Source organism: Arvicola amphibius, chromosome 18 (assembly GCF_903992535.2).
Source record: "Arvicola amphibius chromosome 18, mArvAmp1.2, whole genome shotgun sequence".
NCBI classification, from domain to species: domain Eukaryota; kingdom Metazoa; phylum Chordata; class Mammalia; order Rodentia; family Cricetidae; genus Arvicola; species Arvicola amphibius.
The window spans coordinates 30,846,854-30,917,844 of record NC_052064.1 but is presented as its reverse complement, the minus strand read 5'-3'; the positions used below and the strand labels follow the sequence as shown (position 1 = coordinate 30,917,844).

At 45.2% G+C, this 70,991-nt stretch overlaps 3 protein-coding genes across 3 annotated transcripts; 1 reads left to right on the top strand and 2 right to left on the bottom strand.

Moving 5' to 3' along the window:
* Positions 1–20,424: 20,424 nt before the first annotated feature.
* On the bottom strand, positions 20,425–28,045 carry Maip1 (matrix AAA peptidase interacting protein 1). Its single transcript, XM_038315618.1, has 5 exons — positions 27,576–28,045; positions 24,571–24,642; positions 24,208–24,334; positions 22,570–22,717; positions 20,425–20,673 (listed from the first exon to the last, which is right to left on the bottom strand). Exons 1-5 carry the CDS (start codon positions 28,002–28,004, stop codon positions 20,595–20,597), a joined length of 855 nt encoding a protein of 284 aa, XP_038171546.1. The 5' UTR covers positions 28,005–28,045; the 3' UTR covers positions 20,425–20,594.
* Positions 28,046–28,140: 95 nt separating this feature from the next.
* Tyw5 (tRNA-yW synthesizing protein 5) lies at positions 28,141–45,935 on the top strand. Its single transcript, XM_038315617.1, has 8 exons — positions 28,141–28,405; positions 33,224–33,378; positions 37,265–37,334; positions 39,736–39,780; positions 40,876–41,013; positions 42,909–42,996; positions 43,505–43,621; positions 45,421–45,935. Exons 1-8 carry the CDS (start codon positions 28,328–28,330, stop codon positions 45,675–45,677), a joined length of 948 nt encoding a protein of 315 aa, XP_038171545.1. The 5' UTR covers positions 28,141–28,327; the 3' UTR covers positions 45,678–45,935.
* Positions 45,936–47,649: 1,714 nt separating this feature from the next.
* On the bottom strand, positions 47,650–57,381 carry C18H2orf69 (chromosome 18 C2orf69 homolog). Its single transcript, XM_038315616.2, has 2 exons — positions 57,078–57,381; positions 47,650–51,345 (listed from the first exon to the last, which is right to left on the bottom strand). The coding sequence occupies exons 1-2, from the start codon at positions 57,348–57,350 to the stop codon at positions 50,524–50,526; spliced, it is 1,095 nt and encodes a 364-aa protein (XP_038171544.1). The 5' UTR covers positions 57,351–57,381; the 3' UTR covers positions 47,650–50,523.
* Between the last annotated feature and the right edge of the window lie 13,610 nt (positions 57,382–70,991).

The window sequence follows — 70,991 nt, the reverse complement described above, 5'->3', positions numbered from 1 at the left end:
AGTGGAACAAAAATACAATGACCTCCTTGGGATGTTTGTGAATCCTTGGCATCTGAAGTTCTCAGAAGTGCTTCTGGCTTTAATTGGCTTTCTTCGTCTCATTCGCGTTGACTCATGCAGTTGTCCTCAGCTTTCTGTTCCAACGCAGGGAGATGAGAATATTTCCCGCCTTATTGGCAACAGACAGCGTTGGCCAGGCATTTGAGGATAAAGCCGAGTCTTCTTAAAGAGTTGAAGCAGGGTCAGGAATGGGGAGGAGGCAGCCAGAGGACAGGATGTTCACGCCACAGCAGCAGGAAGCCACCAAGCTTTCTCAGTAGTAAGCGTTTCTGTCCTTAGGAGCTCTTCAGTCCACACCACCACCCTGCCACTCCTGGGTTTTCACGGCTGATGGCTCCCAGCTCCTCTTCTTTCTGTTAGTGCTTCTTCTCTTTCCTTTCACAAAGACATTTCCTAGTCTCCTTCTCTTCTTTCAGGTCGGAGATGTGGTGGGAGAAGAAAAGAAGCATTGACCTTTCAATAAATAAATAATAAATAAATAAATATCTCGGAGCCTTAGAAACAGGATTTGAGCTGTGGTGCCTTTTAAAAAACTTATCCTCTAGTTCTACCTCCATGCCCTGTAATTAACCAATGGAAAAATATTATTGCCCTTACGCCAATGAAGTTGGTTGGTATCCAAAGAACTCTGCAGATAGGGCAGACCCTGGGGGATTCCACTGTCCATCTAAGCAAAGATTCTTCTTGCCATCTTCCTTAACCACACCCCTTAATGCCAAATGCAACTTGGCTCAGGTTGGCCAGGTCGGAAGCCTGGTAGAGGCAGCTAGCTGGACAAAAGGCTTAAAGTCAGTTACATGCTCCAGGTAAGCTCGGAGTCAAAGCGGAAGACTATGTTCTTTGGAACACAGAGCCTGTGACAACAACGTGAGGTCCTGATTGGGCTAATGAGAATGAGAGTACACAGAAACCTCCTACATCTTGGTCTCTATAAAGACGATAATAAAAGACTCGGATCTCCTCTGGTGTCAGAGATTGAAACCATTTTCTGTAGCTGAAAGAGTGTAGAAAGGTCCTGCTTGGATTAGCCGGGGGGAGGAGGGGAAAAGAGTCTAAATACAGAATTGATTTTTTGGAGAGCGGTCTGGTCCATTGTCAGCTAGCTTGAGTTCAGGGGTTATAATGGGAGCTGGGAGCCATCAGCTGTGAAAACCCAGGAGTGGCAGGGTGGTGGTGAGGACTGAACAAAGTCCTGTGGAGGACTAAGCTAAGAGTCACGTACTCTAGAGGGGTTAGAGCCGGAGTTTCTCTCCATCTGCAGTAGGATGGACACTAAGCAATGACAGGGTCCTGTGGCTTTCCTTCTCTCCACAGCTGAGCTGGCAGATGAGGCCCCCAGTCAACTCACTCTCCCTGAAGGAGTCCTTTGGAGGCCAAGTCTGAAAAATGCAGGAAACAGATGGGTTCTTTGTTTGGGAAAGAGGCTGGGCTTACCCAGTGGGCCTGGCCCCACCCCTCTGTTGGGGAGAGCTGCAGACAGGCTCTCTGAGCGGTTTGGCCGCTAACTCCCCGATCTATTTTTCTTTCCGTCTTGCCTTGGAATGGCCTCCCCGGCTGAGGCTGGTAGACCTTGCTTGGTCGGAGCCGGTCACTAGGTGAATGATTCCTGCTCCTTCTCTTCTCTGCCTTTGTTTGTGCTGTGCCCCCAGAGACCCCGGAGTGAGACTGCGGGCTCCCGCGGTGACATTTGTACTCCATGTGCGATCCCAAGGCCTTCAGTCCCTCCAGTGAAGAGTGAAGCAGAACAGGAAAGAGTGTGATTCCTTCTTAGTCTTAACTCCCTCCAAATTCAAACACGGGCTTCGCTGAGTCATGCCGGCTCCTCCCTCTGCCTACCCACACCAGCTTAGCCCAACTGTCACAGGGGCCAAGCCACCCCAGTCTTCCTGTTCTCCCAGTATTCTGCGCCAGCCGGAAGGGTCTTCAAGGGTTCAGTAAATTACCTCACGGCTTGGATAAGCTTCTCTTCTCAGACAGTGGTGGCCCCACACTTTTCTGTGGGGGGGGGGGGGCTGTCTATGCCTAAGACAGGAAATGGTGATTAAGGCAGGAGGGGAAGGGAGATCACATCAGGGATGATCACATTGGGGATGAAGACTCCCACTTGCTTTGACTAAAACCTGTTTTCGTGGCTTTAAAAACAACACATTGCCCTTCCTTTTCTCCACCCTTGGATAGCGTCACAGCGTCGCCTAACAAGCTGAGGAATGGCTACAGCAGACCCTTCTAGAAACTGAGCTCCAGGCTTAGGGTCCTCCACGCACTCCAACGCTGTCGTAATATGAAGGTATATAACTTTTCGTTGAGGGGGTCTTCTGTGCCCAAAGAGGAAAATTTAGTAGCGGCTCTGACTTCTACCCGCTAGATTCCAGGAACACCCCACCTCCAGTTGTGAACAATTAAATGTTGGCCCTGGGAGACGGCTCAGCAGTTAAGGGTATTTGCTGCTCTTACAGAACCAGTGTTTGCTTCTCACACTCATATTGGGGCTCAGAAACACCTGTAGCTCTAGTCCCTGGGGAATCTGACACTCACTTCTGACATCTGTGGGCTCCTGCATACATGTGACACACATAAATGCAACCAGACGCATATACACAAAATTAAAAAAAAATGTTTTTAAAGAAACGCCATCAAAAATGCCTTCAGAAATTGCCAAAGTGGTCCTGGAGGACAGAGGAACTCTGGTTAGGAACCATCGGTCTAATGGAACACTTAGCATATTCAGGTGGCTTTCATGATTGGACAGCCCTTGAGAATCAACACCAAAAGAAGAAAGTTAGCTTGATAACAGGGTTCATTCATTTGCTGTAAGGAACAGCATAGTGTCCCCAAAGGCCCAATATGTAATCAGTCTAGCTTCAACTTCAGAAATAAGACAAAAGATCTACCAGATGAAGCCTGGAGATCCCTGGAGAGTGCCAAGAGAAGAAGGAGGTAAATTAAATATGACCAGATAAAATAATTCATCAACACTAACAGAATTTAAATGCAGGTGACTCCGGTCTACAGATGTGAATCAAAAAAAATGCCAAAGACTAGTCGAACAACGCTGGCTGACATGGTGCTCACCAAGAATGACGGGCTTGTACACCAGCCCAGCCAGGAACAGCAGAAAGAGCTGCATCTCGCAGTGGTCCTAATCGATAAGCAAGACTGGGTCAGCAGGTGAGAAGCTGCGCAGCTGATGATATCATTGGCCCACGGTGCTGGGCACGAGTGCTTTATAAATCATCTTGACATTCATCCAAGCTCCAGAAAACCCAAACTGGAAGGATGGGACAGGTGCTCAGATAAACAGAGACAGAAGCGCAATGCTCCTTTCTCATAAGAAGCAAACTATGAAAGCTTTAGACCCAGGGAAGGCGTCAGAACGGTTAAGCAAATCGGTCCAGGAGAACTTGGAATGGAAAAATGATTACAGTACAGAGCTCTCCCAAGGAAAACAGGAAGCGCGCTGGAAAGCCCAAAGCCTCCCTTGAGCGGACAATCCCATATGGAAGTGGAAACTTGAAAGGACATGCAGCGCGGCAAACACTCCGGAGCCACACAACGGCCGCCTGATGCAGAGCAGGCTCTGTGAATGCGTCTTTGAAATTATCAGCGGCCGCAGCTGAACAGGACAGGCGCTGGGAAATCGCCTACTCCGTAAAAAATAAAAAGAAGAGGCTTTCAGAAGAGAGCTGGGAGGCCACGGACTTCGTGATTTCAGCAGCAGGGGAACGTGTTTTGAAGCCCTAAACCACAGCTTGAACACAAGAATCTCTAAGGAAGCTGTGTTTAATTACGAAGGAATTGGCACCATTTTTTTTTTTTCAGTCGGGAAAACCATCCCACAGACCTGTGAGGTTAAACTGCAAAGAAAAACATTAACGGGTGGAACAGCCGAGCCAAATAATTTAAACAGCCTTCTGGAAGGCATTTGACACCATGCTTCATAAAAGCCCTAATCGGCCAAAATATATTCTGGCATTTACAAGGCGAGCTATTTTGACTACAACAAGAGAAGGAATCCCGCGAACCAGTTCTGAGATAGGCTATGATGCTCCGGTCAATATTCAGGGCATGGCAGGAAGAACAGCGAGGCTCATTTAAAATACGGTGCACAGCTCCGATAAAGGCATAAATATGGAGAGGGTGGAGCAGGGAGCAGCCGAGTGATAAAGGGGCCCGGCGGAGACGTATTTTACATTAGCACGGATCTTGCAAAATCAGCAACCGTGCTTCACTTGGTCAGCAAAGAAGGCAGTTTATGAGAGAATTTCATTGAGACATGAAGAGAGAAAAAATATTCTAAGAGGATTACCAACGATAATACAACAGGGCTTGGCTTTGAATGTAAGATCAGGGCCCAGAGATTCCATTCTGGCAAAGAACCAAGGCAACAGAACAGAAAGAAGATTTTCCGTTTGCTGAGGGAGGCTTTGGGGCTTCTGAGGGGGGCAGGGGGCCTTGGGCAGTACTGAATGGGAAGGTGACAGTGAGCAATGGCCGGCTCTGTGCAGAGGGTAAGTAAGCAGAGATCGTCTGTTTTAGAGAATCTTGGACACACATTCAAGAAGCATCGCTCCCCAGACTGCAGAGAAACACTGTGTTTGATCGCTGCTTGCGCGGGTGCACCCCAGAGGGGGAATTCCTATAACTGCTCTAAGAAGCAGGAAGTAGCTCATTCCACTGAATCTGGACCTCATAAATTAGGCTTCTTAACGCTCTCTGTGTCTTCTATTTCAAGCCCAAGACACCCTCCAAGGCTCAGGACAAATTCCATGGATCTCCTCTGCAAATTTTTTTCTAGTTTCCCCACGTGGTACGAACTCTTCCGGAACGTTCTGCCTCTCGCATTCATTTGGCGCTGTCAGCTGTCAGGAAGGGTCCCCAGCTAGACGGTGAACAGTTTCAGAGCAGGGGCAGTGCCCTGTATGGCTTCCTCTGATTCCTCTCATTGTACATTTCGGTAAGGGACTCAAGACTGAGTGGGGGGTTAGCTCGTGAAGTTCACACAAGCATCCTATAGTGAACTCATTTTACCGAATTTCCTAGGGGTTGACTTTTAGAGCAAGTCAGGCGACGGGGCTATGCTGTAATAACATTGAATGTCTTTTATTGTGCATCTAATATTTATAAGTTATATTAAACGCCACGAAAATAAAGAGAGAAGGCGTGGGCATGGTATCTCGAGGAATGAAACGGGAATTGATTAAAGAACTAGGGACTATTCTAATTAAGACTTGAAAATGCTTACAAGTTTTCTTTAAAAATAAAATAAAAGATCATGTAAAGGGTTACTGCCTGGCAACAGATGTTACACACACACACACACACACAGACACAGTTTTTGTTTGTTTTATGTGCATGAGTGTTTTGTCTGTACATATGTATGTATGTATGTACTATGTATGTGTGCATATGTTACTTGTGTTCTTGGTGCCTGCGTAAGTCAGAAGAAGGCACAGAACGCCCTGGAACTAGAGTTAAAGATGGCTGTGGGTTCCATGTGGGTGCCGAGCTCCAAACCCGAGTCCTCTGCAAAGGCAGCCAATGATCTTCACCTCTGAGTCATCTTGCCAGCCCCAGGCACACATATGTAAATGTTGTTGCTTAAGTTTCTGAAGGGACCAATACTTAATGTCAGTTGTGATGTGTTGTAGAGAAAGAACTAAGTGATAGGCACAGCAAAAGGGACCTAATGGACACAGGGCAGCATATGAGAAGGAGGGGCTATCACTGATGGCTTTCAACTTGCCTTGACTTCTATTATTATATTTTCACACAATATATAAACCATATGTAATATAAAAATATAATTTTATATTTGTGTGTATTCCAGCCAGGATGCCAGTGAAAAGAGCTAAGCTCATCCTATTACTTCACCCATGGGAATTTAGTATCAAGAACATTAACTAGGCAATAAAGATTTTTTAAAAAGCAAAAGCGGGTCACTGAAGTATCAAGAAGAAATGACAGCAGAAAATAGTGATTGCCTCAGGTTAGGGACGAGGGTGGGCAGGGCTGAACTGAAGGAGCTTGGGAGAGAGTCTGCATAGTTTTGGTGCACTCTGCTCTTTGGGAAGACCCTGCACTCTGGTAGGAGGGGTCTGTAAGCACTGCCATCTGGAATACACTGCCCCTGCTATGTAAGAACTGGAATCAGTTTATCCTTCCTCTTCCTTCCCCATCACCTCCTATGGTACACAGTACCCACTGCCACCCCAAGGGAGACAAACAACTGTGTTGCCCTCTCAGTCCCAGGGAAACAGATGTGGTATATTGGTGAACCACCCAGTTAAGCTGTGCTGTAAATGCCACCAATATTGAAGATGACAGAGCCAATTCAAACCAGGTCCGGCAGCACACACCAATAATCTCAGCCACCAGGTAACCTGAGGATGGAGAACCACAAGTTCAAGTCTTGCCTGGACTATGCGGTGAGTTTGAAGCTAGCTAGGGCAACTTAGTATGACTGCATAACAAAATAAAAACCTAGGGGTTGGGAAAATGGCTCAGTAAAATGTTTTCTTCATAAACACAAAGCCCTTTTTTTCAAAATCTGGGTGTGGTGACATACTTGAACCTTAGCACTAGTGTGGATCCCTGGGGCTTGCTGGTCAACGAGCCTGGTCTACTACAGGTGTTCCAGGCTGGAAAGAGTGAAAGGGGTCTTTTCCTTTCTGAGGAAAGACATCCAAGGTTGTTCCCTACCCTCCACATGTATGTACATACACATGCATGTGTCCCCTCTCCCCATACAATATACATTTAAGCTTTAAAAATGGGCCAGTGATATGACTCAGCGGTCAAGGACTTGTCTAGTACATATGAGGCTTTGGGTTCGAGCCCTGTCACCACATAAATAAATAAATAAATAAATAAATAAATAGATAAATACGTTCCATAAAATAGATGAGGAGGAGAAACAGCTCATTGTTGACAGAGGTTTTTGTCATGCCCAGTCCCACAGCCTTTTAGTTCCAAAGAAACACACAGAGGTCTACATTAATTATAAACTATTAGCTCAGGATTCTTATTAATTAATTCTTACATCTTACATGAGTCCATAATTCTTGTCTGTGTTAGCCACATGGGTTGGTACATTTTTATCAGTGAGGCATTTTCATCTTGCTTCCTCTGTGCCTAGGTGATGACTGCAGACTTAGCCTTTCCTCTTTCCAGAATTCTCCTGTTCTCATCGCCCTGCCTATACTTTCTGCCTGGCTATTGGTCAATCAACATTTTATTAAACCAATACAAGTGACAGATCTTTATAGGGTACAAGACCATTGTCCCACAGCATTCCTCCTTTTTTTTCAAAACAAAAACTCTGAATCTAGTCTTCTCTATTTAGCTTTCTTCCTGACCATTATCCATACAAACTTGTAATCAACACTCTAAACAAAGAAAAGCATCCATAAGTCATTTTTTGAAGTGTGGGCATAGTTTCCAGGCTACTTCCTACTAACTGGGGATGCTGAGAATCTTATGGGGACCTAAAGAAAATTTAAGATTATGGTCAAGTCCTGACTGGAATATTCTGTGAGGCTGGATCATCTCAACCAGCAGTCTTGAATCTGTCCTAGATGTAGAACTCAGACATCTGGGCCATCTGCTCCTATTGGAGATTTTTCAGGGGGTCTTCCTTGATCAAGCGTGATTTTTCTTAACCCAGAATGAATCCACAGCCTCCCATTTCCTATGGAAATAAAAGCAAAACCTCTTCTTCAAAGTAACATATCTTTTGACCTAAATTTTGAAGTTGCCATTTTCAAAATATGTATGTTGGATGAATCCAACAGCACTTATAATCAAATGTTTTTTAGCAGCTGTTGCTCCTTCTTCAGCAGTCAAATAATTCAAAGACAACACATACAGTATACAGACTGTGTGTATTTTCCTTCTTTTTGTGGCTTTATTTTAAACTCTATGGATAGGGACTGCGGACCACCAGACCCTAAATTTCTTGTAAACAACTTGTTTCCTCTGCTCTGAGCAGCCTGCAGCTGCTCTGAGCACGAGAACCTGATGGCAGGGGAGTGGGTTCTGATGAGTCTGCAGCTGAAAGATCCCAAGAGCTGGTGCGAGGCCAGAGCCCTATATAAGCTGCCCCTGAGCACAATAAAGGGGGCATTCTTGTCTCAAGGATGTCCCCGTGGCCCCATCTGTCTGTCTGTCTCTGTCTGTGTGTGTATGTTTTTTAAATTTTCAGCCTAGTTACCGTAGCACGTAGAGAGTAGAGCGTGGAAGGGAACTGGTGTTGTTTTACAGTGGAGGCCCTCAGTCAGATCACCCTCAGGAATGGTGAGGGTGGGTTAAAGATGGGTTTGAGTGTTATGTGTGAGCATTAGATAGGAACTGGGAAAAATGAAACCAACAGGTTCTTTGGTTTGTTTGTTTTATTTTTTTCTCATTTAGAAAAATATGCTACTTCTTGTTTTGGGAAAGAAGCTCTCTGGCTATATCCACATGCAATTATAACTCTTTGTATTAAATTTGGAGAAAGAAAACACATTTTTTATTGCTCTGCTTTCTCTCATTTTTATTGTATTTTCTGTTTGACCGAAACATTCAGTCTGGAAGAAGCCTTTAAAAATGAGCTAATATTATCATGGTAGAAGCTCAGGGACTTGCCAGAGGACACCCACCTGGTGAGACCTGAGCAGCCATCTGAACTGGCATGAGCTTTACCTAACGTGACAGTATCGGGGTGTCACAACCACTGCTGATCTTGTCTCAGAAATCCTGTTCTTTCACATGAGAACCCTGTTGTCAGTTTGAAGCAGGTAACGTTTGACAAGCCAGGGAGAGGGACACGGATAGACTGCCAGCCCCTCAGCCGTGTGACGTGACATCATTGGCTCCCTGACACTCTTACCTTAGCGAGTCACAGGCCAGCCATCCAGCATGGGGACATAATTTGAAGTTGACCGTAGGGGTGGATCGCTGGGACCCAAACACCAGGGGATGGGGCATGTGGTGTGAGAAGGACTGACCTGAGCCACCGGGAGTGGGATAGTTTTATAAGGACAATGTTTCATTTTATTAGAAATGTCCCTTTGAATAAAGGCAGTTATGCACCAGAGCAAAGCAGTACCCTCTGCCCTTCCTGAGCAGTGCCTACGTCAGCATGTTGTAGAGCCCCTCTGGTTTGTGAAAATGTCCCCAATATGTTCTGCTGGGAAAGAGGAGGCTGTCTCTGAAGATGAGATGTCTGCCACTCATCCTTACAGCTGTGGATCCTTGCAGCAGCCTGATTAGGCATGGCAGTGAGGGGAGAAAGGGAGGGCATTCCCAGCACATAGGAGATGGGTGAATCTCCCTTTTTCAATCTTCCCTTCCTCAGGTAAGCAGCAGGTCCATTGGGAATTCCTTATTCCCCTTGACAGCACAGCTACCATGGGTTGTGTCTAATGACCCCTCATGCTTGAATATAAATCAGTTTGGTCAGCATACACAGTTATCAGCTAACCAGATCCAACACCAAGGGGCAGTGGACGGTATTAGGGTTACCCAAATCCCAGCACTCTAAGCACTCAGCCCGTCTGCTTATGTTCCTTTGATGTGGAATAATCCTCTTGTACACTCTGAAGATTTGTCACTTGAATTGGTTTAATAAAATGCTGTTTGGCCAGCAGCCAGGCAGGCAGTATAGGTGGGGCAACAAGACTAGAATGATGGGAAGAAGGGCGGAGTCAGGAGTCGCCAGCCAGTTGCAGAGGGAGCAGGAGATTAAATATGCCGTGTTAATAAAGGTACCATCATGTGACAGAGTGTAAATAAGGAATATGGGTTAACTTAAAATATAAGAGCTAGTTAGTAATAAGCCTGAGCTATTGGCTGAGCATTTATAAATAATATCAAGTCTCTGTGTGGTGATTTGGGAAGTGGCTATGGGTATTTAGGAACAGGGGCGTGGGAGAGAAACATCCGATTACATTTCTTCACTTGACAAGAAAGGGTGGTGGCCATTTCTTTGGCTGTCATTTCACTATGTGCATCTCATTGTGTTGGTTTTCCCCCATAGGCCATGACAAAGTACCACAGATTAGGGGCTCAAAATAGGAACTTTTCCCTTCATGGTCTGGGGGCCCGGGCTTCCAAAATCATCACATAGCAGGCCACGTTTCCTCAGAATCCTCTGCCTCTTCCAGCTTGTGTTGACCCCAAGCCTTCTCAGGTCACAGCAGCCTCATTCCAGGGTCTACCACATCTTCACATAGTAGCCTTCTCGCTGCGTCTCCCTGTGTCTTCTTCCCTTCTCAAAAGCACACCAGCTACTGGACTCGGGACTCACCCTCATTCAGAATGCTCTCCTTTTTTTAAAAAAATAAAATATGATACATATGCAAAGACTCCCATAAGATCAAGTTCTCAGGTTGAAGGTGGATGCGGAGTTGTCAGGCACTACCATCACACAATGGCTGGTTGAGAGGACACGTGGGAAGGGACAGTTAGAGGCACACCATGCAGGACTTGCTCCTCATCAGTTTTTGATAAATGAGAGGGGATCTTACTGCTTTTGCTTCTTTGCTGGTGTAGGTGCTGCAAGTGTCTTTTTAGGGAATAGGGGGTGCAGTGGTTTGAATGGGAATGTGCTTCCTAATTCCAGGCATTTGAATATTTAGTGCCCAGTTGGTGGCACTGTTTGGGAGGTTAGGGGGTGTGGCCTTCCTCCAGGAAGTATGTCACTTTGGATGGGCCCGGGGTCAGGGTAGCAGGTGCCACTATGATGAACAAATATATAATTGAGAGAAGAGATGGAGAGGGGTGGAACTGGAGATGTGGCCGTGAGGAACAAGCCTGTTAGAGGAGCCTGTGCTGCCCCCTGGAGCCATGTTGATGTGGGAGGGCCATACTGATCTGAGTGGCCTGTGTTGCCACCTAGGGCCTTGCCTGGGTCTGTGGCTCCCCTGTGGCCAGGATCTGTGTTGATGACTGTGACCTGCGTTGCTACCAAAGGTCAAGTGGTTATCCGTGGTCCGGGCTGTCACCAGAAGCCATGTTTATGTCCACGGACATGCTTAGCTGGTTCCGTCCCTCACGGTGTGAGCATGGAAGAGTTGGTCCCACCCTGCATCAGCTGCAACACTGAGGAGAATGGGCCATGCACCTCACCTCAGAAGCACAGTAGGGCTGGACCAGGTGGCATGGGCACCGGAAAGCCAGCCCTAAGGGCGCAAGGGTGTGAGAGCTGGCCCTACCTCAGCAGTGCTGGAGCGATGGGGTGTAGGTATAGGAGAGTTGGCGGTCTGACCTACTCAGCCACCACCCAGGCCCAGATCCGGGCCTTCGAGTTGGCCTACCCCAACATGTACCCTATCTGTGAACTGCTGGAGTATATGAGGGACTGATCCCCTGGAACAAGAGCTACAGGATCTCCATGACACAGGGCACCAATAGAATATTCAGGAAGAGTCCCGCTGAGGACCCGTATTGATGGTGTAGAAGACACCAGAGGCCTTGGTTCTGACCAAATGACTCATTGCAATGAACATTTGCCAAGTAAGGCTGCTGGAGCGCAAGGTGACGCTGGGTGACACACCGGTACTCACTGCTGCTTCCGTAGCACAAGTTTTTGATTGTTTGTTTTTATTTCTTTTGCGGAGCCAAAGGGGTGGGGGTGGGAGAGATGAGTGGGATTAGAATCATGATAGGAAATTCACAAGGAATCAATAAAAAAAAATTAAAGTTATACACACAAGGAAAGAAAGAAAAAGAGAGAGGGGCAAAGAGAGAGGGAGGGAGGAAGGAATAGTAAGCGAGCCTAATCCCCGTTCCTATCCCTAGGTGCTTTATGGCTGCAGCTCTGGAAGCGAGGTCTCAGCTTCCTGCTCCTCTGGCCATGCCTGCTGCTTATTGCATGATTCCCCCCTCCCCCCTTCCTTTGCCATCTGGGACTCTTAGGCCTCTGGAACTCTGAGCCAAAACAAACTCTTTTCCTTAAGTTGCCTTGGTCGGGTCTTTAGCACAGTAAAAGAGAGCGGGAAGGGTAACGCTGGGAGGAGAGACAGCAGGAAGGGTAATGCAGGGACGGAGACAGCAGGAAGGCCTGGCTGAGAACACGGTTCAGAAAGGGAGAATCACAGAGTTAGGTAACATTTCTCCAGCGGACTTGTTTGGTTCCTGCAGTCTCCATGACAACACTCGGGCGAAAAACGTGTAAGGAAAATGGACCCTGCACCTGGTCCCGGACTGGGTCTGCCCAATTAGTGTGGTTTCCCTTACTCGGGAGAAAGGAAACATGAAGACAGAAAAAGAAAGTGTGTTGAAGCTCCCCCTTCTTCCTCTCCTCTTAAACCTAGTCTGGAATTTCTTAAAGGAGGAGGGAAGCCGATTCCAGAAGCAACACTTCCAGCGTGCCCAGGGCTTCTTGCTGGACAGGAAGTTGTTCTCGGCGACTTTAGGAGACTCCTGAGTCGTGGCAATAAATCCAGGAGAACACGAAAATGTGAAAACAGCCATGAGCGCTGGGCCTCTTCCTTCCCCGGACCAGGAAGGCCTAGATGCTGAAGTTTTAGTTAGTAATGTGATCTGAATACAGCCAAAGCTCACCCTGGTGCACACTGTGCTCTGGCGGGCATCCTGGCTAACAGTGTTAATACAGGGATGGCCACATGTGTGGGGAAAGGCAGGATAGGAGCTGAGTCACAGTCCCTGAGTACAAAGAACCCTCCCAAGGTCTTCTCCTGAGACAGTCGGGGCAGCCTTAGGTAGCTGGATGCTCTCGCTCCTTTTTGTAAATTTTGCATCTGTTGACAGTGCGGTGAGGTCCATAGACTTCTCCTCATAGAAATGCTTCAAATTAAATACACTGAAAATGAAATAAAATAGTTCGTAACGATGCAAAGCGAGCCGAGGATCTCCAAAGGTCATTCTTAAAATGTCGAAACAGAACCAACAGATCTGTGATACGGACCTACGCGTCCTTCTTTTATTAATGCGCTAAACAGCGAGAGCCAGCAGCAGGTTCTGCGGCCTAACCAGAAACGCGAGTGGTCTCTGTAGCTGTCCATAGTGGGACCTGCAAGCATCCCTCTTGCCTTGTGACGCGCGACCTTCACAATGAAATCAAACTCTCAATTTCAGCTGCTGGGGAATGAAAAATCAATACGGGGCTTCCCCCCATTCGAGTACGCAGAATTCTGTCCACGGAGATCTGTGGCCCGCCCCAGTTTCAAAGCTGCCCCATGGTAAACTTCACAAACCACCAGGTTTTGATGGGGGTTCTGCCAGGTAGCAGAGCGCCAGCCGTTAGATTAGCCAAGGCCGCCCTCTGCTGGCCAAAATACTCAGGCTGCTCACTTAATTGGCTGTGTTAGAAAACAATGGATCAGGCTATGAATTCCCACCAAGAAATGGAGCTGGAGGCGACTTGTCAACCCGGCCCCATGGCACCCAATCAGTACAGATTTTAAAGGCCCCTCTGGCTTAACGGGAAAGTGCTGATGGCTGGTACTGTTGGCCATTAGCAAGGTGAGCCAAGATGCCAGCGCGGCGGGCTGTTTCTGAGGAGGCTGCCCCCTCCTCGGCTCTGAACCCTAACAGTGAAGTACAGATTGCTTGAAGGTTAGATTTCCCAACGGACCTGTCTGACCGAGGTCTTTAGGATCTGCTTTCAGTGCTCGGGGCTTTGGAGCCATATGGAGAGGAAGGAAGATGAATTCAAAACTAGCCGTGTGCCAGAAACCAGCTAAGTATTTTCACATGTGCCGTGGTGTTTAACACCAACCCAACCCTGTTACTGTTACTGTTATAATGAGGGCGAAGAGCACTAGCCAAGGCTTAGACAGGAAAGTGGGCCCGATCACTCGGAGTGGCCGCTTGGTTTGGGGAGCCTGGCTGTTTCTCGGTCTCTGCACTAGTGGGCAGGCAAATACTCTCACAGCGGTGCCCCCTCCCGATAGCACAGTGTCCCACAGCCCGTGGCCTGGTTTGAAGCCCAGACTTTACCAATGGCACAAACCTAGACAAGTTTATAGATCGTTTGATGCCCCTCATTTTCCTATCTGTAAAACGAAGATAACAAGGACTCTTCGGTAAGGGTTGTTGGAAATACTGAGTGGAAGACCCTAGAGTACTGTAGGCACAGGGGCTATTTATAAGACAATGTTGCTTCCTTCTTTTGGGAAAAGGGAAATCTTCAAGTCACACAAAAGGAACACATGGACAAAGCAGAGTAATTCAGCAAAGTACTTTCTTTTTGTAAAAAGGGTGCTAACCAACACTCAGCCGGAATAGTGTCTGTCTTTTACCCCCAAAGAAGGTCTCATGGCAATGGTGGAAGCTGGACTTCACAGTCATGCATGATTGGTTAACTGCTGCAGAGATGAAGGTGAAGGTTAAGGAAGGTTAAGCCTTGTTTGGGCTGACTACCTTTTTTCTTTGTGTTTTTGTTTTGTTCTGTTTTTCAAGACAGGGTTTCACTGTGTCACCTTGACTGTCCTGGAACTCACTCTGTAAACCAGGCTGGCCTCAAACTCATAGAGATCCACCTGCCTCTGCCTCCCAAGTGCTGGGATTAAGGGTGTCTGTTACTATTGCCTGGCAGGGGCTACCTTTAATAGAATTTTTTTTTGTATTAACAATCACAACAGCAGCTAATGTTAATCCCACCGACTGAGAACTTAAAGCCAAATTTGAAGCAAGCTTTAATTAAATACTGGGTAGATGAAGGGGCTCTGTCCAGTTCCATCTCTGGTTCCCCAGAAAAAAATGGCCCCAATCAAGTTTTGCAAGGACTTAGAAAGGAAATCCCATAAATCACAGCATTTCCCATCAGGTCCAACATACAGTTGAATGTGGAACTCATTAAGAACAAAGCACCCCAATTATTGTTGCCTGAAGTATTTTTCTTACTAGGATGGGTTGATGACCAATGGTGATTATTAATTTCTAATACCCATTTTTTCCTTCAATCTCCTCGTATAAAAAGCTATTGATGAGTGGGTATGTACCCTAAAGATTTAAAGTAGAACCAACTGGTTCCTTTTCATATATAAAAGTTAAGATTCCTTTTAAGATTACCTTTCAAGATAATAAAATGATTGACCCTTTCTTTGTAACTGCAAAATCCAGCCTGCCAGTATAAGACCTGACAAGAATACCTTGCTTGCCCACATGGTTAATCTATAACAAGGGCTTGGGTCTGGATGTATGTGGGTTCCTGGGATAATTTGTTTTCACCTGTAGTATGTAAGATGTTTACTCATGTGAGGGAGTTGGAAAACATGATGTTTTTACTGTTTGTTTTGTATTCATTGAAATCTTCACTTGAAAAACAGAATGTAACCCATATTGCCTGAAAGATTTTGTTGGCGTATATAAGCCGCAGGGGGGAAAACATATACAGTAGAAAGAACAGAGAGTACAGAAGGAAGTCATCAAAAGAATGTGTGCGTGTTTCTTTTCTTAAACTCCCCTCAGATAGAAAAGTCTGGCTTATACCGACTCTGTGGGTTCCTCTCAAAGCCCCATGCTGCTGGAGGCTGGGCCCCCCAAACAACAGTCCCAGCCCAACATATCTTTTCTCTGGGCTTGCCCTCGCACCAGAGAATGATTCTACGTTACTTTAAGTCACCCTTGTGTGTGTGTGTGTGGTGGTGGTGGTGGTGGTGGTGGTGGTGGTGGTGGTGGTGGTGGTTTGAGGTCAGGTCTTGCTATATAGCCCTGACTGGCCTCAGATTATGTAATCCAGGCTGGCCTTGAGCTCATAGCAACCTTTTTGCCTCAGCCTCCCAAATGTGGGGCTTCCAGAAATAAGCCACCCTTCCGAGTTTATATTTCACTTACCGTGGTGCCACGCAGTGATTATCCTTTAGCCTGTGTCCACGGTGGGAGATAACTACACGGGTGAGGTGTCTCTTCCCAGACATACAGTGTGGCCAAAAAAATAAACATTTACTTTTGCTCGGGTCCATTGGTTTAGAGTTGTTATTATTGTGTGTGTACTGTCCTGACATGCTTTCCAGCCCCAAAACAACCTGCTGAGAGGAGGGGCAATCAGAGAGATGGAATGGTATAGTCTTCATTTCCAACACAGAGACGTGAGAAAAGCCTCCTCTACTTTGCCTTGTGCTACCCCCTCAACATGAAGTTATTGTTCATCAAACCTTTTCAACGAGATGATTTATTACATATCTTGACCACAAAAGTACATCAGTAAACAAAGCCATTCTCCATTCTTCAGTGACTTCAGAACCTTCCAAACTTAGTGCCAACGCTGATATTTGGATTCCACACACAGTGAGCTCCACCGTGTGGTTACTTGGAATAAATGACATTTCTTGCCCGCCACAAAAGAATCACATGTCCAATACCCTATACTCTTGAGAAAGGATTGTGTATAATTTTAGGAATCCCATCTGGTTTTCTAGGATGCCAAAGCAAGAGGAAGAGGGAAATTATTCATCTCATGTGAACGAGGACATTCAAGAAAGTGAGTGTCACAATTTATACGTTCAGCTAATATCGACTGACTTCTACTCTGTAGGACCTGGGACTACAGCGGCTTGCAAGTTCCTGCCTCTCAGTTAAAGAGACAATGGGATGATAAAATTAGGACCAGAGTACAGGTAACCACTAAAAAAAGATCAATATCCGTTCACATCAACATTTAATTTGTTTACAGAGAGGTTCCGGACCCCCCTTGGAAAACTGGAGAATATGTAAGCATCAACATGAATAATAACTATAATTGATACTACATTTATTTGAAACATTAGAAAGTCTAGGACCCCATAAGTTATAAGTTATAATCTGCACAAACACAAATAACAAAGCACAACTGTCCCATTTTAAGGTGACTTTGACGAGCTAAGTAACCACCACTAGCTGATATATACCCTTTTCATTGCCCCTGCTTTGGATACATTAGCAATCAGAGCTCCACACTTACTCCTGCACCCCAGCTCTGGTTTTATAGTCCCAAGCACCCACCCAGTTGCCCTTATGGCAACCTTTGCTAAAACCCCTCAGAATACAATCACACAGTTAAAGTGAACAGATTAAATTGGATTTGTGTGACTCTCCATTAGCTGTATCCTTCAGGCCTTCCCAGTTTGGAGGCAATAAGAAAAGCAAATCAAACAAACAAACAAAAACCTGTAGGGATAATTATGTAGAGGAGAGTCGGCTTTCACTTTTCTTGGGTAAATGTCTGAGGATAGAACTGAGGGAACCTGCATTGTTTCTCATTGTAACCAAACACTCTGACCACAGTTCCATAGGGAGAGTTCATAATGGCAGGGGCAGGGGGACATGGCAGCCGGCAACCAGAGCGGGAAGCTGAACAACCGTTTTTTTCAAACATGAATCAGGATGACCCGGAAGGGAAATGATTGTTATCAATTTCCCAACAAGGCTCCGTGCCTCCCTTTGTTCCATAGCTTTACAGACATCACCAACCAGAGGTCAAATCCATGGAAGACTTCTCTACCGCAGACCCTACGGTAAGTCTGTATTTAATTTTATAAGAAGCTGCCAAACTCTCTTCCAAAGTGCCTGCACTATTTTTTTTTTTTTTGCCTATTTATTAGCGATGCACAAGAACTCCAATTCTCCAGGTTTTCAACAGTTCATATCAGCGGTCTTGTTGGTTGACGTGTGGTCTGAGCATTCATTGTATGGAAAACCTGACCCCTATTGTAGCTTAAGAGATTTGACCTATAGTGTTTGGTGTTTGGAGGGAGGGCCTTGAATAAGGTCATTGGGTAGAACCCTCGTGACTGTCTGGTGGCTTGTCAAGGATACACATACACCTGGTTGCTTCTGTCCCTCTAGACAGTAAGGTCCTTTAAGAAGGCCATCACTGGGTGTTGTTGGGAGCTGTGAACCCCGAGATCCTGAATTTCTTGTAAACAACTTGTTTTCCCCTGATCTAATTGCCTACAGCTGCTCTGAGCATGAGACCCTCAGGAGTTCCTGATGGCAGGGGAGTGGTTTCTGGTGCGTTTGGCTGGGGCGTGGCTATTCCTACATAAGCTGCCCCTGGACACAATAAAGGGGGCATTCTTGGGACATTTCCTGTTTCAAGAATTCTGGCATCAACGAAGACCTGTGTCTCTGTCTCTGTGTGTTTTTGTGTGTTTCAATCTCCAGCCCCTTGCCCGGCTAAGGAACTGTATGGTGGCGCATAGGCTGTGGTGTGCCGCAGGGTGTAGCTGCTCAACCTTGTACCTGCCGAATTGCCCAAAAGTAAAGCCCAAGGTCTCACCTGGTTTGGTTGTTGCCATCCCCAGAAATCAAAAGCGAAGCAGCAGTGGTTGCAAGCTATCTTGCTGGGTTTGCAGTGGTTTGTGTCTTATTGGTATTCATGAGGCCCGGTGCTGACTTCACTTTGACTCTGCCACGCTGGTCACCATAATTGAACTCGAAGGGTTATTTACCCATTCCCATCATGCCTTTTCAAGATACGTGCACGGTAAGCAATTCCTCTCAACCGGGAACTACTGTCTAATTCTTACTGCAATGTTTCAAAGGGCAATTTCAGCATTATTAAATTCAAGATTAAATATCTCTTTCCTGGTTATGTTCACCATCACACACACAAAACAAACTCTTCCTATCGCCAAAGAGCAAAAATTTCTCTTGCTTCTTTCTAGAATTTCTAGTTTTGGCTTTTAAGTCTATCATCATCCTTTTTTTTTTCTTTTAAATCTGAACTTTGCCCCAAAATTGTGAGCCAAGAGTTTAATCTCCTTTCCTGTAGGAGCATCAATTGTTCCATTTGTTGGAAAAAATTCTTTTCCTTACTGAATGACATTGATACCTTTGTAAAATCAGTGGTCTAAGTATGTGTGGTTCAATTTCTGAACTCATTTTGTTCAGTGGCCCACAGCAATTCTTAGGAAACCTGTTAGTAACAAATTTGTTTAGTTTCCCTCCGAAAGCCTTCTGTCAGATTCACTGTTTATAAAGTAGCACTGGGTGCCAGTGTTTAAAGATGTCATCCCTTATCCCCCCTGCAGCAGGAGAGAAGTTGGTATATTCACTTCCAGCTTGGTATGTGTATGGAATATCCGCTCCCCAACTCCCAGCTCCCGCATTCCAGATGTTTCTGCAATACTGCCTGGTTTCTGATGATGTCATTGATAAACCAGATGAGATTGTTTTTAAAATGTACAAGCAGCTGAGAAACGCTGAACGGGATAAAACAGCCTTCCCCAAGGAAGAGCCTCTCAATCGATTGCCCAATGCCTAGTGGTCAGTCCTGGAAACATACATACAAGTAACATTATACAGACTGCAACAATTAATGAAAAACAGGCTGTGGGTTTGATCAAGGAGGGGCAAATGGGAAGAGTTCAAAGGGGACAAAGGGAAAGGAGAAACAGTGCAATGACATCATAACCTCAGAAATAAAAGAAAAAGAATTAACAGCGTGTTACCGTGCTTGCTGAAGTTCCTGGCTCTGTTGGTTTAGTTTTCATCGATTAGGAAAACCCGTCGCTATTTTTTCCTAACATGTTGTTTTTGTCTCCCTAACCCAGCCATTAGCTCAAAGCCAAGCATTCAAGACTGTTTCCATGCACTGGCCGGAACACTGCTCCACCCCAGACTCTGCACTCCTAGGCTTCAAGTTCCCTAGGGAATGTTTGGTTCACTTTTGTAAATTAATGTTTTATCATACCAAGTACTGTTACACACACGCACACCACACGCACACACGTGCGCACGCACACACACGCATGCACATACACATGCGTGCTGCGTGCACACACACAGTTCACTCTATCCATACTCATCTCTGCCCCCTACCCTCCTGTGCCCTCTCCAGCCCTCCTTTCCCCATCCTAAACCTCCCTTTCAGTTTGATATCCTGTATCATGTGTGTTCTATTATCCTCCCCACATCTTCCTCCCCTTTTACTGCCCTTTCTACTTCCATGGCCTACGCCAACACACACAAATTTAAACCTAGACTCCGCATATAAAAGATGCGTTTTTTTTTTTTTTAAATCTGAGTCTTATTTCACGAGACAATGATGTCCAGTTCCCTTCATTTTCTCGCAAGTGCCGTGAATTCATTCTTCGTTACAGCTGAATAAAATCCCACTGTGTGTATGTACCATGTTCTCTTCACATACTCGTGTGTATGTACCGCATTCTCTTCATGTACTCGTGTGGGTGGACAACTGGGCTGGTTCCATTTCCTCTACGGAGGTCAAGCTGTTAGAGCTCTATCCAGTCTATCTAGATAGGGATTAGACCTAAAATCTTACAGAAACCTGGATTGTTAATTCAGAGACATGTAAGTTCCAATAACTCATGTTTATAAAATCGGTCTGTGACATATGTACATATAAAACACACATCAACAATGTGGTGCTGCGGTTCTGTGTTTTACTTTGACCCCCTTTAAAGAACACTACCAATCTGTGGAAAATGCTTTATTGCATCATGTCAATATACTGCAAGAAATATTTCCAAATACAAAAGTAATCCACAGACTTAATTAAGTGAAAATCAAATGATCCAGAAACATCTCTTCTTTAGTTTCCACAGCAATTATTAAGAGTTCACGCCCTGATTTTTTTTCCAGAAAGCTTATTCCAGCAGCTTCGAGTGTTCAATCCGTGCAATCGTCCAGTCAGGCTTTACTCCCTGTGTGAATTCCCTCTGAAATCTAGGAAAAAGAGAACAAATACTGTGATCTTCCATCAACTCGCAAGCATGAATTAAAAGCAGTATATAAAAAGAAGTTAATGGTTAATGGTAAGTCACAATTAAAATGTTTACTCTTAATTTAGTCAGAACGATCCCATAGTACTGAGGTACAGTCTTAATTCCCGTTTTTCTAAAGGTCTGTTCTATATTCAACACCCACTAGCCCTGACAGAAATTTGGATCTTGTTATTAAATACTCACTAAAGTACATGCTAAAATGAGCAGAAGCAAACTGGACTCTGGGTATGCAAACTCACTTTAAATATCAGCATACAGGAAAAGACTCTTTAACCCACACTGTTTTCAATTTAGTGAAAAATAGTGGAATTTGGTTCAGTTCCTATACAGTAAATCAACCTTTAAAGCATCAGGCTTAAAAAGATTTATTTTTATTCTGAATTATGTGTGTATGTGTCTGTGTGTAAGCGTGTGCATGTTGATGAGGGTGCTCACGGAGGCCAGAGACATCAGCTCCCCGGAGTGGACCACATGTGGTTGTGAGGCCAGGACCTGAACCTGGGTCCTCTGCACAAGCAGTGTGTGCCCTGACCACAGAACCATCTCTCCAGGCCTCGGTCTTAGCAGTTTTGAGCCACACTGGTCTTATAAGGAATATTACAAGAGACGAAATTTAGTACTGATGACACAGATCTTAATTATAAACAGGCATTTTAAAAGAGGTGATTAATAGATTTAAAATAAACAAGTATTTAATATCCAGAAAATATACTGGATAATTATAATCAAAGCATAAAATAACAGCAAGCATTTCTCAGGCTCTACGTGATGGTGCACGCCTTTAATCCCAGCACTTGGGAGACAGAGGCAGGTGGACCTGTGAGCTCGAGATTGGCCTGGGCTACAGAGTGAGCTCGGACTAGGCAGGAACCTGTCTCCAAACAGAGAAGCAGACACAAACAGAAAGCTTTTAGACAAGAGAAACATGAGGAGATTAACTTCTATTTCTCTTCCCGGGACATTTTTGGCATTTGCTCTGTTACTTTAGGACAGATTTATATATGCCTGGCAACTAACACAGCATTCTCTTAATGAAGTGTGTCTCCACTGACTTGCTCTAGCTGCTCACCTTTGCAAATATTACAGAACAATGTTTCTTCTCAATCTCTTTAAGAGCGTCCCTTCACTCAGCACGTGAAAGGCTCTGAAAATGTCTTCTGAATGAGTGTGCCAACTATGGCAGACCCGAATCTCTAAAGATGGCAGCATCTTGTGTTTCACCCCACACAGCTCTGCAATGTGACCTTGCCATTCACTGTCTTCAAAATGCGGCCTGAGATAAATCCTGTGATGACAGACAGCACAGTATAGCGAAATACTGTTGCTTTAGTCTGCGTGTGGGCTCATCAGTTTCCAGGTTTCCTCTTGGCAACCAGGCACCAGGCGAATGGTTAAACTAAAGCCGCAAGCCAAGCTGCGAAAGTCCCAGAGAACAGACGCCAGAGAGATGCCACACATGACAGACGAAGCCATTCTGGGAACGGATGCTCCTGTCCGAGACCCGACCTGATGCAGGTGAGGCAGAGGAAGCCCCAGGGCTGAGCTTCGTAACTCAGCGCATCATAGGCAAAAGCAATGGCTGTCTGAAGCCAGCGATGGCAGGCTGTTTTTCTTTAGAAACAGGGCCTTACTGTGTAGCCCTGGCTAGCCTGAGGGCTAGGATAAAAATCGGAATCACCAAGCCCACTGAAATGCTACCATTTTCTGATTGTAAAAACCCTATTTCTACTCAGATTTTCCTCATAAAGAGCTTGTCACATTCTAACCCCTTTCTCCCTGCTTTGCCACCGCCTCCCATTTTCTGCACAGTGAAAACAGAACGCACGGCCGTACTTACTCGTAGCTGGCGCTAAGCAGCTGTTTAGTCTCCACGTTCTGATCCCCCAGCTTCACCTGGAACACACTGGCTCCACTTAAAGACTCACTGGGGATGTCGGCACTAGTCAGATACCAAAAGCACATCAGGATGTTAACGAACTTCCTTCCTTAGAGAGAAAACACACACACACACACAAGCACACATACAAATCAGAATAATCTATCAACTTCGTATCCGTAACAAAATCAGAAACAGGCAGATCAGCCTTTGTGCATCTTCCAGATAATGTAAGATGTGTGAATAAATGCCATTTTCTTTTCCAAAAACTGCCTTAGATCTCTGTCCTCTCTGCGTCTCAATAGCCAATCTACTGTCCGCTAATCACGTGCTTTACTGAGTGAAGCACACGGATCATTCTCAACTCACACCACTTCCTAAAACTAAAGGGATCTTAAGGCAAATGCCTGCCCCTACCCCACATCTACAGTGCTGTCCCGACAGAAAGGCCTCTGTTCTTTGACTCTGCTGCACCATGTCTCACAGAATATGTGTAACTCGGTTAACAACAAGGGTGCTAACACGGAATCTGAAATGTTAGTACGTGAGACACCTTTACGCGTACTTCCAATCAACTGCATGTGACTTTATCTATTAAAGGTCTGTGCTGGCACTGCCTGAAAGGGTATGAGCAGAGGTTATCCCTCCGTGTGCCTGCCTTGGGATGCATACATAGGAAATCTGTAAATGGACCGATGAGTTGATGAACTTTTCGGTGTTCTATTGGAAAATTCACGTACTGGAAAAGGAAGAGAACCAGATAACCACCAAAGTTCTTCCAGCTTTGCCACTGTTGCCTAACTCAATCTGGGAATTTTATAACCTTCCTATCTGTCTTTACCTTCTGATACTATTTGATTTTCTTTTATACTTTATTCCTTCCTTATAACACACAGCTAGAAATGTAAAATACTCAGGTGTTTTCTACACTTTTGGAAATCCAATATATAAATATTTTTATTTGAAACATGGAGCAACCTGTTTTTTTGGTTTTGAGACAGGGTTTCTTTATAACTTTGGTGCATGTCCTGGAACTAGCTCTTGTAAACCAGGCTTGCCTTGAACTCACAAAGATCCACCTGCCTCTGCCACCTGGGTACTGGGATTAAAGGTGTGCGTCGCCGCCTGGCTGTGGCAGCCTATTCTAAACAAACTATTTTCATCAACATATGTGAGAATTCTCTTTTTTTGTTTTTGAGATAGGGTCTATGTAATCCTGCCTGGCTTTCTACACAGAGATCCTCCCACCTCTGCTGGGATTAAAGGTGTGAGCCCATCACAACTGGCCCTGGGCTTTCCTACTGTATAATAAACAGTAGTAACCAGGCAGAGATCTAGCCAAAACCGCTACCAGGCACCAACTCTTTCCAGAGTTAGGTATTTAAACAGCAAATATGGTATAGTTTTTCTTTCTTTTAAAACTCCTATTTCTTCATTTATTATGTACACATGGTTGGTTCTACAAACTAGAAAAGTGGTACAGGCTTTGAAGGGCTACAGTGTCTGCTCACACAGACCTAACTCCTCTGTCCTGGGGCACTCACTGTTTTGGTTTACTTGAACAATTAACGATCATAAAGTTGCCTCGGCCAGAGTTACCTTTCTCATCATAGTAGATAGAGATGTCTCCTGTTGACGTGTAGACAATATCATCGACATCGGCAGCAAGTGCACTTTTACGGTTATCAGACAGTGAGGTGACCTTTTCTTTTAATACCTGAAGCACCTGAGTCGAAGAAAGAAAACCAGAAGTTTATCCATTTAAGTTTTTAGAGCATTTTAAAAAGTGGTATTTATCATGGAATTCTCCACATCCTATTTTAAAATATTCTGCCTTATCTACTCATCCCCAAGAATAAAAGTTATTCAACTCGGTAATTACTGACAGAACGTAAGTGAGACTATGTTTGTATCATTCTATTGCAAGAATCAGACACTTTTTAAATTAAAAGGAAACTTTACCTCTTTGGTTACAAGTTCTTCCAACAGATCAAATTTACACTGTGACAGCAACTTAGATACATGAGCAAAAGCCTTGAAAAAAAAAGGATAAAGATGACAATTACTTCAAAAGATCATATAAAATACCACACAACATACATCATATAAAATACCACACAACATACATAAAAGTGATTACTGTAGCAAAGACTTGCTCTGTGGTAACTACTGCAATACGCTGGGTCTGGCTGCTATTGGAAGTTGACTATTTTTCAGATGGCCTGGCCACATAAATAGCTGCAAATGAGCTCACTACTGCTGCGGGACAATGGTCTGTACCCTGTCACTTGTATTTTAAATAAATGCTGACTGGCCAGTAGCCAGGCAGGAAGTAGAGGCGGGGCAATGAGAATTCTGGGAAGAGGGAAGTTTCATCTGCAGTAGCAACCCAGATGCAGAGAAAGCAAGATGTGACTGCCTCGCCAAATAAGGTACCAAACCACGTGCCTAACTCAGACAAAGATTATGGGCTCGTATAAGTTATAAGAATTAATTAAGAAGAAACCTGAGCTACTGGGCCAATCAGTTTATAACTAATGTAAACAGCTGTAGGACCAGACAGGACAGAAAACCTCAGTCAACTACTAATTATGAACCCATTTTTATGTCCTGGGAAAGGACAGGGTGTGGCATATATATAGTAGATATCTCAATTAAAAACTACTGCGTTTTTTTAAAATGATGATGTAAGAGTAACTATGATCTACCTCTCAGTTACTGATAGACAATGGTGAGAAAGTGGGCACTCTATAGAGTCTAGGCTGTACTGGAAGTTTAGAGAGCGGATTGACAGACAGAACCCCTGGGCGAGATATAACATAGGTTAGGGGAAGGGGGAGAGAAGAACCAGTCGCTCATCTCCACCAGGGAACCTCAGCCTCAAGTCTGAGGTCTTGATCTAAGGTGGGAAGAGAAAGCACACTCTGGACACTCCGGGCAATGAGGGAGTTGGCGCCTTCTGATTTTGCTTGTACTGCAGGAGTCCTCGGTCTGCCGAGAGGACAATTTCAGGAATTACCAGAGGGCAAGAAGAGTGGGTATGAGAAGCACCATATAGTATTACTGGTTCAGCTGTCCTCCCTGTCACGCTCATGCTGAAGCCCAGAATTCTCCCTGGGATTGTGACTCCTTCTGGAGACAACCCCTTAAAGATATGACTGGATAAAAAAATGAGGGTCCTAAGCCAGGACCACTGGTATCCACGACAGGAGGAAATGTGTAGCGATGCTGGGACAAAAACACACGCAGGGGCTCGGGAGCGGGCACAGCTTCTGCTGCTGAGATACTGAAACACTTCTGCTTAAGCTATGTAGTCTGTGGTCCTCTGTTGTAACACTCAGTAAATTACTACAACCAATGCGCATGATGCCCAGAAAATGCAGTGTACAAAGACACAAGGTCTAGGAGGTCCTCAGGGTCAGAGGTCTTATAACGCTTGGTAAGCTCTCACTTGTAATATGACTGGAACTACGGACAAAAGGGACTATCATCACCATGCAGAACTCTCATCTCTAGTTTGTGTGCTCAAAATCACACCGGAGAAAACGGCCCTAAACATTAATAATCATGAGGCTACCCTGGCAAGATCTGAGTGACATGGGAATGTCTACCTCAAGGTATTTCTGCAAACAGCCTTCTTTTTCATTGAAAGCACTGAACGACTGTACAAGAAAGCTCTAAGAAACAGTGCATGGCTCAACGGTAGTTAGGAAGACAAAGTTATTTTAATGTAAGGACAACTAGTGGGTGCATTAGAATATGTATTTCCTTATCTCATGATAAACACTTGCCTAGATTATATGTTACCCATTAAAACTGCTGATGACCCTGGAGTTCCAAGGCTGCTTTTTATTATTTCTTAGAAATTTATTATTTTATGTGTGTGAGTACTTTGCCTGCATGTACGTCTTTGTACCACGTGAGCACAGTGTATCTTCTGAGGCTGGAGGATAGGGTGAGATTCCCTGGAGCCAGAGTTACAGACAGTTGTGAGCTGCCACGTGGGTGCTGGGAATGGAACCTAGGATCTCTGGAAAAGTGGCCTGTGTTCTTTAACCAGTGAGCCCTTTCAGTGTGGTGACAAGCACACTAAATTTAACCTTTCTAAAACCTGATTTCATCATGTCTAAAAGAGGATTAGACAAGAGGGCCTTTCAATTGTATGTTATATGAGGATGTCCATCCCTGACACACGCATGCACTAGTGCAGTCGTGCCCGGACAACCAGGTAGACTCTCATGTGGGCACTGCAGAGCGTACGATCACGCCAATTTTCCTCTACGTGCACAACGGACACAGCACATCGACTAGCAACTGTACCCTTCATCCAAATGTTGAGGTGGGCACTATTACTCAAGCTGGCTTTTTAATTTTTTGTGTAAACACACGTACTAGCCAAGAGCAGATTCAAGGACACTAAAGTTAACGCTGACACTGATTACAGGAAGTTGAAAACACTAATTTATAACTAACATATCACATGGGCATTGGGTATCTATGGCCACGAGATGGAAGAAAATCTGAAATAGGTCAGAAGTAAACTATAAGTACCAGCATATAGTTAATTATAGTCAGTGTTATTAAATTATGCTTAATGATTTTTGGTCTTTGGCAATATGAACTGGGGGATAAACTATGACTTCTGCCTTTGTTATCAGTCAATAGTTCTCTGAAATGCCAGGCATTGACCAAGAAAGCTGAAGGGAAAATTAAAATATCCTTCCGTCCTTGAAAGACGCACGCACACACACAGTCTGGATTCAAACTTAACTGAGCCCCTCCTTCTTGACGACCACGCAAACACACCTAGCTGCTTATTAGCGTCAAGAAGAGGCTGAAACCTTCAGCGTCTGGGTCCCTACCATCGTTTGGTAACTCGGGCTGCCACGAAGTTGTTCACAGCTAAAATCTTGAGCATGTCAGAGCGGAAACGCATGAAGCGCCCAGGTCAGGGGAAGCCAACCAACCTGCTTCGCCCCCTCCGAGAACTCAACGATGCTGAAGTCCTTGTCGAAATAGGCCCAGATAAGGAAGGAGTAAATTCGAGTCCGGACCCAGTTGATGGGGTTGGAGAAGCCCAGAATGATCATCCTGGTTTTCTGGCGCTGCTGGGGCTGCTCCTCGGTGCTGTAGCTGCGGCTGGGAGCGGCGGGGAAGGAAGCGAGGGACGGAGGGAGCTCGGCCCGGCGGAGCAGCGGCCTCCGGGGGCCCCAGGAGCGCAGCGCCGGGCTCGACAGGACCCAAGTGCAGCGAGGGATCGCGGCCGCGCTTGAGCCCAGGCGGCGGCGGCACAGGCAGCAAAACTCAGCCAGCGACAGCCTCACCTCGGCGGCGCCGAGAGTCCGGAGTCGGGCGGCCCGGCCGGGCAGAGGCAGGAGACGGGCGGCCAGCGCCATGTCTGTGACCTTTCACCTCTGCACGCCTGTGCAATCCCGAAAGGAGGCCGGAGGGAAACCGGCTCCGCGGTGCCGGGGGGGAAAGGGAGCCAAGGGCACCTGCAGCTGCCGCCACTGGTGAGTCTGCCCATCGCGTCTGTGTCACACGCCGCCCAAACAGCAGCCAACCCAGGCAGCCGGCCTCGGGCTCCCCGCCCCGCGCTGCGAACCAGCCGCCCTCTGGCGTCCGTCATCTTGGCGGCCCTTTTCTCGCGGGGTTGTGTTTCCGGGAGGATCACTCGCGCACGGACACGTCCGCCTCGGGAAACCAGCCCGGGCCCAGCATGGCGGAGCAGCGTCTTCCGGTACCCCGGCTTCGGGGCGTCTCTCGGGAGCAGTTCTTGGAGCATCTCTACCCGCAGGTGAGGAGCCCGCGGCGGGAACATCTACCGGGGCTCCCGTCGGCTCTCCTGCGACCCCTGTGTGGAGCGCGGAGACGGCGGACGGCCGCGGCGCGCCGAGTGTGTGGCTTTTCCGGCCTCGGTTGCTTCTCTTCTATGGGGTTTCCTAAAGTTTACCATAGGATCCTCTCCCCGCCTCCCCGGTCCTCTCATTCTCTATTTCGAGATAATAAATTTTTTTTGAAGCGCAACATTTCAATCCAATGAGAGATGGGCAGCAGGGAAACCAATGGGAATCTTCCCGGACGTTTCCTCTGGCACAGGTCTTTGGTTTTAACTTGGATCGTGATTAAGGCTTAATAAGCCCTTTAGCCTTAAAAAAAAAAAAAAAAAAAAAAAAAGAAAGAAAGAAAAGAAAAAAGAAAAACTAGCAGTAGCTTTCAAAGAAGAAAAAAACTAGCAGAAGGTAGTTTTTTTTAAAAAAAAAAAAAAAAGAAAGAAAGAAAGAAAAAGCAGGACGTTGCAAGATAGTCCAAGTTTCAGGAAAACCAGTAAGGATTCTGGCGAATATTCGAAGGGGAAAGGTCTCTAAGGTTGTTGGTGGCAGTGTCGTGGGATCTGGAGATCCCAGCTGCTGCGTGCGGCTGGACCAGCCCGCAGTGTGTGCACCCTTTAGAGCTCTCTGCTCAGAAGACAGAATTCCTGACGGCACTCTAGTGAAGGGTTTCTGATCGAGTCCATACGAGGCAGAATTTAAGTTTGCTTCAACAGAGAGATGCTTCGATGATATAGTCTTATCGGGTAAAACCGTGTGTCACTAAGGTTGCACACGGAGGTTAAGGCCTGCCTTTTACTATCCTAGAAAATAGCTGGTTTACAGGTTTGGGAGAGGAGAAAAGCCATACCTGGTTATATATGCTTTGGCCTTAGACATGATTTGTTGCTATAATATTTTTATTTGACGTATTTCCTTATAAAAAGGAATACTGTCTTCATGGAGGCAACCTCCCAGCGAATTTTATTTTTGTGCTGGATTTTTTTTTTTTTTTTTTTTTTTTTTTTTTTTTTTTTTTTGGTGGGAGGTTTCAAGACAGGATTTCTCTGTGTAGCCCGGGCTGTCCTGCAACTAACTCTGTAGACCAGGCTGGCCTCGAACTCAGAGAAATCCACCTGCCTCTGCCTTCCCAGTGCTGGGATTAAAGGTGTGCTCCACAGTGCCAGTCTAGCTGTGGGAGATTTCAGCCTGCAGGGCGGAGGTCCCCCATTGTTTCCCCCGGCTTTCTGCCTAGCCTCAGTTACAGCGTGTTTGAGGCAGAACCAAACGAACTGACAGAAAAACACAGTGGTTTTTATTTTATTTTTATTTTTTGGTTTTTCGAGACAGAGTTTCTCTGTGGCTTTGGAGCCTGTCCTGGAACTAGCTCTTGTAGACCAGGCTGGTCTCGAACTCACAGAGATCCGCCTGCCTCTGCCTCCCGAGTGCTGGGATTAAAGGCGTGCGCCGCCACCGCCCGGCCACAGTGGTTTTTAAATCAACATTTATGTCTGCGAACCAGGCAGGGTTGCTCACTCCTGCACTGAGATACTAATTCTTGCCACCTATATTGCCTAAGATTAAAGACATAATTTCCCCTTGGTGGGGATGTATTAGAATAGCAGCCAAGTGATTTGTACCAAGTGATTAAACTGTTGGTACAGCTCACATGCTACATGTTTACTTTATAACTCAGCAATTCTTAAAATTTATTTATCTGTATTCCTTGACAGCTTTATACATGACACAATGAATTTTGTCCCCTTTCACTCCTGTCCTGTTGCAATGTCATCCACACGTCTCCCTCCTGCTTCATGGCTGTGTGTAGTGTCCCACTGAGTTTAATTTTAACCAAACAATTTCTTATTTAGGAATTTACTTAGCGGATATTTCTCTAAATATATGATAATACTTACAGGATTCTATTATATTATTATCAGAAGTAAACTAAGTATACATGAGAGATGTCAGGGTCCAGCCTCGAGGGCGTTCACACGTTCCATGGTGGGGGTGTGTGGATTAGAAATATTAGATAGGCGGAAGAGAGATAGGAAAGAAAAGGAACAGAACCGGGAGGCTCTACTCAGGAGGGCGACCCGGTGAATACTGAGTTCATCCGTGTTTATTTTCCATATGCGTATATACCCCAATCCAGAAGGGGAAGAAGGCAGAAGATGCTTTCCCGTGACACAAAGGACAGAGTGATTATCTGCTTCGATACCTGAAACACAGAGCGATTGTTTCCTGAGTTAGCTTTCTGTTGTCTAAGCAGGATAAGCCGTTAGCGACCACGCCTTAGACCAAGCATCCTGTAGGCCCCTACTCTGTCGGTCAAACCTGTCACAGCCTTGAAGGAGCAGGAACAGACCCTAGGTCAAGGTGTCTTGTTTGTAGCCACACCTTAAGTCAGACTTCTTGTCAGTAACCTTGAAAGTCTGACTCTGGAGCAAGGCAAGTGGACCCACTTCTATGGGCCCCTACAGAGAGGGAAATTAGAGACATTTTGCTCATTTACTCTTTGATACTCTTTGAAGCAATAAAAAAGAATAATGTGGGAACTGATAGCAATAATTTTCAAAGTATATGTTTTTAGACTTTTAAAAGGAAAATGTAGTCTTTTGGGAGATGGGGAGGAGAAAGCAAATGTGTGTTTGGGGGCACTTCAAATAAAAGAAATACAGGCAATGGTTGTACAAGTCTTTAAGCATTTGGGAGGCAAAGGCAGGCAGATCTCTGAGTTTGGGGCCAGCCTGGTCTACAGGGTGAGTTCTGGGACAACCAGTGCTACAGAGAGAAACCTTGTCTCGAAAAACTGAAAAGAAAAAAAAAAAGAAGAAAGGAAGGAAGAAAGTAATTAATCGGCTGTCTTTAGAGAATGAGTGAGTATGTGCTGGAAGAATTTGGTGATATAGCTGGCTTTGAGGGGAATCAGATTAATATTTACATTCTAAAGTAATAAAAAAAAAAAAAGCAGTTACCGGGCTGGGAAGAGACATCTCTGTGAGTTTGTGGCCAACTTGGTCTACATAGTGAGTTCTAGGCTAGCCATGGCTACTTAGTGAGACTCTGCCTCAAAACAAAAACAAAAATTCAACAGAAGTGATAAATGATTTAAAAACAAAATTACCCTAAAGTAGAAATAGCTGGATGGTTGGCAGCACGTGCCTTTAGGGGCAGGCTTATCTGAGTTTGAGGCCAGCCTGGTCTACAGAGTGAGTTCCAGGGGCCACCAAGGCTACACAGAAACCCTGTCTCAGGAAGAAAAAAAAAAGGAAAGAAAGGAAATAAGTAACAAGTGAGCCTGTTTGGTTGCTTTATGGGGTGAATTACTTATAGCCCTGTGAAATAGCAGTTCTGAAACTGTTTTCTGAGAAAAAACAGTCTGAGTTTTGCAATGATTAAATATCGATGATGGGAAATAAGTTTTTCATTGTTGAACAAAAAGATACAAACAATAAAGGCTAGATTTAACCTTGATGCATGAATTATTCATAATATATTAAGTTTATGTATATGTACATGTATGTAGATGATGAGAGATAAAGATATGTGATTGCGTGTCTAGATGTATGTATTTGGAGGGTATACACGTGCCCTTACAAGCTCTTACTGTTGAGAAGGCAGAAGTTACGATACAACACGAAAAGAGCCCCTTTCGGGTAGATACATGTAATAAAAATACACTATACACATAATTAAAATGCCAAAAGAAAAGTTCTCACTTCAGAGAAGCTGGAGTTTCTTAAAGAAATGATGGATTGCAGGGCCGGGCAGGGACAATGAAAAAGATACCTGGATTGTTTTATTTTGTTATAAAATAAGGAGGTGCTTAGTTTTAAAAGTCACAGGAACCAATCCAAAGAGACCCACTGGTCAAATCTATGATAATTTAAGCATTAAAATTATACCAGTAAACTTGGAGGCAAGAGACACTGAGTAGATGTTAGGCAGAATGTCACGTGCCCTGGGGGACTCCTCCATTCCTTTCTGGGACAGTCCTTGCTCAGATTGCATAACCTACAATCTAACCATGAAGAAACTAGATGAACCCAAATCCAAGGGACTCCAACAAAATAATTGGCTTCTGTGCTCCTAAATATTAAGGGCAAAGAAGACAAAGAAAGCTGATGAGCCAGACGGGAGGAGCTGTGATCCCTGAATTCGAGTGCTTCTCAGTCTGAGTTCTGGGTCAGGGAAGGGGAGGAGATGATTGTGAGACCTAAACATGTGTGGTGGTTATGTAATAACGTCAGCGTGAGATGCATCTTGGGTAATTGCTCTGGAAGAGAATAGCCCGTTTTCAGAAAACATGCTTCAGTTTTAGAGATGAGGACATGATATTAACAATTTCACTGTGAAGTGGTTCAGAAGAACAGTGAGTTAGCAGCTGATAGCACAGGCGGGCTGCACACTGAAGAGTCAGGTAGACAGCAGCTGATAGCACAGGCGGGCTGCACACTGAAGAGTCGGGTAGTTAGCAGATGGAAGCTCTTACGTTCGTGCATTGTTTTCAGAAGTGCTAAGTGATAGCAAAATTAAAAGCTACAAAGTAAAATTTAATTACATTTTGCCATAAATGACATGAAAATATTTAATATTTGAATTTATCTGCTGACAATGCTTGTTTTCCTGACCTTAGGTTTGTTCTGGGTGTATGATCAGGTGATCTGCGTGTCTGAGTCACCTGATGCTTTCAGTCAGAGCTCCTTCTGCTCAGCTCAGAGCTACCCTCTGACTCCAAGGCAGCCCCCGTGGAACTCCCCCCCCCCCCCATTCTTACAGTTGTGTTTTTCCCTTCCTTATAGAGGAAGCCTCTTGTGTTGGAAGGACTCGACTTGGGGCCCTGTACAAGCAGATGGACCGTGGATTACCTGAGCCAAGCTGGGGGAACAAAAGAGGTGAAGGTTCACGTGGCTGCCGTCGCACAGATGGACTTCATTAGTAAGAACTTTGTGTATAGGTATTTTCTTCTGAGGTTACTCCGGGGACACAAATACCTTTTTTAAACCTTTGAAAATATTTTTACATCATTATATAAGACCATTCTGCATCTCATCTTTAATCCAGTTTATGTAATCATGGAATAGCTTACTGCTTTTTAATGAGTGGCTGAAAAGACAAGAATTCTGAGTTCACGTAACCATACAGAGACATTTCCAGTCTTCCTCTTTTCATACAGTGTGCGCCCTGGAGCCTGTGGGGTCAAGGAACAGGGAATTTCTATTCTTGGAGTTAGGTGGCCTCTAAAGTCTTTACTGCCCAGTGCAGGACGTTGTCTCAGGGTGGCGTCTCTTTCTGCCTCTCACCCTCTTCCTTTTAGTAGCGTTTAAATCCATGCTGAGCTTCGAGTGCCGTGGCTCCATCTGGTTGTATGCTGTGCACTCTGTAGCAGGTGAATCGGCCGCTGAACGTCTACGTGTGAAAGCTGTAGATGCCATCCTGCAGATTTCACTGTGCTGTTTATTCCCGCGAGAGTCATTAGAAATGGTAGATTAAGAAACAAACAACTTTCACATTCTGAGCCTGTGCAGTTCCCAGCAAATTAAATCTATTGAAAGACCCCACTGTTCACAGATTCCGTTAGAGATGAGCTACACTGGGGGGAGAGGGTGTCGGGGCCATTCCTCTCTCACCAGTGCTGTCCAAGCCTGTGTAGTAAACGCCAAAGCATTTCTCCGTTTCCAGCCGAGCGCTCACCATTGTAGTTTCGGGTTACTGAACAGGCCACAGATTGAGCTTAATTGCCGTAAGTTTTTCCACCTGTCAGAGCTTTGCACTTTTTAGTCAGTCAGGAAAGTGGAAGAAAGTACCGGGGGCCGAGTGTTTCTCAGGAAAGTGGAAGAAAGTACTGGGGGCCGAGTGTTTCTCAGCCTGCGGCCAGGGTCGCCATACTCCAGACCAAGGCCATCGCAAGCGGGGGTCGAAACTTCGTCTTGAATGGCTCGGATGTTTTCTCATGTCGTCTAAACTTTTCAAAACTTGCTTTTAAAACACATATATTATGTAATAATTTCTATTGCAGCTTCTGCAAAGCCTTTCATTAGAGCTACTAAAAACAGGAAAAAATATTTTTGCACAAGGATGAAAGTAAATTTAATTTGTTCTGTTTTGTTTTAGCATTTACTAAGCAGTAGGACAGGAGGGATTTAATCTAGAGATATTTGCAGATAACATGCCCATAACACGTATTGATATGAAATCACGACGGTTCTGATTGTTCTTATCCTTTCTCAGCTGTCTAGAAGGGTCGCGCCTGAACTAAGTAGCTTTAGCATCCTTGTGTGCTGCCCCTGACTGACCCTTCCTCAGCCAGGATGCTCTCAGCAGGAGCACCCTGTGAGCTAAGCTGGAGACTCCACTCACTGCAGCACCTAATTCTGTTCTCACCCCCTTCTCACTGCCTCTCCAGGAAAACAGCCATTCCAGAAACAGACCCCTGAGCGATAAATTCAGGGGTGGTAGTGGTGGTGTTTTAATGTATGTTGCCAAAGGTGCATTGCCGCTGTCGTCCATGTCCGAGGTCCTGTGCCAACACTAAGTTATCTTCCTCATTTAAACTATAAGATAGTCTAATGTAGATACTGCTTATAGTGATTTTACAGATGAGAAATGAAGGTTTTTAAAAATGTAACTTGGGGCTCATGAGCTGGCTCAGAGGATGAAGTGCATGTTGTCACTTCAGTGACCTGAGTCCAATGCCCTGGACACGTGGTAGAAGTACCAGATCCTGCAAGTTGTCCTGTGACCTCCACACACACCCACAATCAGGCCCCCACACACAAATAAATGCATGTAATAATTTTTAATTAAATTTAAAATATTAAACAATTTGTCTAAGATCGTGCGGTTTAAAATGATAAAACCCAGGGTGTATATTCAAATTTGTTCGTCCCAGAATCCATGAGAGTCTTTGATACTGTCTCACTATTTGTGTGCTGGTCCTGAGAAGAGGCATTGTAATAGAAGACCTTCTGCTCAGAACAGGCAGGACAGAGCAAGCCCAAGGCTGAGGAAGTTCCCAGCTGCTGGGTAGGGCAGGTTGTGGGCAGACAGACGCCCGACCTTGCACGGAGCTGCTTTATCTTGCTCTTGCAGGGTCACTAGTCGGTGCTGCTTTGGGGAAGAAGTTACAAGCATTCATTGTTCTTCCTAGAAGCTAAGTGTGGGCCTTTCAGCAGCTACACCGGTAGCTGTGGGCACAGCAGCCTCCAGGTCTGAATGATGTGTGTGTGTAGTGAGCCTTTGGTAGGAGCCTTGAGTAGGAAAGTGACGAGAAGCTTGCTGGACGCTAGACCAGAGGCTGGAGCAGAGACGAGACAGGGCCCTGCGTGGGTCTCAGTACATAGTGGACTGGTTCCTTCCTGCGTTCTCTGCACCAGCCCTACAACAGCCTCCGTTCAGGTTGACAGTCACACTCACAAAAGCCGCTCTCCGGAGTGTGATGGAATACGAGGCTAAAAACAGCATATTGGGAGAATGTTATCAGTGAATTGTGTGATTCAAGAGCCATTTTTGACAACCAGCGACAGATTAGTTACAACAGAACAAGACTGGAGGTGGTACTGAAACAACCCCAGCTTAGGTCAGTGACCCCAAAGCTAGTGGCTTGGTAGGCCACAGGGCCTATTCACATGTTGATATTAATATTGATATTGATATTATTGGTAGGCTACAGGACCTATTCACATTTTGGTATTGATATTGGTATTGATATTGATATTGGTATTGGTAGGCCACAGGGCCTATTCACATGTTGTACCCAGGAAAACCACTTTCTCGTCCAGTAAACTGAGGCTGGGGTCTTCGCTAACATTAAACCTTCACCCGTACTCCCTGTGTTTCTAGGGGAAGTTAGCTAGCCCAAGGTCAGCTCCTCCAGGAGGAGAGTTCATAGTTCTCCCTCTCCTCCCCTACACGTCATTGGTGATGAGACGAACAAGTTCCCAGTGAGGGACTGGAGGACAAGCTTGGGAGCATTTCCCTGTCGTGCTACTGATACGGTAGCGTCTTGCGCCCCTGAGTTCCGTGTAGGAAGTGCTCTTAGTTACTCAGATGAGTAGAGCAAGGATAGCTCTCTAACTTGAAGAGTGTGGTAATGGAAGCAAACATTGTTTCTAGAATGTTCAACCATTTTCTCCAGAAGCCATATGATGGCAGGGAGAGCAGGAGGTGGGAGAGTACTGCCCCGTCTGTGCTGAGGTGACAGGCACCAGTGGGGGCTGGAGTGTATTTACCAGAATCTCACTACTCCTCGTTACTAGTGTGAGGCTGTGGTTGTCCCACTGACCAGATTTATTTGGCCCTGGCACATAAAGATAGGTGGCAGTCAGAACCTCAGAGTTCGTGTATTTTACTTTTTGACTTGACTTTGATTGTATGTGGATGAGTTGCCTGCATGTGTGTCCGGTGCCCATGGAGGCCAGAAGAGGGCATCAGATCCTCTGAAACCGGAGTTATGGACAGTTTGAGCCACACATGGCTGCTGGGAACTGAGTGCACGTTGTCCTCAGGAGGACCAAGTGCTCTTATACGCTGATCCTGCTCTTCAGCCCAGTACCTAATACCATGGCAGCATCTCTTGGTGACTTGTAAAGAAGGATGTTGACCTTTGAAGAGCCATCTGAGCCATAAATTTAAAGTCTTTAAGTCTAAATTTTCAGGTAACAGGTCAAATTTATATACCTCTAAATGAATTTTGAATATTCAGAATTCTGTCGACATAGATTATACTAAAAGCTGGGTACTTCAAAGCACATGGCGCCCAACTGCGCCAAGCCTGCGTGTATCATGACGGCATTGCTGGTTGTATGTTGTTATGTCTCAGGATTCTGTTATGTTTATTTCAGAACTTTACCATTTAACAAGTTGGTCCAGAGAGCAGCCGAAGAAACGCATAAAGAATTCTTTATTTCAGAGGTAATGTTTTAAGAAACCTTAATAGACCTATACTAAATGGATTGTGTGGGGGAGGGGGCAGAGGTTGGCACTGGGTAGCTGCCTTTTTTTTTTTCTTTGAGGACAGAGCTCTTGGAACCTGGAAGACTGGCTGACCAGCAAGCTCTAGGGTGTCCTTGTCTGTCCCCAGTACGGGGATTTTAGGTACATGCTGCCGCATGCCGCTGTTTTTATGTGGCTGCTGGATGCTGAACTCAGACCCTCGGGTTTACACGGCGTTTTATCAGCCGAGCCGTCTTCCCAGGTGTCAGGTCCTAAATGGACTTCCTCGTAAAGAACCACCAGCTTGTTTTGTACAAAAGGTCTTAAAATTACCATATGTACAAGAGCTCCAATCTTGTTGGCCCTTCATAAACTTTGGTTGGATATTCTACAGGATGTAGCTCTGCTCCTCATTAGCTCACACACCTTGGCTAAATTATTTTTGCTTAATATTCTTATTTCTACATGAAGATTAAAAACTACTTATTTTTTAAGGTTTTGTAAGGATTACCTGACTAGAATAATCTCTACTTGCGGTGTGCCTTACACAGAGTCATCGATCCTACTTCCTTTGGAAGTACTCTGGTGTTGTACACTAGATTCAAATGTTAACAGAAAACTTTATTTCCGTAGCTTACATTAAAATTTCTATATTGTATTGTTATCAGTATTGTTTCTTTTATCTGTGTAAGTAGTTGAGTTTAAAGACCCTCATTAGGGCATTAATTAGGGCTTACGCATAAATAGCTGTTTCATGTTACTTACATTAGCGCTGGAGTGGTGTGTCTGTTGGTAAAGTATTTGCACGTTTGTCCCCAGCACATATGTAAAAATGCTGGGCATCCTGGCATATACCTGCAGTAATTTTAGTGCTGGGGAGGCAGAGACAAAAGGGTCCTTGGGCTCACTGGTCAGCCAGCATAGCCAGATGGGTGGGCTTATCTCAGAAAGCAAGGTAGACAGCCATCCTGAGAAGCAACACTGTTGACTTCTAGTCTGACCATAATTAGAACGTCTCCTAAAACTGATTTTCATTAGTTATTCCTCGATACTGCAGCCATTCTTTGGAAGTATACATTCCTTACTCTTATGGATTTTTCCCATCAAAAGTTAATGAATGACATAAGTCAGTAGCCATGAAATGTGCAGTAAGACAGGCAGCGGTTAAATCGGAAAGTTATGAAGTACACGTAAACAGAGCAGCATGGGCTCTCAGTTAAGCCATATGAAGAGCTGAGAGTGAGATAGACTCAGCCTTGGGGAGGAAAGTGTGTGTGCGCGTCCATCAGACACAGCTATACACACCTGATGGTCTGCCAGTTCACGGAACCCTGAGCGAACATTGTCCATTAGAGGGGTCAGCTTCTTGACCGCTTTCCATCTTCTTTGGTTGTTGCTTTGGTCTGTCCAGTGTGAAGAGTGTGACCCCTGCGTCAGATGCTGAGGTGAACCCGAGTTAGATGCATTCTTTGCAGATAAGCAAAGAGCCCTTTCTTGATGAAGCGGCTAGCAGTGCCTCTTCGCTGAGTGACAGTTCAGATTTTGAAGAACGTGCTTTGAAGTCTAGCTAAAGGATCGTTTCAGTGTGGCACCAAGAATGTGAAAACAGCTAGGCTCTTAATTTGTGAGTGCAGACTGGCAGCTTATTCTGAGATTAACTGAGATATAAAACTTAGAGCAGTCTGCGTTGGTTTCTGGAAGGCAGCGCTCTGCAGTGTGCGTGCACACTTGACCTGCTAGGTCTCAGTTCTCTGTCTGGGAAGTGCACACAGCACTGGGTGTCGCGGGCCCCAGCCCTGCAGTGACCAGTCTTATCCCGTTCTCTTTTTTAGCTGCTCAGGTCGTCAGAAGTGTAAGTGATAGCTTTAAAACTTCGTATGTAATTTCGCTCTTATAAATGATGCATTTCTAAATCATGCATGAGTTGACCCTAAGGATGTGGTGGGAGAATGCCGGTTGCTGGGGCCAGGCATGGTCTGGTGTAATACAGTCTCCCTGGTTTTTTGTTTTTAATGTGCTAAAGGATGAGGTTTTTTTTTGTTTTTTTTTTTTTTTATCTCATTTCTTAGTTGTATTAAGAAGTTGTTTGTTGGATTTCACATTCGGTTTACCAAATGTTAAGACAGCGTACATTGAAGTACCGGTTAATTGGAGGCTTCATGTGCGGTTGTGCTGCCTTTAGAATTTTTTGTGTGCTGGCTCCAGTCATGAGCAACATGGAAAGATGTTCCTTTATGTGGCCACCAGGGAGCATCAGCAGGAAGAGTACGATAACTGAACTTTTTACATGACTTAACTCGGCCCTGTTTTAAGATTTACTCCATCTCTTATCTCTCACTGTTTTTTAATGAATATTGATGCTATTCTTTGGGATATTTAGGATGAAAAATACTACTTGCGGTCACTTGGAGAAGACCCGAGGAAGGTAAGAATTGTGGATTTAAAGCGGTTACTCACAAAGTCCGTGAGCATCTTCACACTGCCGCTGTAAAGTTTATATTATTGGATACATAACCCATTCCATCTTCTTTGGCTTCTTTAATGATGTGTGCCCCTGGCCGAGGAACCTTTAGTCACTCGGGACTGTAGACTCTCAGTCATCTAATTTCTGCTCTGTAAGAGTCCCTGCTGCTGTGCAGCTAAATCAGTACTTACCTGAGAGTCCTGAAGACTCACTGGGTGAGCCTTTATGGGTATTCAGAGGCAAATTCATAAGGCTAGATTAGGTATGCATTCTGTGAATCTTGCTGAAAGTGGGACCATCTGTGATAGTGAAGGTATTTGTAGCACAGATTCTTATTGGTGTTAATAATAAAAGCCTGAAGTCAAATACTAGGGTCAGAGAACCAGTACAGCCTGCTGCTGGGGAGTTCATCTTCTGCCGGTGCTCAGACTGAAAGGCCATCCTGTCCTTACTAATCCTCAGACTGCACCCAGCTCCCGTCTCTTCCTGCTTTATGTTCCTCTCCACCCTTCCCGGCTCCACCTCCCTGGTGCTGGGATTAAAGCTGTGGGCCACCACCGCCTGGCTGTTTCTCTTTGAGACTGGAGCAATCTCAAGTAGCCCAGGGTGGCCTTGGACTCACAGAGTTCACAGAGTGCTTAGCTCTGCACTCTGATCTTCAGACAAGGTTTATTAAAACACAGCAGACTCTCACCACCTATATTAAAGTTGACAGTGGTGATACTTGAGTCTCTTTCTCCTTCACAGGAGAGGTTAGAACCGCGGCTCTCAGCCTTCCTGATGCTGTGCTGACCCCGCTACTGCTAGGAATGTACTGTGACCTCTGATGTGACTGCACAGGAGTGCTGAGCCACAGGCTGAGCAGCCCTGGGGGAGGGGCTGGTGGTGTCGCATCAGCGATGCAGGCCTCACAGCACTCGACAGACATCTGCCTCTTTCGTCCTCACTGCCCACGTGCTGTGCCTTCCAGGAACCATTGTGCCAACAGTGCTATCATTGAAATCCTTCCCAGATACTGTTTGTAATCTAAATACTTGTGTGTGTCTGTTGATGCAGGATGTTGCAGACATCCGACAGCAGTTTCCTTCCCTGGGAGGAGACATTAGGTTCCCTGCGTTCTTCAAAGAGGAGCAGTTCTTCTCCAGTGTTTTTCGGATCAGTTCACCTGGCCTGCAGCTCTGGACTCACTACGATGTGCGTAAATTACAGAATAAGAAATGGGAAGGGTCAGACATCTGCTGCTTTTGCGGGTCTGACATTCACAGATTGAGCTTTACCGGCCCTGTTAGAGACCTGAGCATTGCCCTGGCGGAACATGGAGTTGAGAGAGTGAGCCGTCTGCCGTGGTGTCGGCTGGGAGCAAAGCCTAGTCCTACATCTTCCTCTGTGGTCTGGTTCTTCCTGTAGCTATGAGATGGGTCGTGGTTTAGCGGGGGAAGATGTGGGAACATGGCGTCTCAACGAAACACCTGACTGCCATCCAAACACCTGACCTTAGGTGAACAGAAGAAACTGTGGGGAATGGTTTGCTAGAGTAAGGATTTGGGGTCCCTGAAGGCCTTAGGATATGCACCCCTAGCGAACACGAGCAGGGTGTACCGACTTCCATCTTGCTTCTGTCTTCTCGTTGGCTTTATCTGCTGACTTATTTGTCAGTACAGTCAGCAGATTTTAAGTGCTGTTGTGTGTAGTTTGGTGTTGGCGGCTGGAGAAACAGGAAACTGTAAACCTGTTGCGTTTCCGTAGGCGTTTGCTGTGTTGAAACAGGAGTTAACATTTTGAAGCACTGATTGGATTGACCTCGGATCTTTCTTTTTCTGCCTCCCAGCTGGCAGGAATTCCAGCATGTGGCAGCATGCCAAACTGTTAGGGCATGTGCATACTTCTAGGACATTTAGAACTTACGGGGATTTCAGTATAGTAACTCTATAATTAGACGAGACAAACATGGAATCAGCATATTTTAAAAAGTTCTGCTTGAATGATTGGTGAGAAAATAATGTGCTTCATGTATTTTTAACGTTATTGATTATGCTTTAAATTTTAAGTAGCTTCCTTTGACCTTGAGTTACAATAGACTACATAGTAATCAGAGGAGCCATGCGGTCGTGGCACACACCTTTAATCCCAGCACTTGAGAGGCAGAGGCAGGCGGAAGTGAGTTCCTGGACCGCCAGGACTGTTACACAAGGAAACCCTGTCTTGGAAAACTTAAAAAAAGAAAAAGAGTCAGAGGAATAGTAATTATAATTACAGAATTATTTTGCTAAGTAAAGGTTTCGTACTGAAAGAAGAAATGTGTCAGTGTTGATAATTAGTATATGATGACCAGGCGCACATCCTGCTCAGTGCGTGTCTCCCGGCCTCTCTGCCTTGTAACATTGTTCACAGCCTGCACCAAGGGAGGGCGCCGTCTGTGTACTCAAGGACAAGGGAGGGTGCCGTCTGTGTACTCAAGGACAAGGGAGGGCGCCGTCTGTGTACTCAAGGAGAGTCAGCATCAGTTCACGGGAAAGTACACTCTGGGAATCCCTCATGGGAGACCTGTCTCACAGTCACGGTGTTGATGACCACGTGTGGGCAGACGTGTCTGCAGAGGTCAGCAGCAGCTGCAGGGGTGCTTTCTGCTTGGCCCAGGGCACAGCTCGATAACCTAGAAGACAAACCTTATCCCAGGGCAGCGCAGGTGCATGGACGCTATTACTCCACTTCCTGTTTTCCTAATGCTGGTCTTTTCCATGTTCAGAAACATGGGGGAATGTCCTTAATAAAGACATAGTTGTTCATGGAACACAAGGTTTTCATTATTAGGTTTGAATTATGACTGTAGGGTTTTATGTGGGTGGAATTTCACAGAAGGGATAGGGTTTGACATGCAGTGACGCGTGCCTGTGATCCCAGCTACTCAGAAGCTGAGGCAGGAGCATCACAAGTCCAGTTTGAGTAACATAGTGAGACCCTGTGAACCCCCTCCCAATAAAAAAGAGAAAAGGAAAGAATGAGGTTTGAAGTTAACTCTTTGGAGAGCCGTTGGCTCCATTGACTTGAATTGTAGACACTGCTCACATGTAAATCTCATTGGTCTTTAGGTAATGGATAACTTTCTAATACAAGTAACAGGGAAGAAGCGGGTCACACTGTTCAGTCCGCGAGATGCACACTACTTATATTTATCAGGTATGGCTTCAGTTTATGTTTCTACAGTTTATTCTGTTGTTTTTAATAATGTAGGAAGACCACACTTTAGGATGTCTTCCTAATTAGGTACTGTGTTCTCCATGTGTGTGTGAGTGACCACAGGCAGTAGAAAGAATGAGTCTCAAGGCAAGGCATGGTGGTGCTCACTTTTAATCCCAGCACTCGAGGGCAGAGGCAGGTGGATCTCTGTGAGTTCTAGGCCAGCCTTGTCTACAGAGTGCGTTCCAGGACTGCCAGGGCCGAGAAACCCTGTCTCAGAAAACCACAGAAAGGTTTCAGATTATTTTACTGTATTGCATGGATGATGGATGTTGGTTGTCTTGTATAAAGAATGGTCACTGAAAATTATCTTGGGCTTCAGAAGAATAGTTAGTTCTTAACAGTATAAATACAATAATTAAAGAGTTAAGTTTCAAGTTTATATTTGTGATTACTTTTTAAACAGTGCGGACTCGGTTCAATCTATGTGATCTCTCTTGGGAACTAGGTTCTAAGTCAGAAGTGCTGAATATTGACAGCCCAGACCTGGATAAGTACCCACTCTTCCCCAAGGCGCGGAGGTATGAGTGCTCGCTGGAAGCCGGTGATGTTCTCTTCATTCCTGGTGAGGCCTCTGGACCACACTCGTGTGTCTTCTGTGTATTTGTCTAGCTGTGCAGGTGGATCGTTGGGTCACAGCTGCCTCCTGTCTTCAGGACAGTGAATTGCTGTGCCGTCTTGTCTAGGGATGTAGGAGGCTGTCCCGTGTGTGTTAATAGACCGTATATCTGGTTTACCTGGGTGTTTTTAAAAATCATTTTATTTCTGAAATATGTAGGCATTTTAGAAATGGTAAATATTTTCTAAGACGATTATAAATTTTTATTAAATATCAAAATATTATAATACCAACATTTGAAAACTTCTGTATACAGTTTCAATAAACAAACATTAATTTGGATGCTCCTAAAATTTCCATGTTAGTAACTATGGTGATAGTTATTATCTGTAATTAACATTTACATGCATACCTTAAAATTATAAAGATCCTAAGTAATGGGGTTTATTGACCAAGGCTCCTTGTGGAATTCTATTTGCTGTAATTCATAAGTTTGTAGTTCATAAACTATATATTTATTCAGTGATAGTATTAACTTTTGAAACATCTATAACCAGTGAAAGTCAGGTGACATACTGGAGGGTAGATTGTAGGTTTCGTGAGCGTCAGGAACCACGACCTTGCTAGTCTTTGTCCTCCTCCAAGGGCAGCACCCTTCACAGGTCCAGTCGGGGCCTGGTCAGGGCCTGGTCAGGGCCGTGGTGCACTGACTTAGTCCCGCACTTTTCTCAGCAGCTACCCCTTTATCTAAAGTCCATTGCCATTTCATAAATTAAATTTGTTTCTTGTGTCTTTAGAACATGATTAGAGCTATGTAGTTTTCTCTTACTCTATATTCATTTTATCTGGAAATTAAATATTTGCATATATTTTAATGTAAAACAAGATTTCCATTTTTAGATTTACTTATCAGAATGGTTACCTTTTTCTGGTATATTAACAAGTGAATAAAGATTCTGAAAGACCTTTTAATTAAAACCAAAATGTTGAAGACGACTTTTATAAATTACTGTTTTTCTATGAACACTCTTAGAACAAGCGTTTCTAAGATTTAAACCCTCCTTCATAAGACTGAACACTTTGGCATGGTTAGCGCCCCATCTGCTACACAGCCGTGTTCTTTAATACTCTTATAGTGTGTACATTGTGAAGATGTTAGTGGAAAACAGTAAGCTTGCTAGTGAAAATGAAAAATAGCTAACGAGTGTGGTCAGGTTTCTTCACCACCAAAGGGCCGACTCTGGTTTTCATAGTTAGGGTAAAGGACTGGATCTACGTGGCTTAGAATCTAGAACCTGAAGCTACGGTGTGTGCTACCTGAAGTCATGGGAGCAGATTGCCTTTGGAACAGGAAGATGTTGAGAACAAGTATGGAGTTGAGTCACAAAGGCCTTAAGTCAGGGGAGCAGATTGCCTTTGGAACAGGAAGATGTTGGAGTTGAGTCACAAAGGACCAGGCGTGGTCTCCAGATAACTAAAATGCTCTGTGTACAAAGACATCCATGTTCTGATGATGTGTGCGTCAGGAAGTGTAAACATGTAACACAAAAGCCTGCCCCAAATCAGAGAACGCAGAGCAAATACACTTTATTATGTCGTTCAAGCTAGCTGGGAACAATGAAAATCCCTAAGGGGTTTAGCAGGGCTGTGCTCTTGACACTCTGACTGGAAAGCAGGGAATGCAAGCCCCAGGAGCCTGCTCTGTGCAGTCGTGGTATTTCACTGACATTTGTTTGTTTGTTTTTTTAAACTGTAAGTTTTATTTTTAACTTGTTTTGTTTTAAAAAAAAAAAAACTTTGTACAGCTTTATGGTTCCATAATGTGACTTCGGAGGCATTTGGAGTGGGAGTGAATGTCTTCTGGAAGCACCTTCCATCGGAATGCTACGACAGGACAGACACCTATGGCAACAAAGACCCTGTGGCTGCGTCCAGAGCTGTGCAGATCCTGGACAGAGCTTTGAAAGCACTGGCTGAACTGCCGGAGGAGTACAGGGACTTCTACGCACGCCAAATGGTCCTGCGCATTCAAGACAAAGCCTACAGCAAGAACTTGGAGTAAAAGAAAAATGAACTAACTGTAGTAAAAATTTAAAAATAAATAAAAATCAGCTCAAGAATTTGAGAACTATAATAAGATAAACATTTAAAGATGCTTTTTTAAAAACTGGATAAATCAGTCTCAGATTTGTGGTATAAAAGGAGATACATATCTGATTTCTACTTGGTACAGGCTGAGAGTGCTTAGTAGAACCATTCTTTAGTTCTAAGACATAAAGAAGTAAAATTCCTACTTAATAAAAACTGTTTTGAATCACTACATGAAGTCTGCTGATGGAATGACCTTTGGTTTTCACAGTGATTTATTAGTCCACCAGAAACCTTTGTTCGCCCCACCCCCACCCCACTCTTTGAGCCACAGGATTGGCATAGTCCTGGGTCTGGCTGTCCTTGTGGTCCTGGATGATTGCCAGCAGCAGCTGGGCCTTGTGTGTCTTCATTTGTATGCAGTGGAGTCTCCCGGCCGGAATCCACAGGCTTCTTCCATGAAGCCGCTTTCCAGCATTCCCTACCAAGCCCTTGGCCTTAAAGCTCTGAAGTGGCTTAGCCTGTCCGTCAGTGAGCCAGTCGTCACACGCTGCAAGATTAAACACGAGGGGGATGTTCTTCCGTCAGGGACAGGAAGTGTATGAGAGAACAGAACGGTTTAGATATTTAGTAAAGCTTACAGGATGCTAACAATGAACACATTTGATGGTGTGGTAGATCATGAGTTCTGGGATTTGTCCAAAACAAGTATCTCGTCTGACCCTGGCCTTTCCTGCCATGTTGATGTTGTCTGTCCCTTTTCAGTTAATATATCTAAACTTCAATAGCTGGAAAGGTGAGAAAGCCCACGGATGTAATCTCTGAAGATAATAACCCATTTGTGTGTGCGCTGTTCTTTATGGCTATTCCTCAGTGCCATTGAAGAACAATGGTCTTTAATGTACCCGTGTCCATCTAAAGTAATCTGAACCCATCAATTAAATATTTTAATTACAGAGGAAACCGTTACTGTTGAAGGTAGCTCATCCACTGGTGCCCTGATTAGAGCTGGAGTAACTTCAGGCATTGAGCAAAGGAAAAGTACGTAAGAATCATGACTTTTCTTTGGAAGTAAAACTGAAATGACCGAGATGAGCAGAGGTGAAATGTGCACTGGAAAAATGTTTCAGTGCGCTAGCCATGTCTAATCAGATTCTTTCTTCATCTTCTTAGCCTGAGCAAAGCACTGACTTATTCTCTCAGAAAGGAAAAGATGTGAACCCTTACTTCACACAGTATTTAGCTTTGAATAAACTGACCAGAGTCATACAGAGGGTTGGGAACACACAGTGGTAGAGCACTTCTAGCACGGGTACCTGGGTTCAGACCCAGCACCTAGAAAAGTTGTAACCAGAACCAAACTGACCTACACAGAACCCTTGTTAGGTAGCCGAGAAGGAACTGGAGGATCCATTCCTCTTCTTCACCTTGAAAGTGGCGATTATAACACAGTCAACAAAGGCCAGGTCAGGACCAGCACCTGACTGAGGCATCTGTCTTCCTCTAAGACTTGCTAGCCCCTCCTGAAGTCTACAGCACTGCAGTGAATCCTGTGAGAAGTTTTCAGACAATTCTCCTGCTCATATTTTTTTAATAAAGATGTTTTAATCTTTTGGTTTAAGGCCAAGTGAATAACATATACATTAACTAATTCATTGGTTTCCAAATATTTAATCGTTGAGTGAATCTATGTTAGAAATTACATAATCACCCTGGATTGCAGAGATGATTCTGGTTAACTGAGCAGCTACCGAAACATTGCAGTGGTGACGGCCATATTAGTCACACCCCATTCTTCCAGCCGACCTAGGCCTAATCAAGTTCATTGTCTCCTAACAAAACCAATATATAGCTTACTAGATACAGACAGGAACGATAAATGGAAACTAACAGTCAGTGGGAGGATGGCAGAACACAGTACAAAATATGCAACCAAGGAGTCTGGATACGAGTTGGCATCGAATTCGTCCAGTTTAATTACACAAAAACCTTTAAACTTCCGCCGTTTGTACAGCGTATGCTCTGTGTAAACGTTTACATAAGACAGAATTAGCTCTGCTAGGTGCACAACCAACCTAGTGACGGCAGCTGCTGACATGAGGCCGAGTGGCCGTGGGGGGCACATCGGTGACTTTGTACCTCGTGTTCAAAAACATTTCAAAACACTGTTGGCTTTGCATGACTCAGTATTTGTCTTGGCCCAGGGCATTAAGAGCAGGTATTCTATAATTTCAAAGTATATGAAATACCAAGAGACAGTCAACAAGGCTAGGTTTCTTTCATCCTTTTGTAGCAGTTATGGGAACATCTTCACAGAACCAGTAACAAGGCACGTCTCCTACCTGCTTTAGCTGAAGCTAAATCTCAGGAGTTGTGGAGTAGGGCCGTTCCTTCGGGGAGGTGAAAGGCGGGCTGTGGTGGCTCCTCCTCCAGTGTTGGCTGTCAGATGGGGCAAGAGGAACTACAGGCTGGCACTCTGGCGTTCACCTTGCTTCAAACGCGGAAGTCATCACTGGGTATCTTAAACATGCCAGGAGACACTGTCTCCATCACTGAGAACTGCAAAGTCCACTTCAGTTAAAGCAGTGTGAGTCACACGTGAGATCATTACCCCGTTTGTTAATTCACCTTTCTCTAAGAGGATTTCGAATGGGATACTTTGTATGAGATGTTCCTTCCTAAATTCTAGTCTGTTGTGTTATCTTACCGCTAACATGTTGGAACTTGTTAGATCCTGTGGCTTAGATTCTCCTTAGACTGGGCAGGTGTCTGGACACTGCAGAAATGAAATGAAGTGAACCACACTGTATTCTAACAGTCTTGTGGGATAAAGGAGTATGGATAGCTAAGATGAGCAGCAAAGCAAAGGGAGAGGCTTTAGGAGTTCCTCTAGCGTCCTACGGACAGTTAGGAGCAGCTGACCGGTGGACTCAGTGGAAGGACAGCTGCTCGCCTGGAAAAGACAGGAAATCGAGGCAGACACAATAGCAAGGTGGACAGATAAACACCTGAACGACCTTCCTGTGGGTTACTGATTTAATACAGGCTTACGTCCATGCTGTGGCAGGAACAAAGTCCACATCTCTGGGACCGCCTCTCGCGGTGGCTTTACAAAGGCACAGTCAAGGGGGACCCACGTTTGCAGTAACAGATTTAACACATACGGTTTTGAAACAGATGTGGAAGAGGGCCAATCCGTAGTTCTACACAGAAGTGCCCATGTGGGGGCGAACAACCATTTCCACTCCAAAGCACTCAGACCACTCAACAGTCCCCAGAGGCGATGGCAGTTTCAGGTGTCCCTCAGATCAATGTCCGCTTCACCGCAACCACGGAGCACCCCCATCTTCACCGCAACAACAGAGCCCCCCCATGAGTGGAGAGTGAAGGACCGAGGCAAGCCTTCCCCCCGATATGACCATTCGAATTCGGCTGTTCTACACTGAGTGGTAGCTTTGATGATTGTTAAACAGGTTGAATGTAGTCACCCAATCATAGGGCTCAAAGTTAAGGAAATGTGCTACGGTAAGGTAGAACCAGGTGACTTGGGCTACTATGGGAAGTGCTAGTCTCAAAAGATATCAAAGTGAAACTATAGAAAACTACTTAGAACTCATCTGTAGTCGACAGAACTACATTCATTTTAAACATCTGGCGTGAGTGAATACTGGGAATACAGAGAGTGATTCAAATGTAACTCTGGAAGAGACGGAGTGTTAGCATGCTGCATTTGACACTACGCTTTAGTATTCATTTTCTCTTCCATCCCAAAGCAGCGCAGCACGCTATTTCCCTGTTTGGTTAAAACTTTAGAGGTCATGGAATAACCAAATCCATTTATAAATAAAAAGTGCCACTTTCAATAGCCACACAGCTTTGTTCCAGTATTGCTTGAAATTCGTTACATTTTTGTTTTTTTTTTTCCAAAATGCATTTATCTAGTAAAGAAAAATGGGCAGAAGGAAACTTCACCCAAATTATGTAGCAGTGTTAAGTAAATTCAGTTTCTGGGCCAAAATTTAAATTATTTGTGTCTTCAAACTTTTTCCCTTGTAACCTTTCTCATCTCAGCGTAATTTCACATTTGGCTGAAGAAAGCTTTTTTCTCTCGGCAGACAAAACCATGCTTCTGAAGAAACACTGATTTAGGTCTGTGGAATCTGTCTCCTTATGACAGCACACTAACATAATTAAAAACTGTCAATTAAGAATTAAGTTACAGTGCTTAGTCTATTATGTTTTAAAAACCAACTGTACAATTAATTCTATGATCTTGGATATGCAGGAATAAATATATTTTAACTTTAAAAAACAAAAAAACAAAAACAAAAACAAAATAAACCCCAACACTTGGGAGAACTGAGAATGAATGCAGGGGCTCACAAAACTCCCTGGAGGGAGGATGCAGGGTGCAAGTTTTCCCCAGGACCCTGGACAGAGAAAGAATGAAATGTCTGCGGTCAACAGCTGAACGGCTGTTATTACCAATGTTAGTGGAGAAGAGGTCTCAAAAGATCAGCTGTTCTCAACACCAACACTGTCACCTTTTTAAAAGACTTAACACCAAGTTTCTTCCGTTTTCAAAGGACATAGAATTATCACACATGACCCTTCTGGACTTCAAATTAATTCTGATCCAATCCAAAGTTAAAGCTGCCCACATGTACAAGCAAGGAGTCCTACTGTATAAGACACTCAAGAGTTCTGGAATGTGCATCTTCTTAGCCCACATGCTGACAATGCATCTCACTACCCTGACATTGCGTCATCTGCAATCTGACAAAGGAAGCAGTTTTCCCGCTGAGGAAGCACATGAATTCTCAGAACACTTCATGAACCCTGAAGTGATTTTCTATGGAGGGAGTTTCCTTTGCGAAATGAATTTGGCTAGTCACCTGCACGCCCAGATCCCCAAGGATCTGAACAAATTTCCTGTGCTCCTTGCCAATCCAGGACCTCATTGGATCCTGTACTTGATACGGTGTCACATGGGTGTGGACAGTAATCCCTGTTTGAGCAAATTCTTTCAAGACTTCTGGATATGTGACCCAAGTGTTGCTTCCTCCAGAATGACCACCATCCAGCCAATACATTGTTCTTATACTTCTGATGAAAGCGTCTATGTTCTTGTCTTTCTTGGCTTCCTTCAACTCAAACAGCAACTGATTCAAAACTACGCAGCCTTTACTGAATCCAACCAAAGTGAACGAGGCTCCATTCAGTGACAGCGGAGCAAAACTCACAGTGGCCTCGTCAGCGTTTCCACAGGTCCTCTGGTTCTCCTGGCCACCATTACGAGGAGGAGAAGGATTAGACTCACAGTTAGATGCTTTACAGTCCTTATTCCAAACACTCCTCATCTTGGACAGCGAGCCGTTCTGAGTTAAGCTGAAAGCGTTAACTAATAACATATACAGGTGCTTAAAGGCTCCAAAGTCCGGGTCGTGCTCCGGTGCGCCAAACATGTTGCTTTTCACGAAGTTGTCATAGCAACTGAATTTGTGCAGGTGCATCCGTGAGCACTTGACCACCCAGACGGAGCTGTCGGGGAAACGGCGGGCCAGGATGGCGGCAGTATTTTCTAGACTCCAGTTTTCCCACTGAGAATTCTCAGGATGACGAGTCATGACCTCATGGTAATTCTGAAAAGAAAAATGAACACGCATTAAAAGTGTATTTACCTATAAAGCTTTACGTTTCTATCGAAGGTTTGATAACCTATGGTTAATGTACTCGAAATAAAGCCTAAAACCTTTTAGTGCTTTCTGGCTCTACGATTTTGAATACAACACTTCAATTGGCCTAAATTTCATTAAGAGACAGGGTAATAATATATACTTACACTAAGTATTTAGAATTTCTGAATAAAACAATCTAGAAAGATAATTTTTAGTTTTACAAATCATTTATAACTTTTATTTAGTGCATATGTAATGAAGTTCCCCAATTCAACTGAAAATATAAATTTGATTACAGATCTTTTTATCAAGACATAATTTAGAAATATTTTCTTCCTAGTGTGCTGGGTCCTGCTATCTGGGATGAAGCCTGTCCCAGGCATGGAGACTCTCCCAGCGTCCTGACCGCTATGCCTGATGCCAGTGTTTCTCCTGCAAAGCTACAGGACGGCACAAAAAATCTTAACACGAATCTGTAACTACATCTAAAACTCCCGTGGGGGACACCAGGTTTTAAATAATCACAAGTTGATGGTCGAGACGACAAATTCGCCTTCCGTGATTTTCTTTTTAACTTGTTCAGTTTCACGGGCATGGGCCAGCTCAAATTTAGATGTACTAAAAATTATTACTATCTAGATTTTTGCTCTTGTCTGTGCATACCATTTGCCTTTTGTACACAGATTTTATTTGTTTAGATGCATTCTGTATAAAGTAATAGTACGTTTTTGTTCTGACCATACAGTATTTTCTCATATACGTAATCATGTATGTACATGTGTACTGGAGAACACTGACCTGCTAGCCTTGTACATTTTAATCATTTCTAATACTGCTGAACTTAGAATCTTTTCTTTATATATTTGTAGGTAGAGTTAATTTTGGTAGTAGTCTATTTTAATAAGAAAAATGTACATAACATTTAATATTCAAACCGTGAAAGGCATTAAAGTGAAAAAGCCTTACCTCATGGTCTCTACTAAGCAACCATAAGCTTAGATATAATTTTCTCTTAAAATGTTCTAAAAGGCATGACTCTATAGCAATACAGACTTGCATAACAGTATCTGAATGTCAGTAAACACCCCTGGGACCAGCAGCAGAGCCTGCACTGGCAATGCTCAGAACAGTAAACACCCCTGGGACCAGCAGCAGAGCCTGCACTGGCAATGGGACCAGCAGCAGAGCCTGCACTGGCATGCTCAGAACAGTAAACACTGGCAATGGGACCAGCAGCAGAGCGTGCACTGGCATGCTCAGAACAGTAAACACTGGCAATGGGACCAGCAGCAGAGCCTGCACTGGCATGCTCAGAACAGTAAACACCACTGGGACCAGCAGCAGAGCCTGCACTGGCATGCTCAGAACAGTAAACACCACTGGGACCAGCAGCAGAGCCTGCACTGGCAATGGGACCAGCAGCAGAGCCTGCACTGGCATGCTCAGAACAGTACACTGGCAATGGGACCAGCAGCAGAGCCTGCACTGGCAATGGGACCAGCAGCAGAGCCTGCACTGGCAATGGGACCAGCAGCAGAGCCTGCACTGGCAATGCTCGGGACCAGCAGCAGAGCCTGCACTGGCAATGGGACCAGCAGCAGAGCCTGCACTGGCAATGGGACCAGCAGCAGAGCCTGCACTGGCAATGGGACCAGCAGCAGAGCCTGCACTGGCATGCTCAGAACAGTACACTGGCAATGGGACCAGCAGCAGAGCCTGCACTGGCAATGGGACCAGCAGCAGAGCCTGCACTGGCATGCTCAGAACAGTACACTGGCAATGGGACCAGCAGCAGAGCCTGCACTGGCAATGGGACCAGCAGCAGAGCCTGCACTGGCAATGGGACCAGCAGCAGAGCCTGCACTGGCAATGCTCGGGACCAGCAGCAGAGCCTGCACTGGCAATGGGACCAGCAGCAGAGCCTGCACTGGCAATGGGACCAGCAGCAGAGCCTGCACTGGCAATGGGACCAGCAGCAGAGCCTGCACTGGCATGCTCAGAACAGTACACTGGCAATGGGACCAGCAGCAGAGCCTGCACTGGCAATGGGACCAGCAGCAGAGCCTGCACTGGCATGCTCAGAACAGTACACTGGCAATGGGACCAGCAGCAGAGCCTGCACTGGCAATGGGACCAGCAGCAGAGCCTGCACTGGCAATGCTCGGGACCAGCAGCAGAGGCTGCACTGGCAATGGGACCAGCAGCAGAGCCTGCACTGGCAATGGGACCAGCAGCAGAGCCTGCACTGGCAATGCTCGGGACCAGCAGCAGAGCCTGCACTGGCAATGGGACCAGCAGCAGAGCCTGCACTGGCAATGGGACCAGCAGCAGAGCCTGCACTGGAAATGCTCAGAACACACTGTTTTCCACTCTTGCTTCGCTTCGACGCTAATGGTTCATTTGTAAAAATCCTGGTAGGATAAGATTATGCAATATTCTAGATTTAATTTTCATATTGGATTTCAAATTAGGTGAAACATTTTTCTGCCTGCTGGCTATTTTTTATTTTTGTTAACTATGCTTATGTCCTTTGATAACTTCCTCACTGTAAAGTTCAACTCCTAATAATCTACTTCACTAATCATTTGTCATATGTCCGCTAGTAGCTGTGATGTTGGGATATATTCCAAGGGCTCTTAAGCTGACTTTTTATGGATTTTGCCATTACCTTCTTCACATCCAGGTTTCTTATACAAAAAGCCATAAAATAAACAGCTTAGATCTGGAAGGGCTTATACGTTACTTTCTGTTATTGTTTTTAAACATTATTTTTGTGTGTACCGGCGTGTGTGGAGGCCACAGGATGCCTGCAGGAAAGCTTCTCTCCTTGCACCCTGTGAGTCCTGGGAACTGAACTCAGCTGTCCAGCGTGACAAGCACCTTTACCTACTAAGCCATCTCGTCAGCTGTTTTTGTGTCTTTGAGAAAAGGTCTCAGGTAGTCTGGGCTGGCCTTGAACTCATTATGTAGCTGAGAAAGACACTGAGTTGCTTCTCCTGCCTCCTATGCAGTCCACTTCATAAGCCTGGTGTGGTAGCGTAGCACTCAGGAGGCTGAGCCCGAGAGGATCCAGAATTCAAGAGCAGCCTGGGCTACACACAGTGAGGCCATCGAGAAATAATAAATAAATAAGCAAGCTTATTATAATTGAGAACTCCAAAGTCCTGCACCTGTACAATTGCGTGCATTACTATTTAATGAGCCAAGTGAAGCAGATTTGGTGACTTAATTTAGGCTGTGCCTCACAGCAGGGGCTGCAAATCTAAACATCAGCCCCCCACCAGCTCCAGTTACATGATCAAAACGGGGGAAAGTGTTAATATTGACGACCTGAGCAGCAAAATGAACACTGGGATCCTTAAGGTTACATCAAATCCAGAGCCAAGAACCATGGGCAGGTGCTTCCCCACCCTGAGATGCAGCCCAGACACCCCATAGTCAAACTCTCTCCGCACCCAGGCTGTTAACTACAGTTAACTGACTGAAAGGGGTTTCTTTCGAATCTTTGTCTTACCCGGATAAGCTGCACTAACTATGCTTGCAGGAAGTAGGTAAAGGCTATGTCTCTACTCATACCCAGTGAGGCGGACCTAGGAGGGCTCAGCCCAGTTAGACACTTGCTGACCTGCAGGTACTTCAGATGTCCAGCCCACATTACACTGAAGTGGGGTCCAAAGAATCTTTTCCGAAAACCTCATGGTTCCCAAAGTTTAGAAACAGTCATGCCGAGGAGTTAAAGCTGATGAGCTACCTTGAGGCACCTGAGAAGAGGAGAGCTACGCCAGGAGAAGCTACACATCTCTAAAAATGCACCAGTGGAATAAAGTACACAGCCCAACTAAGCAGGGACTAGGATCCAGCTGAAGGGAATGGCTTAAGAAAGGGCTGGACAACCCCAGAGAATAATGTCAAGACATACTCTCATGGTCATTTACCCTTCGGGAAAGCAAGATCTGAAGACATCGGCAATCCCGGTACTTGGGGACGCTGGCTCTTTCTACGGAGGAAGATACATATGGAGGGTTTGGAAAGGGGCGGTATAAGGAGACCTTCACTGTTTTAGATGCACTAAGAGGCATGGTGGAGGCACTGCAGTTAGTGCTGGGTTAGAGATAAACTAGGAAATCCACCTAGGAGGACTTCAGATTTGTGAGCTGAGCGACTTAAATCGGTATTTTCATTAACTTGGACGAGGAAAACTGCTGAGGAGTGAATAGATTTTCGGTTCTAGATGGCTACTAAATATCCAAAGGAAGCAAGTGGCATGCAAGTGGTGAATCCATAAACATCGAGCTTATGTCTAGACGAAATATTGTCGGGGCACAATAGGCAGAGCCACAAGAGTGAAGGCGTAGAGAAGTCCACGCCTGGAGCACTCCGTGCCTGAATGGGAGGAGGGGTGGCACTGCCGGGCTCTTCCGGTTATTTAACCTTGACTGAAGCCCTCCGAGGGGAGGTTTAACAGACACACAGGCTTTAGGCTAAAGGGCTGGGAAGGGAGTGTTGATCTAGGCAGTTTGGCCTTGGGACCTCGCGCTGCTCTCCCGTCTGTTTTTTTTCCCTCTATAAAACGCCACACTTCGAACAATGACCACTCTGTCGTCGTTGCCCAGGAAGCTAACGGGATGGATGGATGACGGCGCAAAAGAAGCCGCCACTCAGACCATATCTGCAACACTTTGGGCCCCATTCGAAGACAGGGGGATGTTCTGTCTGGCACACTCACTCCCGAAAGTACGCAGCCGCCATGACCACCACCAACCACCACTGGGACGCATTTAGTAGCTGGTCGCAAATCTCTGCAAGGTAATGTCAGAGGCAACATATCTGTTGCGTTCAGAGTACAAAGGCACCAACTGAGTAGATTTCCTTACATCTCAATCCGAGTCTTTTTTTTTCCAGGTCCCATTAGCAGTCAAGTCAATGGATTGGTTTGAGAGCAAGAGAAGATACTAAGTACCACTATGATCGTTAGGTTTACCATCTTCAAGTACCAAGATCAAAATAATAATAGTTTTGAACAAATCCTAGTTCGGGGAAAACATCCGCTTTATTCTAACTTGCATGCCTACCCTAGCACTAACAGAACTTTCTGGGCTGGCTGATGTTGGACGGAAAGGCTCTCTGGATCTGCAATCTTCGCTGTCCATCATAGTACACACAAATCACCTGGGGTGACTGACACTTGGCACACAACTAATTCAGATACTCTCGCGTGGCTGGTTAATGTATTCATCACACAACACAGTTTTAGACGAAAACCTGGCTTCCAGGGCAGCTCCAGCGTGGACATTGGTCAGCAGCTGTGAACCCAGCAACACCAAGTACGCACACCGCACGGCGCTGCATTCAAATGGGCCTCAGCATCCCTAGCAGGGTTGGCCGTTCAATGTCTTCCACTCCGTGTTTGAGGGTGACGGAAGAGGTCACACTTCAGTAACGGATCAACGGCGGCTGCATTTTTAGTGAGACGGCGTTTTCCAACAGTGCCCCGTGCCCAGCTCGCACACCGTCGTCCCTGACAAGGCTGGAGCTGAGCGAGCACGTCCCACTCCCGGCAACGCCTCTCCTTCCTCCACCCCAGCGGCCCCGGGACCGACGGACAGACCGCGGCCTCCAAGGTCCCTTGCCCCCCACCCCCCGCCTCCCGTGTGACAACCCGCGTGGGCGTGTCGGGGAGGCCCGGCCCGCGTTACCTGCACATCCCCCGGGAAGTAGAGGACGTGGTGCCGCGGCTCCGGGGCCGCCCCGTTCCCGGCCGCCAGCAGCAGCAGCTCGTTGCAGCGCTGCGGATCGGAGCCTGGCACGGTGGAGCGCTGCAAGCGGGGGCAGTCCCGCGCGCCGCCGCCGCCCGCGTTCATGGCTCGGGGCTGCGAGCCGGGCACCGAGGCTCCGGAGGAAGCGAGCAGCGGCCGCAGGAGCAGCAGCACCAGCGCCGGGGACCGCGGCCGCCGCCTGAACAACCTCATCGGGGGCGGAGGCGGAGGGAGGTCGAGCCGCCGGCCGGGGCCGCGCACCCGGCGGCCAGGGCGGGGCCTCCGCTGCCCAACGGCCCCCGGCTCGCCGCTGACGTCAGCGCGCCGCGTGCGTCGGGGGGCGGGGCGGGAGGGGGCGGAGCCCGCGGAAGGACGCTTGTGATTGGTGGAGGAGGTTCCCGCCGGGAAGTTCGGAGTGAAGTCGGGGGAGCCCGGAGCCTGGAGCGGGCGGCGGTTCGGGCTCCTGCGCGGTAGCGGCTGCTCGGGGTCGCTGCGCGATCGAGTCGTGGGTAGGAGTTCACGGTGACGTTTATCTGGTCAGGGACAGAGCAGGGTAATTCTGGAAGTCTTTCGCGTGCCCGCGAGCGGAAGCAATTTCCTTTATCCTGCAAAAAAAAAAAAAAAAAGTGTGTGCATTTCCCATTGGTAGAGGGAGCAGGGCACATTGGGGAGACTGAGGATCGCCCTGCTTGCTCGCACATTTACTGTAGCGGGTGTGTACAGCCAGTAGGACTTCCTATGTAGGGTTTTGTAACCAGTTTGAAAACGATAGGAAAACCATGAGAACGGCAACTTCTGATGTCTAATTGTGTTGGAATAGAACTGGGCCAGTTTATGCTAAAGATGGGGAAACTATTTTTAAAAGTGTTCTTTTAACACTGTTTGCGCGGACATGAACGTGGGTTTGTTTACCGGTGTAGGTCTGAGGTGGACTTTGGGTATGGGAAGTGAGATTCCTGGAAATAAGTCGAAATTTACATTGAAGCTTCTGCAAAAGTGAAAAACTGCTTAGAACTTGAGCGACTGGGGGAAGTTACACTGTCGCAAGTCCAGAGACTCACTATAATCTATCCTGAGCTGCCTTTAGCCTTTTCTAGTCCCCCTGTGTCCCTGAATGGCCAGCTTCCTGGTGACTGTCAGGTGAGACCTTTGGAATGTGTTAGCTTCTTAGCAGGACACCAGCCCAGAAGCTAAGAAAGTTCACAGATTACATCTGTGTGGGGGCAGAAAAGAGATTTTTCCACCTGACGTTTCCACCAATGTATTGGAAAGAGTTAATTTATGTAAGATGGTCTATGTTGATACTGTAAAACTTCAGCTCACTCAGTTCGCCCTTGAGGTGAGAGCGGTGTCTTGTGTCCTCCCTCTCTATCTCTTCAACGTTTTATTTATTGACTTCTAGTTTGACAGCAGCTCGCTGAGCTGGAACTCATGGAGTGGGCTACACTGGGCTAGCCAAGGAGCCCAGTGGTTTGCCTGTTTCTGCCTTCCCAGCTCTGGGATTATGTATGTGGGTCACTGGGCTCTCTATATTTTGTGGATGGTGGAGATCCAGTTTAGGTCCTCATGCACTTTGGAGAAAGAAGCAGGGCACTGTACCAACTAAGTCACCTCCCAGCTATATTCTGCCTTTTAAAAGTCCTTGTATTTGTAGCAGAAACAAATTAGCAAGTAATAACTTAATAAAATAAAATAAAATAAAATTGCTTCAGTGAATTTCGCTAGACACCATTTTCTTAGTGGCATCAGAGAAGTGTAATTTGTCAGTCTACTTGATATAAACTATTGGCTTCCATCTGACATAATAAATATAACAGGTGTTTAGAATGAGAATGACCCCCCCCCATAGACTCATATTTGACCACTTAGTCTTTATCTGGGGGTTCCGTTTGAGAAGGATTACCATGTGTGCTCATGGAGGTGGCACATCACTGGGGGTGGTTTTGACTTATCAAAAGCCCACGCTATTTTCCGTTTGCTCTCTGGCTCCCCATGCCTGCCTGCTGCCATGCTCCCTGCCACAATGGCCAGGTTCTAACACATTCTGCCACAATGGTTCTAACCCTCTGGAACCGTAAGCTCGAAATTAAATGCTGTCTTTTGTAAGTTGCCTTGGTCATGTTTTTGTTTGTTTATTTGTTTAATCACAGCAATAGAAAAGGAAGACAGAAACCAAAAAAAAAAATTCAATTCCTGTTACAAAGCTTATAGATTGCTTTATAAAATAGCTAGTTAAGAAGAAATAGAGGTCAATTGTACAATAATTATTGTAATCCCACCAAGGAAGCCAGTCTGGACTTCAGTTCTGCAGCCCCGTGTCACTTTCACTAGGCAGAGGACTGTTGAGCTCCGGGCTCCAAGCTCAAGTAGGACTTGTATTGCTAATGTAGCTTTTGATTCCTATGGTTTGGTTCTCCAGGTTAACCGATTACAGAAACAGTCCTATGTTGAAGGGAACAGGGTGTACTTGTGTTTAGAAAGAAAATTAATTGTAGCAAAATACTAAATATTTTAAAGTAGTCTCAGTATCTCTGAGATAATTGAGGCCTTTGAGAAACACGAAAGAAGAAGCTGAAGAACAAAGAAGCAAACTAGAGTGAGCAAAACTCCCTGCGGCACGGTCACACGTGCGCAGCCCTGCACGGTCACACGTGCACAGCACTGCTCGGTCACACACACACAGCCCTGCACGGTCGATCACACGTGCACAACCCTACACAGTCACACATGCACAACCCTGCTCGATCACACGTGCACAGCCCTGCACGGTCACACGTGAACTAACAGTATTTGAATACATTATCCATGACTCACTGTCAAGAAAATATAATCAATTAAAAAGAAGTTGTCAGGCCGGGCGGTGGTGGCGCACGCCTTTAATCCCAGCACTCGGGAGGCAGAGGCAGGCGGATCTCTGTGAGTTCGAGACCAGCCTGGTCTACAAGAGCTAGTTCCAGGACAGGCTCTAGAAACTACAGGGAAACCCTGTCTCGAAAAACCAAAAAAAAAAAAAAGAAGTTGTCAGCAAAATATTATCAGGTGAAATTCAACAATGTGTAATGAGAATTATGCATCATAACTGAGTGGGGTGTGTAGTTGGGCATGGTAGTGTGCACTTATAACCCCAGTACCCACAAGACTGAGGAAGGAGGATTACAAGTTTGCGACCAGTATGGCGACACAGTAAGACCCTGTCTCAAAAGGGCACAGCAAAGAGATTGCTCCCTTGATTCTTGAGATTTATTCTAGGAATCAAAGATCAGTTTTACATCGGAAAATCAATATTCTATGCCATATGAATATCATAAAACTAAAAATATCATAGACATCTTAATAGACATACACAAAATATATTGGCAAAACCTAGCATACTCTCATGATATAAACCATTCAGCAAACCAGGAATAAAAGAGAATTTTCTCGACCTTATAAAAGTCATTATGAAAACCTATAATAAAGTAACACTTAATGGTTAAAAGATTGAATATTTTCACTCTAAAAATAGAACAAGATAGAATGCTTATTCTTGCAGCCTCTAATCAGTATCTGCTGTAAGTTTAAGCAGAGTAATTAGGCAAGGATAAAAGAATCCAGACATAAATGGATTTATGAAGACATAAATCTGTGCCGATGTCTTGATACTGTATATGGAAAAATCTTACGGAACCTACTGAAAGTCATAAATGAGTTAAGCGGTGTTACAAAATCAATATGCAACAATCAAGTGTTTTTCAGCTGTTGGTAATGGAAAATCTAAAAATAAAGTAATAAAAATTTCATTTACTCTAGTAAAAATATACTGATGAGTACATTTAATGAAAGAAATGTAGAACGTGCATGCTAAAAGCCACGAAGCTGTTTAAAAATTAAAGAAAACGTAAATAGGTAGAAATAAAGCTAATGTCCATGGATCAGAAGAGGTTATATTGTTAAAGCTGCTGCTTCTCTCAAAATCAGTCTGTTAATTCAGTGCTACCCACATTAAAAATCCTGTCTTATTTTGCTGGTTCTGAGATGCACAGAGCCAGGGGTTCAAAATATAGTCTACATCCTTCTTGGGAAAGATGAAAAAAGTTGGAAGAATCACAATTTTCCATTTCAAGACAGCAATGCTATCTTGATTAAAGTGGTGTCTACAGTCATAATGGAGAGGGTTAGGATAGCAGGTCTTCTCAGAGCCCGGTGACTGCGCACAGCCCAAGTTACCACAAGGAGGAGATGCCCGCTGTGAAGATGCAGGATGGCAGGATGCCATTTGCGCCTGCAGTCCCAGTCCCGCAGAGACTGGCAAAGAGATGGAAGACTTAGAGGCCAGCCCACCCTCTCAGGATTCTCAGCTCAAGAAAATCCAGCAAAAGAGAGCGGCAGATAGGTTTCTGGAGAGGGGGCTTTGGTTTTCTGTTTTCTAATACCAGTGTCCTTGACTGAGAGAACAAGACATGGCATTGGCTCCAGAAGTTTCTAGAAGCTACCAAACTTTCTGGCCTAACGCTCACCATAGGAAAGTGAAAGTTACTGGGCTCAGCTAGCCAATACTTTGTAAATAATACCAAATGAAAAGAGTCAAAAATAAACAAACTGAATTTTAGCTAAATAAAACAACTTGTTTCAAACGATATTAGTCAAATGTGAAAAAGACGATCCCAAAACATGGACATTTCTGGTACTCAGTAATGAAGATAGGGCAGGTTTAAAAATAAGCAAAAGTTCTACATAGACATTTTACAAAAGACATACAAATGGGCAATAATCCTGCTAGCAGGCGCTCAATAAAGTTAGTCACTAAGGAAATGCAAATCCAAACCATTACTAGTTTGGCTTCACATTTACTAGTAGGGCTACAACATCTACTAACCAGTGTTGACGATGATGTGGAAAAGGTAGGAGGCCCATGCATTGCTAATAAAAATGATGGACCTACTTTCAATGAACATTTGATAGTTTTTAAAAACACGGAACATATTTTCCGCATGTAGTAATGGCAGAACATGATAAAAGCACTTAAGGACAGAAAGGCTTATTGTGGCTCACCATTTTAGGAGATACAGTTCCTAAAGGCAGGAAGGAAGAGGATCCAGCTGATTACATTGTGACAATCCAGCTGGTTACATTGTAACAGTCCAGCCGGTTACATTGTGACAGTCCAGCCGGTTACATTGTGACAATCCAGCTGGTTACATTGTGACAGTCCAGCCAGTTACAGTGTGACAATCCAGCGGATTACATTGTGACAATCCAACTGGTTACATTGTGACAATCCAGCTGGTTACATTGTAACAGTCCAGCTGGTTACATTGTGCCAGTCCAGCCGGTTACATTGTGCCAATCCAGCTGGTTACATTGTAACAGTCCAGCCAGTTACAGTGTGACAATTCAGCTGATTACATTGTGACAATCCAACCAGTTACATTGTGACAGTCCAGCCGGTTACATTGTGACAGTCCAGCCGGTTACATTGTGCTAATCCAGCCGGTTACATTGTGTCCGCAATCAAGAAGAAATGTACAGGAAGAGGGACCAGGAAGTAAAATCCCAGGGCCCTCCTGGAAGGGCCCACTTTTTCCACCAAGGCTCTACCTCCTAAAGCTTCCACGACCTTTCAAAACAGTACCACATGTTGGAAACCCAGTGTTCCAACAATGGAGCGAATGCAAATGTTTCACATTCAAATGGCAACATGGTAGTCCTGGTCCCAAGTAGTGTACAACATCCATTACAACTTCAAAAGTCTGCATGGTCTAACAAGCTTGGCTCTGTTTTAAAAACCAACATCTCCTTTAAGACTCACGGCAATCTCAGTGCTTCTTGTTTTAAAGATGACATACGCCAATATACACTGGCACAATATAAACATTACTATTCCAAGAGGGAGCAATAGAGGCATAGCAAAGAAATATCAGGTCAAAGCAAGACCGATACCTAACAGGGCAAGCACCATCCTCTTCAGTTCCATTTCTAACATCTGGGGCTTGTAATGGAATCATCTGGGCCCCAGCAGCCTTGCAAAGTCCCTGCCTCAAGCTCTGCCACCCACAGGATAAGAAATCTCTCTTAGTCTAGCTCTGTACCATGTGTGCAGCTTTTCTCAAGAGACATTTATGCTCCTGGTTGTGAATAAGAGACTGCTCTATAGTTTCCAGCCTCCCAGATTTGAATAATCACACAGAAACTATATTAATTACAACACTGTTTGGCCTATTGGCTCAGGTTTCTTATTAACTAATTCTTACATCTTAAACTAACCCATTTCTGTTATTTTATGTATTGCCATGAGGCTCGTGGTTTGTTACCTCTTGCTTCTTGGGCAGCTCCATGGCATCTGCCTCCTTTGATAGTTACATGCTTCTGACTCCACCTACTCTCTCTCTCTCTCTCTCTCTCTCTCTCTCTCTCTCTCTCTCTCTCTCTCTCTCTCTCTCGTGTGTGTGTGTGTGTATAGTTTGATCCCGGGAGTCTGTGATCTTAAACACTTGCCATGCTCCTTTATTTACCAAACTGTAGTTTTATGTCTGTTGTCACTGCAAACCTGAATAAGAGCTGTGATTTGTAACTATGCCACCACCTGAATGCTGTCCTGTCCCAACTTTCTCTACCAAACATTTGTATGTTTACTTTAAAAACTGTGTGTGCAGGCCAGGCAGTGGTGGCGCACGCCTTTAGTCCCAGCACTCGGGGAAACAGAGATAGGCAGATCTCTGTGCATTCGGAGCCAGTCTGGTGTACAAGAGCTGGTTCCAGGACAGGCTCCAAAGCTATAGAGAAACCCTGTCTTGAAAAACTAAAAACAAACAAACAAAGAAAAAAAAACGGTGTGAGCAAACATATGCATGCATGTGATTTATGTATATAGGCACAGGTGCACATGTGCCATGGTGACATGTGACATCTTTTGGAGTTGCTTTCCTCTCCCTCCATACATTGCAGGGATTGCCCTGGTGTTGTCAACCTTGTGTGACGAGGGCTTCTACTCACTGAGCCATTTGCATCCCTCGTTTGTCGCTTTTGAGTTGAGTGTCACTCAGGTTCTAGGGACACAGGCAGAAGGTAGCTCTCTGTGGCCAAAATGTAACACGAATAGCTTGTGGCCCACTTCCTAGTACAGTTTTTGTGTCCATTTTGCCTGTTTTTTAATTGAGTTATCTGTTACCCCCTGTTCAGTCTAAGAGTTCTTCATTCTTTTGGATACCAGTCCTTCACTGGAGAAGCATCCTGCAAAAACTGTCTCAAAAAAAAAGTTGCAGGGGGCTGGAGAAATGGCTCAGAGGTTAAGAGCACTGCCTGCTCTTCCAAAGGTTCTGGGTTCAATTCCCAGCAACCACATGGTGGCTCACAACCATCTGTAATGGGGTCTGGTTCCCTCTTCTGGCCTGCAGGCATACACACAGACAGAATATTGTATACATAATAATAATAAAAAATGTTGCAGCTACACTAACATCCTTCACCAGGTGGAAGGCTTTAACTAGACTACCAGGGGTCTCTTCTTTCTTCTACGCATCATCTCTGGGTATCATACCAAAAGCGTGTCGCCAAGCCAAAGGTTTTGTAGGTTTTATTTTACCCCCATAATCCTCCAAGAATTTTATAATTTTGCATTTTAGATTTAAGCCTCCGATAAATTCTGAGTTAAGATTTCTGAAATTTGTATGTCCCGTGTCAACATTTACTCAAGTGAATACACAGCTAGCTCTTCTAGATGCTCAACCATCTTTGGGGAAAAAATGGATTTTGTCCCCTTGCATTGTCCCGCTGCTTATCAGAGATTAAATCCACTCCATTGGTACGAGCCTAAATCTCTGTTTTGTTCCATTGACCTAGTCAGTAGTCTTGTAACAGTTTATGTATTTATGCTAATTGGGCGGATGTTTAACTTTGCAGCTGAAATAAATCAGCCATTTATCCCGAACACTGAACATCTCATTATCTAATTTAATAAACAAGGGAAATGTAGACTTACCCAGGTTAAATAACACATTCAAGGTCATCTCAAAATAACTAACGGAGCCAGCATTTGAACCGCCGTCTGCTTACTGCAGTGGCTGATGGTGAAGGATGACAAATGGCCTTGTTCTCACCTAGACCAGCACTGTTGTTGAAATACTCTTCTGCTAATCATGGCCTGTCGCCTCCTTCAGTTCCTTCGAAACGCAATGATGTCTCCTTAGCCAGCGTTTAATACCTAGCTTGCATCGTCAGCTTTTTCCAGGGCTCTATTACATGCTCAGTGGACCACTTGCTAGGCTTACATTACACCTCCATTTTATACGATCAGGGTTGGAGCCCAAACTATTCCTCCAACTTGGGGGAATCTCGAAGTATTGAAATTCCACTTGTTAATCTTCTCAATTGCCATGTTTTTTTTTCTTTAACTTGTTCTCAGTTGTCTGCTCCCATTATATTCTAAAACTGAAATTAAGCATTCTTTCCTTAAAGTAGGAACAAAAGAAAGGAGCCCTGGAGTTCTCTGGGGTTGTATCCTATGCCTTCTGTTTTGGTTATATGTATTGGGTTTACCTAGACTGTCCTCCTCCTCATTGATACAGCACAGGGGACTGGCTTTTAATCACATAATATTCACACACCCAACGTATTGCTCGGTGTTTGCAAGTTCCAAAGGTAAAGACAAGCCACCGCCTTAATAATAGCTTACGAGCCAGTGAGCCAGACAAGAGAACGAGCCCTTTCCCTTAGTTTCTCTTGGTGCTGTGGGACAGAACGGAGAGCCAGCACACATGACGCTGTTTGGACGTTGGAAAGGGAACGCAGTGCATGCTACCCAGCTCAGTTAGCAGCCTGTGCACTCGCAGGACTGGCTAAGGGGAACTCTACAAGCAGCAGACTTCCAGAGTTTTCAGTATGCCAGTGTTGGGGATCTGAGAACATCTTTAGGGATGCACTAAAGAAGTAAGATGGTAGCCACATCTTTGGGAAAATTTTGCTAGTAGAGGAGTTTGCAGGTCTTAAGTAAATTTCATAACGTCCATAATAATCTCAGAATTGCTAGAAATTCTGATAGGGCTGTAATTCCAAATGCAGCGGTGACTTTGCTGAGCTGTGGGAATAACCCTGAGCAGACTCGGTGCTGGTGACAGCCGTTCTGACTGCCAGGCCACTCTCTCTTGGCGTCCAGGGACTCTGTGTTTCCTGATACTTTTTAAAATGCCCTTCTTTTCTGTACAAGCAGTCAGAATAGGTTCTATTGTGTGTAACAGGGCTAAGAAATATAATTTGAAACCAAGGTGTATAGTGAAAGAAAACAAACCCTGGTGGAATGATAGGTAATATTAAAATGGCTTCCCAAGTTTCTTTTTTTTTTTTCCTCTAGTGGGTATTAGATGCAGGAGACGTGAACTTTAATGTTCCCTATGAATCTAAAAATGTCAAAAAATAAACTTTTAAAACTGTCTAAAACTAAAAAAAAAAAAAAAATTAATCCCTGGGTATTGATTCTGCACAAAGGTCCCAGGTGATTTTATCAAGTCGAGTCAAAGTCAGAATAAAAATAAATCAGGCATGTATATAGCGGATTTAAATTTCCGGAGCTCATCTCGGCTCCCTTAAGCGCTCAGTGGCATGGGGTGGGAGAGGGGGGGGGGAAATCCACTCACCGAGGGAGAGGGAGACAACAACCAGGAGTGAATTGCCGCAGGGAAATGAAGTGCAATCACGCATTTCCATCTACTGCTTATATACCTCCGCGAGTCTCCCGAGGAGCCAGAAAAAACAGGAGGAGCGTGCTAAAAGTGGATCCAGATGTCGGCCATCAGCACCGCAGTACTTTAATTATCAGAAAACAAAGGAATTGCTCCTTAGGTGCGTTTCCAGGCAGGTGTTCCTTCACCAGAAAACAGAAGAGCAGAAGAAACAGCCGAGCCATTGTATCTACTTCCGTGTCTACGTAAGGGAAACAACAATTTGAATGAGAGACTACCCCACCGGGCCGGAAGTTACAACTATTAGAATATTGCAAATGCTGGTTCTGCGCTGAAGAATGCGTGGTTAATATTAATTACTCCATTTTGCAGATGGAAAAGCGAGTTCCTTGTGTGTTTCATAATTCCTAACCCAGTGCTGTCAGTTTTTGACAAGTCTACTGTGGGCAATGAATCTATTTTACAATATCCTTTAAGCTGTATGCAGAATAGGATTGTTTTTTTTTGAACCATGATAAATTTTAACATTGTCTATTTCATTATGAAAATTAAAGTAATAATAAGGGAAACTTGTATACTACCAAATCCATGTTTTTTTTTTTTTTCAACAGATTTTAAATTGGGGCCCATTGTTAGGCTTTAATAGTGTCATGTGAGCCTCGGAGCCGAGCTAAAAAATGGCCACGTTTTAGTGTGAGAGTCCATTAACAGGTTGGCAATATTCTCACGGGTGTCTACCATTAAACATGTAAGTCATTTAGATTCCACGTTCGTGACTGGAAGATTAACATTTATTACTGCCTACAAGTCACACCCTGAGAAGGGAGCCTTTGCCTGATGTGATGAATGGGTCTGAGCAAGTAGTAATTCCAGAACTTGTGCTGGCATTTGTACACCCGTGCAAAATTAGAGACTGTTAGGAAGTTCTTTTCTTTTTCCTCAAACGCTTGCTTTCTGCTTAGGTTGTGCTGTGTGTTTCTGTGAAGAAGCAGAGGTGGCAGACGAGAAGACTACAGGTGCTTTTTGTCTCTCGTGTTGGTGAGATGGAGACGCAGCTCATGAAGCCTCTGCCAAACCACAAGATTGGGGCAAGCCGTGTGCGGACAAAAATTAAAACCCGATTCACTTGGCAGCAAAAGGGGGCTGAAAGACCCCAACCCTAGTCCTCCACCCTTAAGATGTTTTTGTGATCAACTAGGGCAGGTAAAACAGGATACCTGTGGGCGGCAAAAGTAGTCTTGAGACCGGCTACACCTGCCAAGGGGGCAAAAACAGGATATCTGTGGGCAGCAGGAGTAGCCTTGAGAAAAACACCCCAGTCCTTTGTGTATCAAAGCTCAGGGAGGCAGAAACTGGCTGGCTGAAAACTGCTTAATTTAGACTTGTTTTTGTCCTGATTTATTTTGTTAGATTGTTTTATCCTGTTAGACTTGTTTTTGCCCTGATTTGTTTTTATCCTGTTAGAACTTGTTTTCGTCCTGATGTTGACCCCCCCCATATGTTAATTTGAGTTGACCATGATGTTTGCTGTTTGCTATGGTTCCCTGTTATGTAACCCTGTGACCCTATAAATGCTTGCTGAAAAAAATACCAGGGGGGCTCAGTCTTACTGGAGTATTGAGTACCCGGTTGGCGGCCTTCGACATTAAAGAATCCTCTTGCTGTTTGCAATCCATTGGGTGTGGCTTATTGAGTCTGGGGGTATCCCTCCCTGAACCCTAGAAATTAGGGTCTTTCGAGGGGCAAACAGGAGGAGACAGTGAGGAGCTCATAGGGAAGCGAGGGACCCAGAAGGAAGAATGCAGGGGAGAGGGAATCCCTGGGCTCGCTTCCTTAGAGAGTGGAGAGAAGGTAAGCAGCAAGATAGGAAGAAAATGGGGAGACATCTTTATGGTGAAAAATAGGTGTACGTTGTTTGATGCTACACATTCATCCAACAGACAGAATTTTCTGATACAAGCATTATGGGCAGATGCATCCTGCACAAGAGCTAACTTTTGGCCCAGAGAATCCTGGCCCTTTTCCCTGCGAGCGTGTTTCCAGGATGCGAGCATGCGCAGTTGCAGGAACGAGCTAGGATGCTTGTAGAGCAACTGGCGGAGGGTGGGCAGGGAGACCCTTCGAAGTGGTGGTCAGTGGGCTTTCGGTACAGAGTACCATTGGTTGTTACTCTGAGAACGTAGACAGAAGGGACGTAGCAGACGAGGGAGTGGGCACAAGGGCATGCGAGGTGGGGGTGGGGAAAGTTGGCATGGGCAGAAATGCCAGGCGGAACTGCATGTCTGGGGAAATGAGCTGGGGTGAGAACATGCTAATGATGACCTTGGCTTCTGCAGAACCCCGGGATGAGCCAGCCTGCTGACACACAGCAGTAGGTGTGGGAAGGGGCACAACCACTAGAGAAAACCTTAAGACCTTAACGGACTTGCCTTTCAGTGCTGGAGGCTGAACGCAGCTTTGAGCACGCAGGAATACTGAGGAGCACAATTAGCCCCAAGACTCACATCACTTGAAAGAGCTGACAGCTTACGTTGAGATTCATGGCCACCTTGCTCTAAGGGACAAGAAGTACCATGCCTCACAGGCCTTTCACCTGCTTCCTTCACACAAGCTTCCAGAAGTTGCGGATCCTCGGCCTGTGGGACCTCAGATGGAGGACTCTGGACGACCCCATCTGCTCGCCTTCTCCTCCCGGCCTCTTGGTCTGTGCATCAGAGGCCCCCACACCGCGTGCCTTGCTCTCTCCGCCTGACCTCACCTGTTTTTTGACTTTAAGCTCTGGCAGCCTTGCTTTTTATGGCCCTTTACACTTGCTTGCTGTTTTCTCTCTCACACCCAGAATTCCTCAGGGTTAAGAGTTAGAGTTCTCACGCCAAGGGTTGCCTTCAGATCATGTTGCTCTCTTCTGTGTCTTTAAAATCTCACGCTCCTTCCATTACTAATATTTAATGTCCCTCCTCCCCTCTCATACACTGAAGGTCAGCTTTGAGTCAAGCTTTCCCCCTTCTCACTTTCATCCTCTTCCTTGTCTTTAGGATTTAGCTATCCATTGGGATAGCCTGCTCTACATCTGGCTTTGGAATTTTAGCTTTCCCATGTGGGATAGCCTCCTCTACATCTGGCTTTACAATTTAGCTTTCCATGTGGGATAGCCTCCGCTACATCTGGCTTTAGAATTTAGCTTTCCATGTGGGATAACCTACTCCACATCTGGCTTTAATTTCCATGTGGGAATAGCCTGCTCTACATCTGGTTTTCTCGATCTTGTCTTTCCCCTCTGCCTTTCCCGTTATAACCCCACCCTTGTACACTGTCCGACCATTCTCAGATTACCCGGGGTCTGAAATTTGCAATTCCATCTGAAACACTGGCCACACCTCCCACTCTTCCTCTGCGTAGCTTACCCTGCCAGCACATTTTTGTTCACGGGCGATGTCAGACCTTGACCGGACTCACCATTCACAGACAGGTTTCCCTCCTTCCTGTCCCCTTCTTCGTCTTCTTCTCGGGTTTACATCCATCATGAGAGTTACAACAACGGCTCCTTTATTCCACAAAGCCTTGCTTCTGTCTGAAGACACGGATTGTGGAGCCTTTGAAGAAGGGCTCTGGGATGCTCAGCTCAACTCTTGCTCCTTGGGAAAAAGCCTGCTGACAGGAAGCACCTGTGGTTGAGAACCCTCCAATGGCCACTCCGTAAGTCCCAGGACGGCCCCGCAATGGAGAATACGCTAGTTATGGGACTGTGGTGTTAGGAGTGTATATACCCGCAGGAAACATGCGTGTGGTTAAGATATATCGACTTGGTGAAAGTTACAATTTTGCATCTGCATTCTTTCCTTGGCTACATCTCTCAGCTCTGAACTCTAGTAGATAAGAAAGTGTTGGTTTTCTTGAAGACCTCAAATTTATATATTTCCCCCTCTCTGTATAATATGATATATACATATATTATATATTATACATATTTTATAATATATGCATATATTATATATAACAGAAAACTTGGTACAACCCTGACCTGAGTTTTCCTATATGCTGTGCTAATCTGAGAATAATTGCTCTTAGACTTCTGTCTCTATTATCACCTACGCTTACTTATTGTCTTTCATAGACACACAGTATTCATTACATATTTTACCTCTCAAATGTATGTCCTCCTTTATTGTCAATGCTGTTTTTCTGTCATTTAATAGCAATA

What these genes read in the sequence shown, in the direction of transcription:
- Maip1 (XM_038315618.1), bottom strand. Translation starts at nt 28,004, where the DNA reads ATGGCGCTGGCCGCCCGTCTCCTGCCTCTGCCCGGCCGGGCCGCCCGA. An exon ending in AAGAACTTGTAACCAAAGAG is followed by an intron (nt 24,335 to 24,570) that starts GTAAAGTTTCCT and finishes TCTTCGACTCAG; the next exon opens with GTGCTTCAGGTATTAAAAGA. An exon ending in TATCTACTATGATGAGAAAG is followed by an intron (nt 22,718 to 24,207) that starts GTAACTCTGGCC and finishes TTTCTCTCTAAG; the next exon opens with GAAGGAAGTTCGTTAACATC.
- Tyw5 (XM_038315617.1), top strand. Translation starts at nt 28,328, where the DNA reads ATGGCGGAGCAGCGTCTTCCGGTACCCCGGCTTCGGGGCGTCTCTCGG. An exon ending in AAGAATTCTTTATTTCAGAG is followed by an intron (nt 37,335 to 39,735) that starts GTAATGTTTTAA and finishes TGGGATATTTAG; the next exon opens with GATGAAAAATACTACTTGCG. An exon ending in ACACTACTTATATTTATCAG is followed by an intron (nt 42,997 to 43,504) that starts GTATGGCTTCAG and finishes CTTGGGAACTAG; the next exon opens with GTTCTAAGTCAGAAGTGCTG.
- C18H2orf69 (XM_038315616.2), bottom strand. Translation starts at nt 57,350, where the DNA reads ATGAGGTTGTTCAGGCGGCGGCCGCGGTCCCCGGCGCTGGTGCTGCTG. An exon ending in ACTTCCCGGGGGATGTGCAG is followed by an intron (nt 51,346 to 57,077) that starts GTAACGCGGGCC and finishes TTTTCTTTTCAG; the next exon opens with AATTACCATGAGGTCATGAC.